Genomic DNA, 72,089 nt, shown 5'->3' with positions numbered 1-72,089 from the left:
TGTGCCAAAGTTGAAGTTTCTGCAAGTTAGAGAAATTTTTGAAGTGTCAAATTGATTTAAATCCATTTGAGAGCATTTGGAAGTGTTATATTAAGTTTTGAACCTTAAATACATAAAAAATTAGATTGGCACAAAATAAAACGATCCATCTGGATCATCCCCTTTCATTGGGTAGCCGACATGTATTGTTTTGACTCATGGTACGCAGTGGGACGATTCATATGAGACACAGTGGGATGATCCATATAGTAGGACGACCCACTTAGGACGATCCTTGAGATCCTGAGATCAAAATAAAAAGCTGAACTTTCTATCTGACCAATTGGGACATCCCATGAGACATCCCATTGCCAGTGGGACACCCTATGGGACGTCCCATTTTGGGCAAGCTACGTAATGGCTGGTTTTCAATCTATTTTTGATGTATTTAATATGCATTAAACACTCTCCAATGGCTATAAACCAATACTAAGACATTCTTAAGTACAAATGGTGATTATAAATGCTCTCTTGAAGTGAAAAATCACAAGTTTTCAAGCATTCAAAGCTCACATCCGTGAAAGTCATTCAATCAACTCACCAACCACTCTCTAGCTGCAATCAAGTGTGTAAATTCATTGAAAGTATTCAGCAAAAACTTCTTCTCCTTGAGTATTGTATTTCTATTGTATTTTTTGTGTTCATTTAAGGGGATATCTTGCGAAAATTTCTGTATCCTATTTTTTCTCATATTGTATTTTGGATTTTGAGTTTTGGGGGATTTCAAAACTCGGATAGATTGATCTGAATCTAAAATTAGAGTATTGAGGGTTGGCTTGTACCCGAAAAATAAGTGTTCTTATTTGGATAGCAAGGGTCGGAGTTGTCCGACGTGTTGTAACTTTGAAATTCATTTAGTAGATTAAATTCTCAAGTAGGAACTTGGAGAGTGGATGTAGATGCAAGGTTGGCACTGAACTACTATAAATTTTTTATGTTTGTTACGCTTGCATCTCTTTACTTGTTCTTTGTGCTTTATACTTGCATAGCTATCATTTGTGTTTGAATTCATTTTTATTGCAAATCAACTCACTCCACTCAATATTTTGGCACATTACTTAAGTGCACTAATCTTAAAAATTTTTAAAAGATCCAATTCATCCCTCCTTTTGAGCTCCATATCTGGACAATAAGTGGTATCAGAGTCTGGTGCTCTAGCCCTTGCTTGATTTAACCATCAAGAAATAAAGGTCAATGGTAGTCCAATTTGATACATCTCTTGTCGAGGGATAATTCACAAACCAATCTCCACTTTTCAAAGGGTCAAACTACACCTATTGAAAAACTCAGATGAGAATTTTCATTTAAGCACTTGACTATGATATGTGGAGTATCATAGTCAATAGACCACACATACCTACTAAATTAATTGATGGTGTGTTTCTTCCTAAGTCGGAAGGTGAATGGGATGAATTTAATAAAAAAATGACTCAGCTCAATGCTAAAGTCATGAATATTTTATACTGTACTTTAGATACAAATAAATTTAATCGTATTTTCACTTGCAATTCAGCTAAAAAAATTTGAGATAGATTAGAAGTTACACATGAAGGCATAAACCAAGTAAAAGAGTACAAAATCAATATGCTTATGCACAACTATGAACTGTTTAAAATAGAACTTGAAGAGTCAATAACTCAAATGTTCATCCATTTCACTGACATCATAAATGATTTGACAAGTCTTGACAAATGTTATTCTAACAGTGATCTTGTGAGAAAAGTGCTCAGGTCTTTACCAAGATCATGGGAGGCAAAGGTCACTGTAATCCAAGAAGTCAATGATTTAAATACTCTATTATTTGAGGAGCTACTTGGATACCTCATGACTCACGAGCTGACCATGAAGCTGAAGCGAAAATTTAGTGCAGGGGCAAAATGGTAATTTTAAAACTTTTCAAAATTACTATTTTACAGCGAAATTATTAATTAATCTCATTAATTAATACTAATTAACCCTACACTAGGATCTAAATATGATACAACAGCATGTATTTAAATTTGAAATTCAAATTTGAATCAGTAAACGTTTTACAGTACTGTGTTCAGAACACATCACCTTTTACGGGTAGTCGATCACCACAATCTGATCACCGTCGGAGGGTTCTGATTGTCACATCGCAGCCACATAAATGTCTGGCCTCTGTGGATCGTCCACACGAAGCTTCCGTCTGATCAGCTCCTCATGAATGCTAGTTCGTGATTTCACCCTTTTGATGGCAGATGTTGATCGAACTCCTTCGATCGATGTGTGCCGACTTCTCGGATGCTCCAAATCGTTTGCACAGTTGCTTGAGAGGCTGATGGATCTCTCTCTAAAATTTGGTGGACTCACGACACTCGTGGCACACCAATCTCACTTTTCGAACCCTAGGTAGAAACCCTAGGGTACACACCAAAAACCCTGCGCCTAATTTTCTCTCTTTTCTTTCTTTTTCTCTTGGAAGGTTTTGGACCTTCACCTTGTGCAGAAGCCTTCCTCACGCCCCAAAGTTTCTCTCCTAAAATTTCTATGCACATCCCACCTTTCTCCTCTTTTTAAAACAACGTCGAACGTGTCTTATCCGCGTGAGAGGATAAAGACAAGAGGTTACACATTTGAATTCAAATCAAATTTGAATTCAAACGAAAACCAACTTATCCCTATCCTTTTGGGTGTGAGAAGAGAAGGGGCGTGGCTCTTTATGCGTGGAAAATGTTTCATGAGAAACCTTTTCTCGTGTAAGTAATGTGGCGCACAAAATGGATAAGGATGAAAGGGCAAGTGATAAGTTATCCATTCAAATTCAAACATGCTTTGAATTTGAATGGCTAACTAATTATTTTATCCATCCATATGGTGCACAAATGAGGGTGTGGGGAAGGGTTTTGCATGAGAAAAATTTCACGAGAAGTTTCTTCTCGTGAATTCAAATGGGTGCAAGGAAGTTGGGTGTCGCAGGGAATTTAAAACAAGGTGGTTTGATTCAAATTAAGCCAACCTAGTTTAAAATAGGTTAAGCACAATTAGACCAGATTAAACCCAACATAATTAGGCTTAATTAGGCTCAATAAAATCTTAATCAAATCAGGAATTAACTAAACCTAATCTCTGATCAAATCAGGGACTAAACCACCTTAGCGATTAGGTCAACATTTAACCTAATCGGGTCAATCCAAACTGAATCCAATTCAATTGGACTTGATCCAAAAATAATTACTCAATCAAATTAAGTTAATTAGTGATTAAATCACTAATTAAATCTCTCATAAATATTGAGTCCAAATTCGATGGGCAATCAGGCATCAGAGACCATCGATATGAAACCCTGATCAAAGAGTTCAAATTTTAAATTTAAAATTTAAAATTTAAAATTTGAAATTTAAAATTTTGACCTCGGTACCCAAAATGTATGGAACTCATGATTAGAGAATCCTAATTCTCAATCATAGAGTCCCAGATAGATAAGACTCATAATCAGCCATCAGATCAGAAAGGAACCTCTAATGTGTGTGACCCCGCATGTTCGAACCTAAATCGGTAGCACAGGAACCAATTCCTGTACTAATCGAAGTGACCATCTAGCAATGGTACCCGACGACCGGATAGGTCGAATAATCGCAATCGCAACATTCAGAACCTACGTGAATATGGTTACCGTATAATTCATCCCTTTTGACCCCTGTGTTTAGGACGACTCAGGGTTAAACTGTCAACTCTGATGATATCATCCGAATCGTGCTCAACTCAATTAGTCCTGTGACTCCTCACTAGAACTACCCTGACCAAGGTTTTGCTAAATTGAAACACGACTGTACACAGCTCCTAAACTGGAGTGGTCAATCCCATCTTGACACACACACCGACAAGTCAAGTACTTGACTACACCCAGCAACCTTCCGTCACTGAATTAGAAATTCAGGTAGTCCAGTGCCTAAGTGCAGTGAGTTGCTTGTAAGTCACCGTGGCGGTCTCAGGTCGGAGGGACATTTATACCCATATCCCATCGGAGCAAATCTTGACAGCAGAAATAGCTCCGGAGTTGGTCACGTTCAGTGTAGATGTACCATTATATCTCATCTGTATGCCATACTAGTGTCTCCACACTCTTTGGTTATGAGGACAACCAACCCATATGGCACACAACGACCTATGCTCGATAAACGTTGTCGTCCTTGGTAACAACGTATCATTTGGTCGCGAACATGTTTAAGGACTAAGCGACAAATCCTCCTTTGTCGAGTCTAAATAGTCTTAAGGACTTCACCACAACACAGGAGTTCATTAGAAGATGAAACATTTGTGATGAAAAAATACCAAAATAACTTTTATTTATTTATAATTCATGTACTAATACAAAAAGGAGCACAACCGTCAACAGGCTGACGATTGGCTTTGGGACACTATTCCCAACAATCTCCCACTTGGCCTAAAGCCTATCGGTGCAGTATCTAATACCCATCTTCGACTTGTAGTCGTTGAACTCCTTCACCGCAATGGCTTTAGTGAATGGGTCGGCCAGATTCTCCTTCCCGTCGATTTTCTGAAGGTCGACGTCATCTCGATCCACGATCTCTCGGATGAGATGGTAGCGGCGCAGAATATGCTTCGTCCGCTGGTGTGCCTTTGGTTCCTTCGCCTGAGCAATGGCTCTAGAGCTGTCGCAGTAGAGCAGAACTGAACCAACAAGGGAGGGTGCTACTCCGAGCTCGGTGATGAATTTTCTCAGCCACACCGCTTCTTTGGCAGCATCTGATGCAGCAATATACTCCGCCTCGCATACTGAATCAGCCACAGTGTGCTGCTTGGAACTCTTCCAACAGACAGCCCCACCATTAAGGGTAAAAATAAATCCTGACACACTCTTGCTATCATCGCGATCAGACTGGAAACTAGAGTCTGTAAACCCTATAAGTCTCAAGTCCGATTCACCATATATAAGCCACTGATCCTTAGTATTTCTTAAATACTTCAGGATGGTTTTAATAACCTTCCAGTGATTCTCTCCTGGATCAGATTGGTATCTACTCACTACCCCTAGTGAGTATGCCACATCTGGTCGTGTACATGTCATGGAGTACATGATAGATCCCACTGTCGAAGCATATGGAATCCTACCCATACGCTCTCTCTCTTGAGGTGTTGTCGGACAATCCCTCTTCGAGAGAGAAATTCCATGGCCTATCGGTAGATAGTCTTTCTTGAGATTTTCCATGCTGAACCTTTTCAGCATAGTATCAATGTACGTGGACTGGGATAAGCCAAGCAACTTTTTGGATCTATCCCTATAGATCCTCATCCCTAGGATGTAGGAAGCTTCTCCCAGATCCTTCATGGAGAACTGTGACGATAGCCAAATCTTTATTCCCTGTAATGCAGGGATATCATTTTTGATTAAGAGAATATCATCTACATACAATACAAGAAATACTACTACTGGACCATTAGCCCACTTATAAATGCAGGGCTCTTCTCCGTTCTTAACGAAGTCATACGTTTTGATCGTCCTATCAAAACGTATGTTCCAACTCCGAGATGCCTGCTTAAGTCCATAAATAGACTTCTGTAGCTTGCACACCTTAGACTCATCTGTGGATGTGAACCTTTCAGGTTGTATCATATACACCTCTTCGTCCAGCTCTCCGTTTAGAAAAGCTGTCTTCACATCCATCTGTCAGATTTCATAGTCCAGATGGGCAGCTATCGCAAGCATAATCCGAATGGATTTGAGCATTGCCACAGAAGAAAATGTCTCGTCATAGTCTATACCATAACGTTGACGATATCCCTTGACAACCAGACGGGCTTTATAGGTCTCCACCTTTCTGTCTGCGCCCCTCTTCCTTTTGAAGACCCACTTACACCCTATGGGTTTTACTCCTTCGGGTGGGTCAACCAATGTCCACACATCGTTGACCTTCATGGACTCCATTTCGGATTTCATGGCCTCTAGCCATTTCTCAGAGTCAGGTCTCTGCATTGCATCCATGTAGGTGATCGGATCCTCATCATTTTCATCAAGTTCGACAGGATCACCATCCCGGACCAAGAAACCATAGTATCTGTCCAGTTGATGTGGTACTCTACCAGACCGCCTTAAGGGTGCATAATTAATGGGCTCCGGATCTGATCTAATCAAATCCGGTTCAGGTTCAGTAATATGTGTCGATTTTTTCACCTGTCGAACTTCGTCAAGTTCGACTTTAGAGGCAACAGTTCCTTCACTAAGGAACTTCTTTTCTAAAAAGATTGCCTTAAGGCTGACAAACACCTTTTGCTCGTCAGCAAGGTAGAAATAATACCCTTTGGTCTCTTTTGGGTACCCTATAAAATTACACTTGTCAGACCTAGGTCCAAGCTTGTCTGTAATTAAACGTTTAACATAAGTCGGACACCCCCAAACCCTAAGGTGCGAGAGTACTGGCTTACGTCCTATCCATATCTCATATGACGTTTTGGCTACAGACTTACTCGAAACTCTATTTAGAAGGTAACAAGCCGATTCGAGCGCATATCCCCAGAGGGAGATCGACAGACCAGCAAACCCCATCATGGATCGAACCATGTCTAACAGGGTCCGATTCCTCCTTTCAGACACACCATTATGCTGTGGTGTTCCAGGAGGAGTCCACTGAGAGAGAATCCCATTCTCCCCTAGATACGTCAGAAACTCATTGGAAAGGTATTCACCTCCTCGATCAGATCGAAGAGTTTTAATACACTTCCCAGTTTATTTTTCTACCTCATTTCGGAATAGTTTGAACATTTCAAATGATTCTGACTTATGCTTCATTAAATAGACATACCCATACCTAGATAGGTCGTCTGTGAAGGTTATGAAGTAGAAAAATCCACCTCTTGCACTTGAGCTCATGGGTCCACATACATCAGAATGTACAAGACCTAAGAGTTCACTGGCTCGCTCATCTTTTTCAGTAAAAGGTGACTTGGTCATCTTCCCAAGAAGACAGGACTCATAGGTTGGAAGTGATTCACAATCACTAACTTCAAGAATTTCTTCTTGAGCCAACCTGTTTATCCTGTTTTTATTGATATGACCTAGCCTACAGTGCCAAAGGTAGACTTCTGACATATTATCTATTCTAGAGCATTTACCGAATTTTTGAACCACATTAACAGACTGTGATAGTAAGTAAATTCCATTATTTAATTGTCCAACAAATATTGTAACACCATTCAAAATGATATTATAAATATTTTTTTTATTAAAAAATCATAACCGTACATGGCCAAAAGGCCTACAGAAATAATATTTAATAAAAAACTTGGACAATAGTGACATTCACTCAGAATTACATTACGAGAATTGATTACAAGACTCATGATTCCTAAAGCTAGAACTGGAACTTTGCTTCCATCTCCAACATTCAGGAACCTCTCACCTTCATCAAATCTCCTACTGACCTGCAGATCCTGCATCGAATTACAAATATGATAAGGGCTTCCTGTATCCAATACCCAGGCAGTAGTATCACAAATCGAAAAGTTGCAAGGAGTTATCATATAATTATCTTGCTTCTTCTTTGGCCTGTTCGGGTCCAGGGAGGCAATGTATTGAGGACAGTTCCTCTTCCAATGCCCGTGCTTTTTGCAAAAGAAGCACTCCGCCTGGCTCTGGTCGTGCTTGCGCTTCTTGGTCTGACCCCGTGCTACTGTCCCAGCATGAGATTGCACCTTCTTATTTTTCTTCTTCTTGTTCTTCTTTCCCTTCCCAAAGGGTTGACGACGAGAAGAAGACCCTCCCACTACATTCACCGACTCCTTATGGAGTTGGTGATCCTTCTCAAAGTTCTGCAGCAACCCCAACAATCCGTGGTAGTTTACTGCAGGCTTTGTCATTCGAAAATGAGTAAGGAATGGGAGGAAGGACTTGGGTAAGGAATTAAGGATCGCATCCTTACCGAGCTGCTCGTGTAGAGGAAAGCCCAATTTGCTTAGGCGCTCAATCATCTCGATCATGTACAGTACATGATCAGTGACTGAGGCCCCATCCCTCATCCGAGCATTGAAAATGGCACAACTAGTTTTGTGTCTTTCAATGTCGTCAGGTGTGCCAAAGGAGTCGTTCAACATTTGAAGCATCTCCTGTGGCTGGGCGTTCTCAAACCTTCGGCTGAACTCGTCATTCATTGCTGCCAGCATAATACATCGAACGGTGGTGCGGTCATTGAGCCACTTCAAGTAAGTGTCTCGAATCGCCTTACTAGCGTTTGGAGCTGGCTCCTCAGGTGCTGGATCCGTTACTACATAAAGGATCCGCTCATGCTCAAGGACGATTTTCAATTTTCGATACCAGCTATCGAAATTGGGTCCCATGAGCTTGTCATTATCTAATAATGACCGGAGCGACATGATAGTGGCCATAGCTGCTTAAAGAAAAACGAGACCTCTATTAGTACATAAATTAATACTAAAGACTTGGATTTTAGTCTAAAGTTTTTCCTAATATTTTTACGAACTGGTAGCCTTTTCCTCCAATTCGAGGAATTACTTTAATTTCTTAATGGGTATTAGAATCCACACAGACTACACACGAGCCCAACTTTGGTTGGTCAACCCATGTGCATCTATGGGTAGGTTCTTAACCAGTTGTTTCTCTAAACAACTTCTAGTAATTGATTTTGCCCCAGAACCTAATCAGTAGGCTTTGGCCTCCACTGAAAAGATCTGGTTAGGTCCAACCATTAACATGACTTAATTTAGTGAATCGGACCAATAAATGATCAGGCCCGACTTTGACCGGCCAACCTAACCACCATCAGAAAGACTCAATCAAATTATCATATTATGAATAATAATTCCATTAGCCAATGAGCACCAGGCCTTTGGGCCTCCAATGATCATTGAACTAATGGACTCATTATCATTCACTTAATGGGAGGCTATGACTTAGTTATCATTATAACTTAATCATTTTAGGGACCTAATAATTTTGAAGATTTTATTAAAGAATAGTAGAGAAGAAATCATCCAGCCAATTTCAATCCTCCCACTGACTTCACCAAGTCAGATTAAAAAGGATTTAATTAAAGCTGGCATTAGGAGCACCTAAATCAGTCACACTGATTTACCTAATGACATGGGTGAGCTCTAATCACCAAGTGATCTAATCAAAATCTAACTTACCAGATTGGCCAGGTAAGTGAGATTAGTGGTGGGGATTTGCCATTAACTCGTCAATGATCGAATCAATGCGAGTAGCTCCCGCTTAAGAACAACTGGTCAAAACTGTCGAACTTACCTTAGACACCAACCGGTTCATTAGTTTTAATTTTGATCAACTTAGTAAATAGGGCTCCACCGTGTAGCCATGAATTAAGTCCATCTTGGTCTAGTTAAAGACATGGACCCATTCAACTACAACTATTGAAGTTGAGTCTAGAGTATCCTTGACCTAATCTAATTCAACTTTTGATTAGATTTGACCAATTACTCCATTTAGTCCATTTTTTAAACTAACCTTAGGTCTAACCCAATTATGGACCTAATTCATCTAACCCATTGACCCACAAGTTTATGCAATTGTCTTAGGTCTTAATTCACAATTCTAGACCTACTAGACAACACTTAATTCTTTTAATTAAGTACTTGGGCTGATGGGTCAGGGTTTGGTATTTTGAAAATAATTTTCAAATTTGAAAGATTTTATTTTCTGTTCACCAAATGTGTTAACTCATTTCACAAATGGGTCAGCACATTTCATAAACAGCAATTCTATTGCTCATTTCATAACAGAAAATAACTCAAAATAAATCATAAATTTTCTTTTAGATCTAATCTAACACATTCATGATAAATTTCTTAATTAAATCCTTTCGCTGCTTCATCGGCATGGGATATAATTGCATCGGCACCCCTACCGCCATAAGAGACCCCATCGAATGGGAAGAGAGGGCCTTTAAACCCTACTTTTCTCCTATGATCGGACGGCCATGGCAACCAACCCAATTAGATTACTTGCTACTTGGATCAAGTATATCTAAATATACCAATTTCAAAATTTAAATTTTGAATTTCAAATTTCAAATTTCAAATTTTAAATTTTAAATTTTAAATTTGAGATTTCAATCAAATTTCAAATTTTGAATTTCCAATCTTTGAATTTTAAATTTTGAATTTTGAATTTCAAATTTCAAATTTCAAATTTCAAATTTCAAATTTGAGATTTCAACCAATTTTTAAATTTTAAATTTTAAATTTTGAATTTCAAATTTCAAATTTCGAATTTCAAATTTCAAATTTGAGATTTCACTAAATTTCAAATTTCAAATTTTGAATTTCAAATTTAAAACTTCTAACAAATTTCAAATTTTGAATTTTGAATTTCAAATCTTTTTGAATTTCGAATTTTGAATTTTGAATTTCAAATTTAAACTTATAGATTACACCTTAATCTACGCATGCATATGTATATCATATTCTAGAACCATGCTCTGATACCATTTGAAGCAAAAATTTAGTGCAGGGGCAAAATGGTAATTTTAAAACTTTTTCAAAATTACTATTTTACAGTGAAATTATTAATTAATCTCATTAATTAATACTAATTAACCCTACACTAGGATCTAAATATGATACAACAGCATGCATTTAAATTTGAAATTCAAATTTGAATCAGTAAACGTTTTACAGTACTGTGTTCAGAACACATCACCTTTTGTGGGTAGTCGATCACCGCAATCTGATCACCGTCGGAGGGCTCTGATCATCATATCGCAGTGACATAAATGTCTGACCTCTGTGGATCGTCCACACGAAGCTTTCGTCTGATCAGCTCCTCATGAATGCTAGTTCATGATTTCACCCTTTTGATGGCAGATGTTGATCGAACTCCTTCGATCGATGTGTGCTGACTTCTCGGATGCTCTGGATCGTCTGCACAATTGCTTGAGAGGCTGATGGATCTCTCTCTGAAATTTGGTGGACTCACGACACTCGTGGCACACCAATCTCACTTCCCGAACCCTAGGTAGAAACCCTAGGGTACACACCAAAAACCCTGCGTCCAATTTTTCTCTTTTCTTTCTTTTTCTCTCGGAAGGTTTTGGACCTTCACCTTGCGCAGAAGCCTTCCCCACGCCCCAAAGTTTCTCTCCTAAAATTTCTACGCACGTCCCACCTTTCTCCTCTTTTTAAAACAACGTCGAACGTGTCTTATCCGCGTGAGAGGATAAAGACAAGAGGTTACACATTTGAATTCAAATCAAATTTGAATTCAAACGAAAACCAACTTATCCCTATCCTTTTGGGCGTGAGAAGAGAAGGGGCGTGGCTCTTTGTGCATGGAAAATATTTTATGAGAAACCTTTTCTCGTGTAAGTAATGTGGCGCACAAAATAGATAAGGATGAAAGGGCAAGTGATAAGTTATCCATTCAAATTCAAACATGCTTTGAATTTGAATGGCTAACTAATTATTTTATCCATCCATATGGCGCACAAATGAGGGTGTGGGGAAGGGTTTTGCGTGAGAAAAATTTCATGAGAAGTTTCTTCTCGTGAATTCAAATGGGTGCAAGGAAGTTGGGTGTCGCAGGAAATTTAAAACAAGGTGGTTTGATTCAAATTGAGCCAACCTAGTTTAAAATAGGTTAAGCACAATTAGACCAGATTAAACCCAACATAATTAAGCTTAATTAGGCTTAATAAAGTCCTAATCAAATCAGAAATTAACTAAACTTAATCCCTGATCAAATCAGAGACTAAACCACCTTAGCGATTAGGTCAACATTTAACCTAATCGGGTCCATCCAAACTGAATCCAATTCAATTGGACTTGATTCAAAAATAATTATTCAATCAAATTGAGTTAATTAGTGATTAAATCACTAATTAAACCTCTCATAAATATTGAGTCCAAATTCGATGGGCAATCAGGCATCAGAGACCATCGATATGAAACCCTGATCAAAGAGTTCAAATTTCAAATTCAAAATTTGAAATTCAAAATTTTGACCTCGGTACCCAAAATGTGTGGAACTCATGATTAGAGAATTTTAATTCTCAATCATAGAGTCCCAGATAGATAAGACTCATAATCAGCCATCAGATCAGAAAGGAACCTCTAATGTGTGTGACCCCGCAGGTTCGAACCTAAACCGGTAGCACAGGAACCAATTCCTGTACTAATCGAAGTGACCATCTAGCAATGGTACTCGACGATCGGATAGGTCGAATAATCGCAATCGCAATATTCAGAACCTACGTGAATATGGTTACCGTATAATTCATCCCTTTTGACCCCTGTGTTTAGGACGACTCAGGATTAAACTGTCAATCCTGATGATATCATCCGAATCGTGCTCAACTCAATTAGTCCTGTGACTCCTCACTAGGACTACCCTGACCAAGGTTTTGCTAAATTGAAACACGACTGTACACAGCTCCTAAACTGGAGTGGTCAATCTCATCTTGACACACGCACCGACAAGTCAAATACTTGACTACACCCAGCAACCTTCCATCACTGAATTAGAAATTCAGGTAGTCCAGTGCCTAAGTACAGTGAGTTGCTTGCAAGTCACCATGGCGGTCTCAGGTCGGAGGGACATTTATACCCATATCCCATCGGAGCAAATCTTGACAGCAGAAATAGCTCCGGAGTTGGTCACGTTCAGTGCAGATGTACCATTACATCTCACCTGTATGCCATACCAGTGTCTCCACACTCTTTGGTTATGAGGACAACCAATCCATATGGCACACAACGACCTATGCTCGATAAACGTTGTCGTCATTGGTAACAACGTATCATTTGATCGCGAACATGTTTAAGGACTAAGCGACAAATCTTCCTTTGTCGAGTCTAAATAGTCCTAAGGACTTCACCACAACACAGGAGTTCTTAGAAGATGAAACATTTGTGATGAAAAAATACCAAAATAATTTTTATTTATTTATAATTCATGTACTAATACAAAAAGGAGCACAACCGTCAACAGGCTGACGATTGACTTTGGGACACTATTCCCAACAGAAGCAACACTCTGAGGAGGAGATCAAAAGAAAGAAGACTATCATTCTCAAGTCGACAGTTCAAGAAGAAGAAGATACAAAAAAATCAGAGAATAGCGAAGAAGATGAAGACTTGACCCTAATCACCAAAAAATTTAGATGCTTCATGAAGAGAAGGAGACAAGGGACCAAGAGAAGACCATTAACTAAAGGGGAGCCAAGTAAAGAAAAAGAAAAAGAACAGCCCATCATCTGTTATAAGTGCAAGAAGTCGGGCCATTTCAAATCAGAATATTCCCAGCTCAAAAAAGATCAAAAAAAATTCAAGAAGAAAAAGACTATGATGGCTATATGGAGCGACAATGATGACTCCACCATAGATAAAAAATCTCACGAAGAAGCCAACCTGTGCTTTATGGCACATAAAAATGAGATAACCCTCGAAACTCAAAATAAATTTTCTTATAATGAACTACTAGAAGCTTTTCATGAACTTTTAGATAATCTAAAAAAATTAAAAATATAAAATAAAAATCTGAAATTAAGAAATCAAGTATTAGCTAAAGAAAAAGAAGAATTTGATAATAAAAATAAAGAATTAGAATTAAAGAATCAATCTCTATTAAAAGAAAAAGATAAATTTTTAAGTTAAAATGAAACTCTTGTAAAAGAAAATCAAAAACTAAAGGAAGAGGTAATCAAGTTGAAACCTATAGTTGATATATTTACATTAAGTTCAAACAAACTTTAGATGATCATTGATAGTCAAAAAACTATATATGATAAAGTCGGACTTGGCTATAACACTCTTAGAAAATAAAAATTTTTGAAAAATATTTTTGTCAATGCATCCATAAGAAAATTATCAAATATTACTTGTTTTAAATGTGGCAAAGTAGGGTATAAAACCTATTCATGTTTATCAAATAAATTTGATGATAGAAATATTAAAAAAATATGGGTTCTAAAAGGAACCATTGTGACTAATCTTAAATGATCTAAGTTAGCTTGGGTACCTAAGGTTAAAATTTGATTTCATGTGTGCAGGTGTATCTTACATCCCAAGCAACAAAACAGAAATGATATTTTAATAGTGGATGCTCAAGACATATAACTGGTGATGAATCTCAATTTATCACACTGGAAGCTAAGAATGGAGGGATGGTTGCCTTTAGAGATAATGACAAAGAAAAGATCATCAACATTAGTAACATTGGTATCACTCCCTCTACTTGCATTGAAAATGTATTACTTGTAGATGGTCTTAAGCATAAATTTTTAAGTATTAATCAATTATATGATAAAAATTATAAAGTAATTTTTGAATCATCTATGTGCATTATAACTAGTCCCTCTAATGTTAGCATTAGATTCATTGGACATAAGCATGGCAATGTATACATGGTTGATTTGGATAATCTCTCCATACAAAATATACAATGCCTTATAGCAATGAATGCTAAAATTAATAAAACTAATTGACTTTGGTACCGTAGGCTTGCACATATTAGTATGCACACACTTTCTAAAATCATTAAAAAAGATTTGATTTTTTGTTTGTCAAAAATTAATTTTGACAAAGATAAAATTTGTGATGCATGTCAATTAGGTAAACAAACAAGAGTTTCTTTTAAATCTAAGAATATTGCTTCAACTTCTAAACCTTTAGAACTCTTACATATGGATTTATTTGATCCTATAAGAATAACTAGTCTATGAGGTAAAAAATATGATTTTGTAATTATTGATGATTTTTTGCGTTTCATTTAAATTTTATTTTTAGCATCTAAGGATGAAGTATTTTCAACATTCTCTAAGTTCTATCGAAAGATTTTGAATGAAAAAGATTTATTAATTATTTCTATTCGTAGTGACCATGGCACTGAATTTGAAAACAAAGAATTTGAAAAATTTTATGATGAAAAAAGCATGGATCATAATTTTTCAGCACCTAAAACATTACGATAAAATAGCGTTGTAGAGAGAAAAAATAGAATCCTAGAAGAAATGGCCCGTACCATGCTATGTGAAAGCAAAATCTCGAAATAATTTTGGACAGAGGCAATTAACACAGCATATTACATTTTAAACCATACTTTAATAAGACCAATTTTAAAGAAAATACCTTATGAATTATGGAAAGGTAGAAAACCTAATATAGGCTATTTTTATATTTTTGATTATCGGTGTTTTAATTTAAATAATGACAAAGATAGCTTAGGTAAATTTAATACTAAATCTGATGAAGCTATCTTTCTTGACTATTTCACTTCTAGTAAAGTCTTTAGAATATTTAATAAAAGAACACTAGCAGTGAAAGAGTCAATTCATATAGTTTTTGATGAAATTAATGATCTTCCATCAAAAAAGAAAGAACATGCTGATGATGCAGGTATCATAGAAGATGGAATGAAAGAACTCACCATCAATGACTCAGATGAGCGAAACAAAGATCAATTGGATGAAAAACATAAGGATGAAAGGATTAATGATCAAAATATTCAAGAACAACCTCAAGATATATGTAATCTTCTAAGAGAATGAAGGTATATCCACAATCATCTTAAAGAATTAATAATTGGTGATCCGATACAAAGAGTAAGAACTAGATCCTTTCTTAGAGATGTTTGTAATTATGTAATTTTTGTTTCACATCTAGAACCTAAAACAATAGATGAAGCTGAAAAAGATCATAACTGGATAATTATCATGCAAGAAGAGCTAAATCAATTTGAAAGAAATAATGTATGAACACTGGTTGCTAGACCTAAAAATCACCCCATAATAGGAATTAAATGGATATATAGGAATAAATTAGATGAAGATAGAAATATAATAAGAAATAAAGCAAGATTAGTTGCTAAAGGATATAATCAACAAGAAGAAATTGATTTTGATGAAATATTTGCTCCTGTTGCTAGATTAGAAGTCATAAGAATGCTACTTACTTTTGCTTGTTTTATGAACTTTAAATTATTTTAAATAGATATTAAAAGTACTTTTCTAAATGATTATATTACTGAAGAAGTATATATTGAATAACCTCCAGATTTTGAAAGTCATAAATTTTCAGATCATGTATTTAAATTAAATAAAGCATTATATGGATTAAAACAAGCTTCTAGGGTCTAGTATGAAAGATTAAGTAAGTTCTTATTAGAAAATAATTTTTTAAGAGAAAAAATTGATACAACTCTATTTATAAAAAAAAAGATAAAAAAATTTTAGTTATACAGATATATATTGATGATATTATATTTGGATCTACTAATAAAGATTTGTGTTAAAAATTTGTCAAGCTCATATAGGGAAGTTTGAGATGAGCATGATGGGAGAATTTACTTTCTTTCTCGGACTCCAGATTAAGCAAATGAAGAAAGAGATCTCCATCACCCAAAGTAAGTACACAAGAGAACTATTAAAGAAATTTGGAATGAAGAGCTCAAAAATTGTAGGTACACCTATGACCCCTTCTTATAAATTAGAAAAAGATGAACATGATAAAAATATTGATTCAAAGCTCTATAAAGGCATGATAGATATTTTATTATATTTTACTGCTAGTAGACCTGATATAATGTTCAGTGTATGCATGTGTGCTAAATATCAGTCAAATCCTAAGAAATCTCACTTAAATACTGTTAAAAAAAATTTTAGATACTTAAAAGGAACACAAAATCTAGGACTTTGGTTCTCAAAACAATCTTCTATGGACTTAATAGGTTACTCAGATGCAGACTTTGCTGGATATAAACTAGATAGGAAAAGTACTAGTGAAATTTATCAATTTCTAAGAGTGAACTTAATCTTTTGATTTAGTAAGAAGCAAAATTTGGTAGCATTATCTACGGTCGAGGTCGAATATATTGTAGTCGAGAGTTGTTGTGCTCAAATCCTGTGGATTAAACAACAACTCATAGATTTTGGTATTAAACTTAAAAATATCCCCATAAGATGTGATAATACTAGTACCATCAATTTGATCAAAAATCTAATCCAACACTTTAGGTAAAAATACATTGAAATTAGACATCATTTCATAAGAGAACATGTTCAAAATAATGATATAACACTTGAATATATAAACACTGAAAAATAACTAGCTGATATTTTTACCAAAGTACTAAATGAAAATAAATTTTAAGAAATTAGAAGAGAATTGGGCATCTTAGATCCTTCTGCTGGAACTTCAATCATAATTTTGCTCTCAAAATCTCTTGACTTCATTATCTTAATTTTGAGAGGCATTTATCTTTTTTGAGATTTTTTTAAGATAATTAAAAAAATCATCAGTGCTATTCAGATATAATTTTAATTTTTTTTATTAAAATATTTTATCAAAAATCAAACCAAAATTTATCTAGACTCTTCATGATCATCTCAAGTCGATATAAGCTTTTTCAAAATTTTTCTCTTGATTTTTCTCTCTTTTTTTGAATTATTTTTGCATCGCCTAATGTTTTCCTGGATGGGGTGTCTTAATTGATCGGGTGAATGGATTATGTGTAAGCTGATCCGTTTAAATTTCTCTCTTAAAATCTAAGTGGGGCGACTCAATTACTGTACTTTTTCCTCCTCTTCTCGTCCCATATCGAAATCCTTCTCCAAGCTCTCCACCGGCCACAATCCCATAAATCCATCCCCTTAACCACCCAAAAACCTTGATTTTCTATCTCAAATTCTAGGATAAACACATTCTCTCGGCATATCCTTGATCAAAACCTTTCCACTTTCGCTCTCCATCAAAATCTTAAGCCCTAATTTTCAAAATCCAAGACAATCACCCCGAAATCCTCTTCTTCTCTTCATTTCCATCCATCCTTCATCCTTCTCTGTCTCCTTGACTGATTCACCTACTCTCTTTGGGACAATGGCCCCCAAAATGAGGTTGCCACAAAGAAGAAAGTCAGTGAGGTCCTTGGAGACTGAGGAACGAAAGAAGATATGATTTGATGACTGATTGAGATATCTATTTGATGCACCATATTGTCTCCGAGACTCTCCTGAATCTATCTTTTTTTATGATCAATGCCATGAAGGAGGTCTTGAGCAGATCCAAGGCTCCCTTGCCATATGGTATGGCTCTTACTATGATTTTTAGGGAGTCTGGAGTGAGCTTTGAGGAAGAGATTGTTTATAGATTGTCAAACATTGACACCTATAACGATCACTCCCTTCGGCGCATAAGGTTTGTCAAAGTGGATGGCCGTTGGGCTAAGGGCCGTGCAGCTGCAGTCAAGAAGGATGATGATGAGGAGGAGGAGCATGATGATGGGGAGGGTCCCTCTTCACCACTTGTGCCTAGGCAGAGCCCTGATAATCACCTTATATCAGAGCCTGAGGCAGGATCTTCAGTTAGTGTACCCTCATCGAGCCGTACCATATCATCTTTTAGTTTGAGGGATGATGATATCACACTGTTGGCTGAGATAGTGGCAAGGATTCTATCTGTTCAGCAACAGTGATTTCAAGATTAGGTTCTTCAGCAGTTCCACCAGTTTCAGCAGTATCAGGAGCAGATTCTCCAGCAGGTGCTGCAGCAGCAGCAGAATCACCAACGTCCATCGAGTTCTTTTTCTGATCCTTCCTTGAATTTTTCTGTCGTGCCACATATATCCTCATTGATGGAGCTCTTATCTGATCTGAGTACTAGATTGGAGAGTGTGGAGAGTTTTCTACTCAAGTTCAGTGGCAGAATTTTTGACATTGAGAGAGAGATCAGATTGATTTTAAACTCTCTATCGACAGGAGCGAGCACATCGACCACTACTTTATCTCAGTTGGATGTTTTAGCTTGAGAGATTGAGAGACTCTATAGCCAGCTTTGTTCTTCTCTTGAGTTGATTCGAGTAGATATCAGGAACTTCAGAGACTTTGCATCTTCTGATCTAGATGGGCTCTGAATTTTAGTGAGAGGGGTTTTATCCCAACTTGATGCCATTATAACTCAACTTCAATCCAGGCCCTCCGCATCAGTGAGCCAGCCTTTGTCCAGCCCATTGCATTCCATCCTCCGACATCTTCCTCTCAGACCAGACCCTTCGATCGAGGATGAGGCAGATTATATTTCACTTATCTTGATCTTGAGCTCGATGCCCATTCTCACTGATCTGATCATTTTGTACTAGATTTTTTAGGTTATTTAGTTGTTATATTTTGTTGAATGTATAAGAGCTTTATGCTCATAGATATATATTATGACTCTTGTAACCTCTCTTTTTGTTGTAATTAATGAATGAGGTTATCCTTTAGTATCACTTTGTATGGCCCACTATTTTTGAATGAATGAATGAATGAATGACTGTTATATTTTGATGACTGTACACTATTACTCTGATACCTGATGTACAACCATTAAAAATCTTACTCTCTCTAGTCCATTTTTGATGATGTCAAAAAGGAGAAGAAAGTAGTATGGTCCTGTTTATCTTTATTTGAATTTTTTAAATTTTTTGCTCTGATGCAGTATTTTGCTCTGATACGCCTTTGATATGTCTATTTTTTTTACTCTGATACGTCTATCTTTACTTTCATTTTGATACTTTTTGAAAAATACTCTAATATATTTATTTTTCTTGAGTGCTCTGATAATTTTATTTTTACTTTAATACAAAAATGCCTTGATACATCTATTTTTGATTTTGCAAAATACTCTAATACCTTCTTTTTTAATTCTTGCTATGATATTTTCATTTTTGATATCAAAATAAGAAAAAGAAAAAGAAAGATTTCTTTCACATTTATTGCTCTGATACCAAAAATAAGGAAGAGAAAAAATTTTCTTTCATGAACCATCTTTGCTTCAATAAGAAAAATTTTATAATTTGACTATTTTTTATATAAGAAAAGAAAAGATCTTTTTTAAAATGGTCAAAATGATTATTTTTATCTGTTTCATACAAAAAAGGAGAGGATTTTGCTAATTAAAAACAATCTTCAGAAAAACTCTGATATCTTCACAAATGAGTTCTCTGCAAAATGACTCAAAACATTACAACTTGCTAAAAATATGTATCTCATGATTTTTTATGCTTAATCTTTGGTATGTTCATATAAGTGCTTCACAAACTCAATTTCTTGAGCTTTATGGACTTATTTTATGAACACTCAAATATTTCATCATCATCATAAAGGTGAAGATTGTTGCTCCAAGACTTGATTTTAATGATCGCAAATCATTTGAGGAGAATACTAATGAGTTTCTTATCTTTGAAGAATATTTTTATGATATTTTAGATAGTCCAAAAGATTGAGTTTGAAAAGCTTCATCAAGTATGTCAAAGTTGAAGTGTCTGCAAATTGAAGAAGTTTTCGAAGCCTTTTGAGAGTGTTAAATTGATTTGAATCCATTTGAGAGTATTTGAAAGTGTTCTGATAAATTTTGGACCTTAAATACATAAAAAATTAGATTGGCATAAAATGAGACGATCCATCTAGGTCATCTCCTTTCATTGGGTAGCCGGTACGTATTGTTTTGACTTATGACACACAGTGGGACGACCCATATGGGATGATCCATGCAGTGGGACGATGCACTTGGAACGATCCCTGAGATCCTAAAATCAAAACAGAAAGCTGAACTTTCTGTCTGACCAATTGGGGTGTCCTATAGGATATCCCATTGCCAGTGGGATGCCCCATGGAACATTCCATTCTGGATGAGCTGTATAATGGCTAGTTTTCAGTCCATTTTTGGTACATTTAATGCATATTAAATACTCTCCAACGGCTCTAAACCGATACTAAGACATTCTCAATTGCAAATGGTGATTATAAATGCTCTCTTGAAGTAGAAAATCATAAGTTTTCAAGCATTTAAAGCTCACATCCGTGAAAGTTTAAAAATTTCTAAAAAAGAGGAAAAGAAGCATTCAATCAGCTCACCAATCACTCTCCAGCTGTAATCAAGTGTGTAAATTTATTGAGGATGTTCAACAAAGCTTCTTCCCCTTAAGTATTATATTTCTATTGTATTTATTATGTTCATTTAAGGAGATATTGTGCTGAAATTTCTATACCCTATTTTTTCTCATATTGTATTTTGGGTTTTGAGTTTTGGGGGGTTCCAAAACTCAGATGGTTGATTCGAACCTAAAATTAGAGTGTTGAAGGTTGGCTTGTATCCGAAAAATAAGTGTTCTTACTTGGATAGCAAGGGTCGAAGTTGTCCGATATATTGTAACTTTGAAATTCACTTAGTAGATTGAATTCTCAAGTAGGAACTTGGAGAATGGATGTAGGTGTAAGATTGGCATCGAACCACTATAAATTCTTTGTGTTTATGGTGCTTGCATCTCTTTATTTGTTCTTTGTGCTTTATACTTGCATAGCTATCATTTGTGTTTGAATTCATTTTCATTGCAAATCAACTCACTCCACTCAACACTTTGGCACATTACTTAAGTGCACTAATCTTAAAAATTTTAAAAAGATCCAATTCACCCCTCCTCTTGGGCTCCATATCTAGACAGCAGTTAAATTCCAAGAGAGCTTTTTTATAGCTAACCAATGTGATCGTTTATGACCATTTATGACTGTTAGGACCTTTATTGATCCATCAAGACCTTAATAAGGAGCTCAATGGTCACAACCTTTAATAGAGAGCTCAGTGGTTAGAAAATAAAAATAATTAAATGCACATGACCATTTGATAATTAGGATTCCAATGGTCAAAAATTAAAATCATAATAATAAAAAATTAAAATATTTGAATAATAAAATTTTAAAAATAAAATTAAAATATTTGAAGAAAATCTTAAAAAAATTTGAGTTTTTTTCTTTGGATTAGCTTCAACAATCTCCCACAAAACTTAAAATTTTTTAAAAAATTATAAAATAAAATAACATAAATTTTTGGATACTTATATTATGTAATTGGTAAGGTGACTTAACCTTACTTAGCGTGAATAGTTTTCATACGAAGAAAATAGAGTAAATCAAGTTGGAACTATATTTTTTTAATCCAAACTTTAACTACCACACATATAGTATAAAGTTTCTTCATTACTAGTCTGTGCATTAGTTGTCCTACACATATATCTTGATTTTTCATGAGAGTTACTAGAGATAGTTCAAATCTCATATCCGCGGTTATATACGGATACTCTCATATAGATAAGTCTCTTCAAGAATGTATGTAGTGTCACATCTCATGAAAAATACAACTTCGGATCCTATTCAGAGCTACAGCTTTTCCAAACTACTACATAAGAGTCCTAATCATCATAGGAATGAAATGGAGTTTATAACTTCTATATCTGGTGAACCATATATGCTCTTTGATCAATCAATTAGCTTATTATTATAATATTGAGCCTTTTTCTAGGGATCTCTTATCACAGAGATTGGGTTCCCACTATTAAAAGGTCCATTATAGGCAAAGCCCTATCCTCCTCGATAACTTTAAGATTTTAGTCTTATTTAAAGCTTTTGTAAGGTAAATTGATAAGAAAGGATCTTCCTTTTATATTTTCTAAAGTATATCAGATCTTATAGAATTGACTATGTCCTGTAAAAGTTCAGCCGTATCATTAGAATAAAAGAAATAGAAGATATCTCTTTATCATAGGATGCTATTCATCATTTCTTAAAAGATGAGATTTCAATGGATAGATAAAAAGGATGGTTCATCGATAGTATTAGGATGATGATGATGATGAATTTTCACATAAACGTATGTGGTGCAGTGTCAATTGTGTTTACTGCATGATGCTTAAACCAATATACTAACAATTTAGCAAACAAGGAAAAGGATCAATAGGACAGATGCTTTACATAAATTTCTTTTGAAAGAAACCTTTAAGTAGCTTCGATGAAACAAAAATTGCACTACTGTCCACCTTTCTCCATAATGCTCAGTGTTCGACAGCAATAAATGATAATTTTATTAAAAACCCTCAAAGCAAAAATCAGTTCTCATTAGAAATAAATTTGAGCCTCTTTAGCTCCAATCTCTAATGCACTTGGTCTCACTTTATAGATTTTTTTTTTTTACATTATAATAATAAAATATTACAGACCTTCAATTAAGATTTTGATTGCAGGCACATACATATTTGCACTAAGAAAAGTTTGAAACACTTTTGCAATGAAAACGAGACCATGGGTTTGCAATTTCTTCAATTCTGCAATCTGGATTAAAGCATTTGAAAAGTTTACCAGTCAAATGTAAGCTAATGCACTCATTTATTCCAGATTTGGACCATTCATCAGACATTTTATATTTTCTAATGAAAATTCCCGAATATTAGTCTTTTTTTTTTTTTTTAATGATTGAAAGGGAGACAAAAGATCTAAACAAGAAGAAACTAAATAAATGCCATATATACACAAAGAGGCATTATTATGATGGCAAAACATATGAACAAACTAGTGACAGTGGCAATGTTGCGACGTGACAGAAATTCTTAAGTATATTACAGAAATGGCAACAGGAGAAGCAGAACACGACAAATCAAATCTAAAATTTAGAACTAACCAAAATCTCCAAGGAAAAAGAAAACAAGTAAGATAGAAGCAAAGAGTGAGAACAGTCTCTACCAAAGTGATTGAAGAAGAAAAAAGAAGCACCAAGTTTACAATATGACAAGCTGATGAGAAAAATAACGAAAATACTTCATAAAGTCATTATATTGGCAGACCACAATGTGTTTGACGGTAAAACTCACAAACAGAAAAATTTTAAACTCTATAGTGCCTGCAAATAGAATTTAAAGCAAAGCAGATCAGAGCAAGTTGAATTGCATATGGTCAGATTGAATTTGCAATAAAAACAGGGCAGCCTATGCTCAAGATCCAAATGGAAAAATAAAGATCTAAAATAAAGATATCAAAATAAGTAAAATATTGCAAAAAGACTAAATGAGTAGTTATATGTTGATCTCAAATAATAAAGTCAGGTTGCTTTGATCTGATATAATATTGTATTGGGTACTAAGAATGCAGAAAAGTACACACTATGCTCTCTGTTTGCGTTTGATGTTCCAAGGACTATCTTAACACCAGTATATCCCACTCTCAACATGAAATACAAGTTTATGATGGTCACAGTCATTCACCGCATCAAATTGTTGGTCTTGATTTTAGTGTTTGAAGCCAAACATATCCAAATGGGGAACAAATACATGATATTGTACAGAATTTACAGAAAAAATATTTTTGCATATTTCCCAGTATATTCAATGAAAATTTTCAAGCAATGAATATAAGCATCCTGATATTTTCTTAATCACAAACTGAGGAATTACACTTTAGATTGTTAGAACATAGCTTAAAGAATTAATATAATTTGAAAGACTAAATAAAACTAACAATATTTTATCGTAAAAAAATTATAAATAATTTATAGAACATCAAGACATAAAATAAATCAAACTCGAAAATATGTTGGACATTATCCTAAGATATATTTCCGTCCATCATATAAAAAATATTGAAAAATATCGTCTCAAGATATGACCGGTATCCTCTACCTACGAGCATGATCATGGAGAAGGTTAATGAAGACCCTTTCAATATCCAAAAAAGAAGAAGATATATTACAGTAAAAAAGAGAAAGCTTAGAAAGAAGAAGAAAGGAAAGGCTCTTGGATGGCCTGTTTGGTTAAGTCACAAGGAGACTTTTTATAGCCAACCAATATAATCGTTTATGACTATTTGTGATTGTTAAGATTTTTATCGATCTATCAAGATCTTAATAAAAAATCTATTGTGCACAACCTTTAATAAGGAGCCTAATGATTTGAAAATAAAAAAAATAATTAAATGTATATGACTATTTGGTAATTAGGAACCCAACGATCAAAAATTAAAATTATGATAATAAAAAAATTAAAATATTAAATAATAAAATTAAAAAAATAAAATTAAAATATTTAAAGAAAATTTTAAAAAAATTTTGAGTTTTTTTTTTGGATTTCCTCTAATATATTTATTCATAAATAATTATTCAAAATCTTTCACCTCTCACCTCCTCTTCGTAGAAGTTGGTAAATGAGACAGAAGATATCTTTCAAAGTTAATACAAATATAAAAGAAGATTTTAAGATAAAAGATTAAATTTAGACATTTTTAACAAGAACATGATAATGTTCTAAAAGAGAGAATATTATGTTAATGGAGTGAAATAACAAACTACTTGGCAAATACTTGGATATTTTGAAAATAATTAAGAAATAAAAAAGATAGATGAACCAAAATGAATCCACAAAAGGCTTCAAGGATGAAAGAGTGAAGAATAATAACTAGGCTAGTCCAAGAAATACCTTGTTTTTTTTTTTTTGGATATGTAATGTTAGATAAGGAGTGTCAAATGAATTGAGTAGAGTGTTGATTTGGCAACTCAAGTACGGATTTGTTTGGAAGCTCTTTTCCCGGCTGCTCTCGATTGAGGCTTCAATATATTTAAATTATATATATATATATATATATATATATTTCTTATATAATGAATAATTGAATTAAAGGTTTAATTAATCTTGAATCGAAACCTGAAATCAAGTTTCAAGAGTTCATTTAAACGTGCACCCAGGTTGATTTAACCTTAGGTCGATTTCCGCTCGGTTTAGGATTATCAAATCAGCACCGTCCATTCTATATGTTTTCCTAGTGACGAAATTACCCTTAGGGTTTGGCTTTCGATTTCTCCAAACCTAGCATTATAAATATCGTAACACAGCCCGCTGTCCCTTTCCGAGAACAGGAAGCCGCTCGGAGGAAGGGAGGAGATCAGCGACTAGATCGGAGAAGAGATGAGGGCCAAGGTAAAAAAATCTCGGATTCCTCCGCCCTTTGCTTTCCTTTCTCTTGATCCCTCCGGTTCATTAGAGATCGATATTTTTCCTAAAACTCGCGCTGTTAATCGATTCCAATTAGTATTTCGTTTTTTCATTTTTGTGAGTTGTCTCCTTGATTCCGTGATAAAGGAGTGATTTTTCTGAGATTTGTGGAGGAGCATTTTGTTTTGTCTTGTCATTGATCTTCGTAGTCTTTGAACTGTGATGTTATTTTTTTTATTCGATATTTCTTTCTTTTATGGTTGTAGTTTGTTTGTGGATTTCGTTATCGAGCTCTGTGTTTTATTGATGTCTGTGAGAAAGGTTGTTTCTTTTACTTCATGCTGCAGAGAATCCTGGATCTGGGGTTAGTATATGTTGGATTCCTGAAGGTAGAGGCCTAGTTACTTTAGTCCTCTGAGAAGAGGTTGGATTTGTTGTTTATATAAATCGTCAATGGACGAAGATCTGTGAAGAAAATGGCTGTGTATGCGTATCTATGGACCTTGTTGTATCATAAATTAGCAATCCTTCTGACAGCCCTTGAGGCATGTTATTAGTGCTAATGATTTTTAGGGCATATACTTATGAATTCGTTTTTAATATAAAATGTTAGTGGTAAAATTTCTTCTTTGGATTGGGAGTGTTATTTGGGTAAATTTGATCTTGTATGTTTTATTCAAAGCATGTGTTTTATTTGTCACTTAATGGGGGAATGATTGCTTCATGTCCGTTGGCCTTAACATTTCGTCTGAATGCTTGGAAGATTATCTAAAGGGCACTTGACAGGCGTCTCTGACCATCTTTTTGTGATTTAATGTCATGGTATTTTGCTCTTAAATTGTGTTTATGATGTTTAGCACTTTATTTTCTTGCATGCTGTCATTGTGTGTCGTGTCTGTGCTAAAATGAGGAAGGTAGCACCTATGTTCAGTATATTACTTTCTAGAGAGGTGATAAATTGTGTGTGCTCGTGTTTTGGTTTGTTGTATTTGCTATTTTATTGGATATGTTTGTTCCTTTAATGTTTGTGCAAGCAATCTTCTCTATATGATGGGAATTAGTTTGACTGATTCATGGTTCTCTATGTAAAAATGCAAGTTCAGCTAGTCAAAGACTGCACATTGTCAGGGCTGTCAGTTCAGAGAGTTGCTTGATAAGGTTTTTGTTGATTGATAGTTAATTGAGCTTGAGATTTATCAGCCTGCCTGTGTTCAGCAGGTTAGGGCTTTAAAATATTTTTTTAAAAAAATATGTCTACACATTATGTTATTTTGTATTAGATTAATAAATATTTACTTTTAAGCTCTGAGATTTTGGTGTTTGGAAAATGATGCTAGATAAGTCAGATGTTGTTTCTGAGAAGCAGTAGCCCTTTGCACTGTCTTTGCTGAATAATTTGCACGTCAGTCTGATTCCAAACCCTCTTTAATATGATTGATATGGTGTAATGTTAGTATGTCAATTGCTTGTATTGTGATTTATGGGCCTTGTGCATATTTTATATTCTTTTTTATTTATTGGTGGTGCTTGTACCCCATCATCTCCAATCGCATCAAATTGCGTGCTGTCTCTTTAGTGGATAATCCTGGATATGGTATTATAAAGGTGTATTAATGGGATTTTCATATATGTTTCAGTTGTATATTTTTAGGTTATTTTCTTCTCTTTCTTAAATCTGTCATGTGGTTTTGGGAAGTGATGCGAAATATGAATCAGAGGCTGTTTCTGAGAGGCAGCAGCAACTTTGCTTTGCCTTTGCTGAAAAATTTACATGCCGATCTGATCCCAGACCCTAGTTAATGTAATTTAGTTTCAATGTAGCAAGTATGATTCTTATTTTACTACATAATATTTTTCTGTTTAGTTGAAAAATTGAAGTAAGGATTGCTCTAAAAAGTCCTGGATAGATAGTTGCAACTTTGGGAAATGATGCAAAATATGAATCAGAGGCTGTTTCTGAGAGGCAGTAGCAACCTTGCATTGTCTTTGCTGAAACATGTACATGCTGATCTGATCCCATACTTTATTCAATGTAGTGTAGTTTCATTATGGTTCTTATTTTACTACATAATGTTTTTCTGTTTACTTGAAGAAAACTGAAGTCGGAATAGCTGTGAATTCCTGGAGATAGTGCTAACTGGGTCTGTAAGCTTATTTAAAATGTATCATCTTGACTTGGTTTAGTACATTGGTTTTGACATGTATTATGTCACCTATCTCTAAAATAAATATTAAATTATTAAATTGTTTAACTATAGTGAAATTGAGCTTACAAATGCTGCTAAGAAGTTATGGTAAAGGGCAGTGTCAATTGATTACATATGTATTCATTCTTGTATATATTTATATAAATGATTTATCATGTTTTAGGCAAGCTGACAGGTGCTTGTGCTTGCATTCTTGTTATTGGAATGGTTGTATCTTGAGCTAAAAATGCTTATGGCTATTTGAGTTCTATAATACGTTCAAGAATATTGTAGACCATTTCTGTTGTTGCATTGAAGATTTTGGTTTTTCTCTTTATATGTTAATTTGTTCACCAATTTGATTGCTTTCTATCTTTGAGTATATATATTTCTTTGAATGTCTTTCAGATCCATGCTTCTTGAGCAATGTTTGCTTTAGGAGGATCAAAGTCTGGATGTCTCATGGTTTATTGATTTGCCTATCAGTTATTACTTTAAAAGTTAATTACATACTGTCAGTTCATTGGTTGAATGTTGGAGTTGCTTCTTTGCTGCTAACTCCATAGCATGAATCACTGCATTTGGTAACAAATAGGTCTTGAAGTATAAGAGCTGCTTATTAAATATTGTTTGCTTGCGAATTCCTCTCCTAGTTGAAGAACCGTGGCATAATCACTTATGGCATAACTGTTCATTTAAAGTTTTTTTTTTGGTTATGAATCTGTGTTTGATTAATTTTTAAACCTTCTGAGCTATTCATTTTTCGTCAGTGGAAGAAGAAGCGGATGAGGAGACTTAAGAGGAAGCGCCGAAAGATGCGGCAGAGATCAAAGTAGGTGATGAAGGTGTCAGCATCCTTGAGTCACGCTCACACAATGTGGTGTCTATTCATGCACCTGATGTTGAGTGTTTTATAGGAGGCGAAGCTACTTTATGTCCTTCAATTACTTGTTTGGCAGTAGTAGAACTTGGATAGTTTGCTTGACAGCTTGATGTTCTTGTGTTTTGTTTGACCATTGAGAACTTCTTTGTAAGGCATTATTTGGAAGGAATCCAATGTCAACATTTGAATTCCATGAAGTACTATTTGGAAATGTTTGCCTTCAGTGGCATGCACACACATGCGCACATGCGCGCAGACAGATAGAGAGAGAGAGATTTGGCTATACTCAAGCTTGACATGCGGGTGTATTGAGGTGGAAGTTCAGATTTCAGTACTTTGTCATTTTTTGTTTAGCATCCTTGTTAGGCTAGTACAAAATATTTCAACAGGGAATCATCGTTGTTGCAGTAACATTGTTTTTGAAGGTGTCTGCATTGAGCCTTGCCTGCAACAAGTTCTATGATTTTTGAGGTGGTCTGGCAAAGTATTTTCTCAGTATGATCTCGATACGGTCCTGATCTCAATCTCAAGGAAATTTTTCCCATGGAGGGGAAGGTTGTCTTCATAATCATGCAAGCTTGTGTTGTTGGCACTTTAGATTGGAGATGAGAGGAAATGACCTTTCTACGCTGATGAACGCTGTTGAGTCACCAAACGATGATCTGGTGCTATCTCAGGAAGAACTGGTTTTTTTCTTTTTCAGTGCGTTGCACTTGGAATTGAACATTGGATAATTGGTCTTCTGCACAGCCTGAGTATCTCTGGAGTGGAGATTGTGCCATAAAATATATTGTTGAAGGTTAAATTTAGCCTATTTGAAGCAGAGCAGGAAAAAAGGGTTTCTGTTAGGTACCAGTTATTCTGTTGTTGCTTCCCTATGATCAGGAGTAGTTAATCACCATCATCCTGTATGCATATCATCTCTTGAGGACTGACTCTAATTAGAACTAAGCTCGTTTATCCTTGCTTAAAAGGTAGGGAGTGATACCAGCCGAGCAAGTTGATACAATCAACCTGTCTTTAGAAGAGCCTTTGCATAACTTGTCTTGCGGGACATTAAAGCTGTCTCAGCAGAAATAGTTTATTCTTAACATCGCAAATTTCTTTGGGACATGAAATTTGTTGTTCTTCAGTTATTGGGAACACTATTATCTTGCAACGATTTTGTCAAAATCAGTTCTTCAATCTGGCAAGAGAACAGGATATAAGGTAATGTTTTCAAAATAGCCTTGTCTCCTAATTTACCCGCCGCCGACCTGTATTTTATGCATACATCACAATAGAATTCTCAAGTTTTAGTCAAGTTTAGATTTGAACATTGGCAAATATTTGATGCGTCATTATTGTTTTATAAGACTGCATGATGTAGTTCTTGATTCTAATAACACAATTGATTCAAACTAGTTCATTTGATGTTCATCTTGCGCCATTCCATTTGATTGAACACCCACTTGTACCTCATAGCACAACCTACAACACTTAAAACAAAGTTTGATCTCTATTAAACCATAATGGTTCATATCAATATAGTGGATCTCTTTATCAGAGGTCATCTTGATGCAACTGACTTCATATGTATGGAAGAAAACTAGATTAGTACTACAAATATATCAACATTCGAGGATAGACTGCTTATAAGGGTATTCTGCAAAATCCCCTCAACCTTTAGGTCACAACCTCTTCTCCTATTGGTGTCAAAAGAAGTACCCGTCTGTGCAGCAAAAAGCTCATTGCAGGTGACCTTGCAAAACTGGGGGAAAAAAGTGGCTTGATACTATCTGATGATTAAGCAGCTGCATCCACTCTGAAAATGAGGAGCCTTAAGATTCATCCCTGTAAAAAAGATCAGAGCACCTTGGTTACCAAAACTTCCGCATGAAGCTGGAATTCTCATTCAGTCTCAGTTATGATTTTGCTACTAGTATAGTGCTGGGTTTGCTAGGTGTAATCTCTTTTGTAGGTTTTTTTTGAGACCACCATATCTAAACTGATGAGATCAGAGAAGATCAACATTCACTTTTGTTGGGCACTCTCCTATAATGCAGATTTTGTTCTGGAACGTAAGGGGGTTGGGACAAGCCTCCGAAAGCCGACTAGTTAGGAAAGCTATCAAAAAAGTGATGGATTGCTTGCTTGCAAGAAACAAAGGCAGCTTACTTCAGCCACAAGTGGACCGAACTTTGATGGCTAGCAAATATTGGATGCAGATGGTACACCAGAGACCATTCCACCAAGGAAAATATTCGATCGATACCGAGTTCTCTTTGAAGAATGGTAAAGTGAGATGAGTTATTTCTAATTTCTATGGTTCACATGATCGGAATAGCCGACTGGTGTTCCTCGAGGAATTGGATGTGCTGAGAACTTCCATCCAAGGCCCATGGGGGGTAGTAGGGGACTTCAATATAACAAGATTCTTCAATGAAAGGTCTGGAGAACACGGCAGCTCATTAGCATTTTTTCGTCCACGCCTTGGCACTGACTGAGATCAATCTGGGATCTTGAAAGTTCACTTGGTCGAACTGTAGGGAACAACCCCATCTTTTGGCCAAATTGGATAGAGGTTTTATATCAATGGAATGGCATGGACTCTTCCATTTATCTACTTTTTGTCCATTAGTTCGAGTCACCTCAGATCATGTCCTCCTCCTTTCTAACAAGCTCTCAACAAGAAGCTCCAGAAAGATAAGTAAACCTTTTCATTTCGAAAATATTTGGTACTCTTACACTGCCTTCGATAATTTAGTTAAGCAGTGGTAGTGTAAAGCACCAAGCTCTGCTGATGGTGCAAATAATATGGTTCTCAAGTTACATCATCTATGATCCAGACTTAGAAGATGGAGTAAGGAAAACATGGGCAGCATTCTGAAGCATAAGAAAGAAATGTGCAACATGATCACCCATCTTTGATGAAATCAAAAAGCCTCAACCTGCAAGAAAGAAAAGAAAGAGCAAACCAGAAAGTGCAACTGGAAACTCTGTTGTCATAGGAGGAAATATTATGAAAGCAAAAATCAAGGAACCAATAGCTATGCAAAGGTAATCATAATACTGAAGTTTTTCATATCAAGGCATGCAATAGGCCTAGGAAGAATCAAATCCTTGAAATTCAGGAAAATGGCTAGATGCTTCGCACCCAAACAGACATTGAACGAGCTTTCCTCTCATATTACACCTCATTGCAGGGAACTCACAGAACTCATCCTATTGATGTAGATTGGAGCCATCTTTACCCAGAAGATGCCCCAAAATATAAGTTCCATAGTTAGCCCATTCTCAGAACAGGAAATCAAGATGGTGATTTTTAGCTTGGCGAAGAATAAATCTTGATCCAAAAGGATTTCAAGCTTCGTTCTATCAGAAGTACGGGGACACCATCAAGGTGGATGATGTCAAACTGTTTAGTGACTTTTGTAACTCTCCAAATGATTTGTCCAAGTTGAACTCTCCATTATATTTCTCATTCCAAAATAACAGACTCTTTATCTGTAAAGGACTTCTGCCCAATCGGATTAGAGAATGGAATGATCAAGATTATCTCCAAAGTCTTATCTATTTGACTGATTATCAAACATATTTTGTTGAAGGATGAGTAATTTTTAAAAGTCACATTGCAGCATTAGAGTTCATTGTTTTCTGCAAACACTCTAAGCTATTGGGCATCCTATGCAATTAATTTCGACTAGGCATTTGACTACATATGGTGGGAATTCTTGGATAAACTCTTGAAGAAGAGAGAATTTGACCAGAAATGGATGGACTAGGTGCTCTCACTACTCCACTTATTGAGCTCCACTTTGGTGATTAATAATTCAGTCAGAAATTGGTTTCATAATAGAAGAGGGTTAAAGCAAGAAACCCTCCATCTTCTCTACTCTTTTATCCTGGTAGCAGACACCCTCAACAGAATTTTAAAGCTAGCCAAATCAGAAATCTCATTTCAGGAATTGGACCTTGCGATATTACTGCCAGATACAGTGTCTTCAATTCACTGATGACATGTTGTTGTTTTGCCAGGCAGAGAGTTCTAGAATTAACATACTCAAATTTATACTATATGCTTATGAATTGTTAACAGGTCTGAATATCAACTTTCAAAAATTTCAGCTCATCGAGCTGGGAATCAGTGAAGAGCAAAGAAACAACTTTGCTATCATGCTAGGATGCTAGGCAGCCAATCCACCCATTCAATACATGGGAATACCATAACACCATTCGGTCCCTAATCAGCGAGATTGGAACTTCCATTAAGGAAAATGACCAAGAAAATGGGAGGGTGGAAGAGAAAGACCTTAACAATGGCCTTATGCTGCAACTTTCTATGAGATGATCAGCACTCTTATAGAAAAATTAAGCACATCACAAGTTGGAATATGATATGTAGCCTAAAAAGACTGGAGGTCTGGGAATCACTGATCTTATCACTCTTAACCAAGCTGTCCTTATGAAGTGGTGGTGGAAATACTATATAAGGAGTGGCATAAACCAACATGCACTTTGATCAAAGCCATATATTACCCTCGGAAACGACCATCCGATCCAACACAATACATGAGAAGCATTGTCTCTTCTTTTTGGAAGGGAATGCTAAATATCTACAGCCTATTTAAACAATGCTTCTTTCTGAAAATTGGAAATAGAAAGCATCTATCATTCTGGCATGATGTATGGATAGGTAAAGTATGGCTCAACTTAGCCCTTCTGCATTTGTTCCTGTTCACAAGGAACCAGGCCACCTCCATAGTGGAATTCATGGAACAGAATAACTAGCTAAGGAGCTTCAGGGATCCTATGAGTCACATAGCAATGAGGGAATTTCAGGAGCTAACGTAAATATTTAGAATAGTTCAACTCTCTACCAGCACAGACAGATGGCCGTGGAAATGGAATCCCAAGGGCCCCTATATAATGAACCAGTGCTACAACTTATGCAAGGAGGAATGGTCTCCTACAGACCACAAGGGAATCTTTGCAGGGGAGATCACTCATGCCTTGCATGATTTGTTCCATTATTTTAGGCGCTAACTCATATCATCTAATAAAATATGGGAAAGCGTCTTCCTTCATCTTAGCTCAAAAAATATTTCCTCCCTTTTAAGTTAAGGTAATAGGGATAAAACTTACCTAGAAAACCTATATCTGCAGTAGATAACATAACAAAAATGATAATTATCAGTAGATAAAGTAATTGTGGGATGAATAACTCGCACTGGCCTAATCAGTGCAAATCACTAGTATGACATTGTCTTTAGTAATAAGATAAGGCCAATAGAATCTTATGCGAAAAATGCTTTCCATCGACCCTTATATATAAAGTTCTTTGGTAGCTATTTTGAAAGATTAGAAGAGAATTGGATTCTTCCAACAATGGCCGAGCAAAACTCTTTCAATAATGATTGACTATTCAATTTGATAATAAGAGCTAATTATCCTAAAAGATTATTTTGCTAATATCTCTGAAAGTTTGTCCCTTTGTTCTTTTGTTCTAGGCTAACTCATATCATCTAATAAAATATGGAAAGTGCCCTACTTCATCTTATATCAAAAAACTTTCCCTCTTTTATCAATTAACAGGGATAAAATTTACCTAGAAAATTTATTTTAGTAGATAACATAACAAAAATGATAATTATCAGCAGATAAAGCAATTGTGGGATGAATGATTGCACTAGCCAAATTATTGCCGATCACTAGTATGACGATGTCTTTAGTAACATGATAAGGCTAACAAAATCTTATGCGAGAAATGCTTTTCACCAACACTTATATATAAAGTTCTTTGGTAGCTACTTTGAAAGATTAGAAGAGAATCAGATTCTTTCAACAATGACTGAGCAAAAGTCTTTCAACAATGAGTTTGATTAGTCAATTGATAATAAAAATTAATGATCCTAAAAAAATTATTTTGCTAATATCTCTGGAAGTTTGTCCCTTTGTTCTAGGCTAACTCATATCATCTAATAAAATATGGGAAAGTGCCTTATTTCATCTTATCTCAAAAGATTTTTCTTCTCTTTTCAGTTAACAGGGATAAAACTTACCTAGGAAACTAATATCTTTAGTAGATAACATAATAAAAATGATAATTATCAGCAGATAAAGTAATTTTGGAATGAATGACTCACATTGGCCTAAGTATTGCCAATCACTAGTATGACGATGTCTTTAGTAACAAGATAAGGCCAATAGAATCTTATGCAAGAGATGCTTTCCATCGACACTTATATATATAAAGTTCTTTGGTAGCTATTTTGAAAGATTAGAAGAGAATTGGATTCTTCTAACAATGGCCATCAAAACTCTTTCATATAAAGTTTTTTGGTAGCAACTTTGAAACATTAGAAGAGAATTGGATTCTTCCAACAAGGACCGAGCAAAACTCTTGCAACAATGAGTTTGATTATTCAATTTGATAATAAGAACTAAATATCCTAAAAAAATATTTTGCTAGTATCTCTAGAAGTTTGAATGAGGAATATGTATATTAAAAGATCACCCGAAGTGGTGGCTATGGTTTTAGTAGTAGGCAGGAGTTTTCCTCAAAATCTTCCTCTCTAGACTTTGTTAGAGAGAGCCTTAAGATGACCAGGATTCCAATTCTTCAGAAAGAAAAGCTAGACAAAAATTTAGAAATGACCAACATATCCTACAATTTTTCAAGATATTCACTAATATTACTAAGGCTAAGACATCAAAATATTGTTGAATATAATAAATCCAAACTTAATTATCACATTGCAAGACTGACTTCGATTCATAATCATTAAAAATTAGATTTAAATATTTATGAAAATCTGAATTCAGGTGATATGTTTCATCGTATTGACCAATATGTATAGGCCGATACAATAAAGACTAAAAATATTGATCAGATAGATGCATATCTTATACTATCTAAATGAAAGAGTTTAGTTCTCCAATTTTTTATCCTATAAGACATGTCAAGTTTGCCTTTTACTTTCATTAACATATTCTATATGATAATGAATCAGATAGTGGTATATTTAGAGGATCTACACTAACAAAATATTTAAACAACAAAATCAAAAAATATCCAATTAAAATAGTTCAAGACATAATCATGAAATTTGTGAAGGTTCATACATCACAAATTTTTCAAAGCATTTATTAAATCACATTAAAAAAAATAAACCTAATCTACTAATGCTCAACTTACAATCATCATTTGAATTACTCAGCATTTGAAAAAAAAATGATGGTAGGCTAATAGCTCGGTAAGTAACCATAAGAACTGACCAATAAGGTCTAACCTCATATTGGCATGGTCCATTGACTCATTTGGAGGTGGTTGGATATGGCCTAGTATTTCATCTACAGCTTAATGCTAGAGCATGGCCCAAAGGCCTACTTCCAATCTCAATTGGGCAGAGCCCTTGTTCAAGAAGGATGTAGACTCTATGTCCTTCTCAAAATCTGATGAGGCCATAGAAGGGACTCCACCGGCTATTACATCACCTATCATCCTCTTCGTAACCCAGATCTTTATCTCCATTCCTCTTTTTTTTATCCTTATTTATTTAAGGTTTTTGCTACTATCCACCACTATCACTATGGCTATGGTTGATCCTTGCTACAAATGAGATCATAGGGCCTTATCTTTCTTTTTCTCTCCTTACTGCTCATTTTCTTCAAAAGGAGCCATCATCGGCTTGTTTTCTGATAAGAAATTGTTAGAAATTCAAACTAGAAACTCTCTCTTATATTGGCATTTGCTAACCACATTTCCATGTGTTCAGCCATCACTCCCCATTGGCCTGCAGCCAATGTTAGAACTCTAAGCATTGGTGAGCAAATAGAGGTTCAATTCGATGCCAAGCCTTATTTTCCCTATTTCTTTTGGATTCTCCTCCTTTCTAGTTCATTGTCACTAGTGTCTACCAATTGCTGATTGTTGTGACCACCATCCGCCACCACCGCCCTCTTTCTGGTTCTATCCTCTCTGTCGTTCTTTGTTCTCTTCTCTCTCTTCTTCTCTTTTTCTCTTTCTATCCTCTTTTTCTCTCATAGTCTCTCTAATGGATGGTGGACCCTAGAGGGTCTCTTTCTATATATGACTTTGATCGATCTTGGTAAAGAGGTTCCGAACCACACTGGTAGCCACATCATGTACCGCCTCCTATCCTAGCAATCTTCATACTCTAGACTCCATCATCAACCCCTATTGCATTATCCTGTCCTTGGTCCGACTCTTGTTTGATGACTTGACCAGTTAGGCTACTTGATTAGATTGAAACTAGGCTGTCAATCACTATCACTATGCCAGTCATGTTCCTTTCCTTCAACTCTTTCTTTTATTTTTCTATAATTATCCATATCTTATTTAATTATTGAACTTGATTCTATGTTATCTGGATAAGTAAAAGTCTAGCAAGAGGTATTAAACTATAGTCCATCCATCAAGGTTTTCAAGGAAAATTTTCAAAATACAATTAGATTTATTTGTGTACACATAAGGCAAGTAGTGATCCATCTTTTCTAGTTTTTTTATTTGAATATATTTCTAACATCAAACAAATTATAAATTGGTTTATATGTGATTTATGAATTTTATGAAATAATGCTTTGAATGAAAATAAATGTTTAATTCAAAAGAAATATTTTACAGCATATTATTATGCTATTTATCAATATTATATTTAATATACATACTTCGAATTGGAATATGATGTATATTAACCTATAAAAAGAGCCCTGATATGTGCTTATTAGATTTGGACTCGGTTTATGGACCCCTATCAATAGGAATTAAATATTGGCACTTTTATTGTTTTGAAATTTGATTACTATGGACTTACTTTGTAGAAGCAAAATATAGTACTATGGATGTACCTACTTCATAGAGGTTAAGTACAGTATCGTAGACCTACTCCACAAGAATTGTGGTACTATGGACCTATTCTTTAAGTGCTAAGAGGTATTATAGACTTGGGCCCCACTACAGGAATAATGCAGTTATAGCTAAAGGCTATTAAGTTGAATATAATATTTTTAAAATGGACTTATGAATATAAATATGAAATATATTTGATCATGACTAGATATTTTTGAGTTGTGTTTTAAATGAAAAAATTTTCTTTATACATTTATTCTTGGTGATCAAGGATTGTCATCTTGGTACTAGATTCCATATCAGTATCATTCTATTATAGTGTCAGTATATAGTATGATATGAGATGATAAGACATATCGAGTATCGTTACTGTGCAAGACTATATACCAATTCATATTAGTATGGTATGGTATAAGAGTGAGCGGTATGATAAATTTTATTATTGATAATGCTTATTATATGAATTATCTTATGAATATCAATATGAATATTTAAGTAATATTGGACACGTAGATTTGTATTTTAAATAAAATGACTTTTATGTATGCTTATTTTTGATGAAAATATTTATTTATATTAATAAATAAATTATCTAATTAAGATGGTCATTACTTATTGAGCTGCTAAGCTTATTATCTAATCTTTTTGTCTTATAGATCCTAAGAATCCTTCAAATAAAATTCTAATTATCTCTTGAAGTTGAATTTATGAAATATTGAAATTTAGATTTTAGTTGATTTAATTCTGCTATGCTATGATATCATGATGGAAGCCTTGCATACTTATAGAAAAAGTGTTCTATGACTATGCAATAATTGCCATATCTTTGGTTCAAAATTTTGGATCGAGGGGGTGATAATAACCTTTATCTTTACTTGGATCTAGTATGTTGTGTGCGAGAAATGTCAATTTTTGTACCATATAATTTTTAATTGTAAATAAAAATAATTTTATTAAATTCAAGATAAGATTTTCATCAAAGCATGTTTACAGATATAATTTTCAGATAAAATCATCATTTTATTTAATCACTTTCCAATTAAGGCATTTGAAAAATCCACCTTCTCCTCGTGACTAGGCACAATCAACCCCATAACAAGTTTGAAAGAGGCTGACTTTTCAATATGAAACATGCCATCAATTAGTATGTCTAGCAATCAGTTCCAACTAGCTAGATTTAAAACAAAACTAGCTTTGAATCATATAAAAATATATCAACAAAGAATATTTTGCTAGAGATTAGCACTGACTAGTTAGGTCTGAAAAAAAACTAGTTTCTGAACATATATGGCTAGCAATTAGTCCTGTTGGCTAGGCTTGAGTCACATTCAGACTAGAGCACAACATAACATCTATTCTATATCAATTACTGAGCCATATAACTAATCCAAAAAATCCATGCATTTTATAAATATTGTTTGACAATCCATTTCATATAACTCAATCATGTCCAATTAAATTAACACGTGTTTTGATGCAACATAATTCAACATCATACCCATGTAAAAATATTTTATGCTTGATCCATATAATTTTAAAGTCTATTTCTATGTAGAGCATATACTATATTTATTTCAAACATAACTATAAAAATGTATAAACAATTTTCATAATTTCTAGTTCAATTATATTTTAAGCCATTTTTCCCAAATACATGTATAAAATTAGCAATATCATCATTGTTTTAAAAAAAAAAAATATGGCATGCATAATAAAAATAATAGTGATAGAAGTGCTTACAAATTTTGATTGATACAATTTATATATTTCACCCAATAGAAGGACTATGCAAGATCTAAAATAATTAGAATGAATTATTAGTCCTCTATAAGATATAGTATATTTTTTTTCTCACTATTGATAAATGGAATGTCCCCTAAGTTGTTAGAACCTTTTCAAGCTTCTACAAGCTAGGGTTCTTCCATAGGAGACGATGATCCTAGATCTATGACTTGATGACTTAGTGCTAAAGAGTAGGGTCTAGGTCTAGTATGCACTACCAAACCTAGCCTAACAATCGTGGATCTCATTCATTTCTAAATCTAAATATTTATTTAAAAAATCTAATACTAGCAAATTGATACACATGAAGGAGGAAATATTCATGATAACCTCAGATATGGGAGTTGAGCTTAGTATCGTGTGCCTCTCAGAGATCAAAAATCATGACATTCACTTGATTAAAAAAAAGATTGAGGGCTAGATTTTATTTGTACTCAAAGGATGATAAAGGTAGAAAAAAGAGAGGATCAAGCATGGCCTTGGATTGATCGATAGAGGAATATGGGAGGGATAGAGAGAGAGAGACTCAATTTGGTCAAACATGGGAAAGAGAGAAAGGTTTAGGGGTTCAGGCCTCATCAGTTGGTAACAAAGAAAGCCGAAGAGAGAGAAAAATAAGGGAAAAATATGGTTCATAGTCCATAGTTCATCAAGAAAGGAGAGAGAGGAGAAAGAGAAGTTCATGAGAGAGAGAGGGAGAGAGGACTAGCCTCTATGCCATCACTTGTAGGAAATAGGGGAGGAAGGGAGTGAGGGTTTCGTCCCTCCTCCAAGAAGGGAAAAGGAGAGAGGCTCACCAGAGGCCCTCAACACTTGATGGAAGGTGAGTCTTCAATAAGTTGGTAGAGAAAAAAATGATCCAATCAAAGGAGAAGCTATTTCTAATTTTAAGGTTGGGGCTTTGTGATGGCTCAATCCGTTAAACTAGCCCATCAACAGTCGGCCCAAAACTTTAAACCAAAATAAAAGAAAGGGATTTGAACAAGAGTTTACTCGTGATAGGAGTCTTCTTCCTTAACAGCTCCCTCTGGGAGTTAGATTCATTGAGACAACCAGAAGCTTGCCTTCACCTTTAAAAGGTGCATACATAGAAAAAATATATTTTTGGTATTGCAAATATGTGTAATTCTCTATTCCTGGATTTGATTTATCATGAGGATATGGCATACACATCTTGGTGGATTCTTTGATAACTTATGTTCTCTCTTTTGGATTGAATTACTTAATTTTTGTTAAATTTATTAGAGATTGTTAGGTGTACTGAACTTTAAGTCAAGGTATGTTTGTGAGTAAATCTAAAGTATCTTGCTATTGTTGTTGAATTGAGTCAAGAACTTAATTTTGGGAGACCTATATGAATTTATCATAGAAAGGACAAGTTTTAGGTAACTTGGTTGCTTCATGCTAGGATCATGGTGAAGAAAGTTTTATGAGAAAAAGTTGAATTAATTCTAGCCATAGGGATGTTGACTTGAGATCTTCTGATTTGTTGGAGTTTGAAGTTAATTCTTTCACAAAGAAAGATTAGTTTGAGATTGTCTACTTAATTGTCAGATGAATCTGAGATTAATTTACTTCAAATTAGTTCTAGATCTATGAAATTCTAGATGAGTGGTGAAGCATATGCAAGGACTTCAAATATAAAAAGTGGCCCAAGATTTTATCTTGATGTGGTATGTTTAAGGCAAGATAAGGATAAAACCTCTTTATTTTATTTGAAAATAGTGAAATTTGGTCTTCTTGGTTTTAGCATAGAGAATTATGGTGATTGGAAATCATTTGAAAAAAAAAACTTATAGGATATTTTTTGGCAAATTTAGATCAGAGTGCATAATAGAAACGTGGTGGTTTGAATTATTTTGATCCTATTTAAGAATATTAATTCAAACTCAATAAGTGTCATGATCAGAGATTGGATTTGATTTTTAATAAAGAGACTTTAATTAAAGAATGAAAGGAGAAAATTATTGATTATTAGACTAATTTAGACATTGTAGTACTATCTTCGGTGATAGGTTCTTCTCTTGTAAACAATAATAGAAAGAATTTTGGGCATACCAAATTTAATGTTAATAGATTGATGATCTTACGGTTCAATCGATCGGGACATGGAATGTTTGGGCATAGATCTTCTTCTAGCTCTTACATTGTTACTCCATTTGTTTGAAGGGGCTTGAGATTTTTTCTAAGATAAGATTTGATTGTTACATCACAGAGGAAGTTAAGAGAATAAGAAAAATTATAGATTATGAAGAGCGTCTAATGCTCAAGTCTTCTTGTTTTTATTAAGAGCATATCGAGTTGATTATAGTTGCTATATGGAATTAATCAAGAGCAGTTAACTTCATAGGCAAAGAGTTATGTATTTTGATCCTGATCAAGATGCTAGCATTCTTTTGAAAATAGTCGAGAATTGGATATATGAGAAAAGATCAAGTTTTGAGACATCACATAACTTTTGCAAAGGTCTTGCGAATCAAATGCGCAAGAGGTAGATTATTCAAGAGCTTGTGGATCATATAAATGTTGAACATTTTCAAGTTAATGTCAAAGGCAAGTTAATTTGGAGGATAATTTTTTTTTTAAGGATGGAAGGATGTAAGAACCGATGATTGGGCTGCTGCCCGCCTCAATTTCAAAAAAAAAGAGGGCCTACGCATCATCCTGATTTGGAAACAGGGGACTCTCGATTTTTGAATGATGGAGGAGGAAGAGTCCTTCAACTCAACCTCACTGGAGGCTTAGGAAATCCTAACTAGCCTCCTTTGCTATATAACGCTCCCCAAGTCCTTGTTCTCCATCATCAAAGATCATCGTGAGCTATCCTCTTCCTTCCTCTTTTTTTCCCTCTTGATTGCCGCGACTTGGATTCACTATGGCCTCCAGAAACTAGCACCGCCAGCCACGATTCTCCACCACTGCCATCTCTGGTAAATCCCTTCCCTCTTTGTTTATTTTTAGTCTTGGTTGCTACCATGAAGGCAACAAAAGATTACACTCTTCCTTTTTCTCCCTCAGTTCCCTACACACAACTGAACCACCACTACCTCTTGGCCACTTTGGCCGTGCCACCCCTGGTTAGCCGCCCTCACCACACCACCACTGAAATATCCCACCTCTTCTTCTCTCCTCTTCTCAATTTTCCTAGGTATAGGGAAGACCCCTATTTTGGTTTGTAGGGGGGAGAGAGAGAGAGGGAAGAACAAGAGGGGCGGTCCCTTGATTCAACGATGAAGAAAAAGAAAATGAAAGAGAGAGAGGGGGGAAGAAAAAAAAAGAAAGAGGAAGAAATGAGAAAAAAGGAGGATGAAGGAAAAAAAAGGGGAGTGAAAGAGAAGCCCAAATTTTTTTTATGTGAAACCTCTTTGATGATTGACTCCAAGCTGATTGGATCTAAGGGGGTGTTTGGTTCGTAACTGGAATCAGAATGAAAATTGAAATCGGAAGGGCTTAGAATCAGAATCGAAATAGCCAAATCCTCCGAAGCATTTGGTTTGTGATCGAAATCAAAATCGAAATCAAAATCGAAATCAAATTCGGAATGAAAAATTGAATCCATAGAGGAGAGTAGGGATTGAGTTCTATATAGATTGAGCCATTCCTATTCCATCCTAGAATCAAAATCGGAATGAAACTCTTTCCAACCAAACGGTTGGAATGGGAGTCATCCATTCCAATTCTGATTCCAGACCCCCACTCTTCCCAACCAAACACCCTCTAAATCAATTCGAGATGTTAGATTTATCTCATGATCTAACCTAAACCACGACTTAGATTGGAATTTTCTTTATTCTAAATCTCTCCTTGATTGAAGAACAAAAATATTTTTTAAATTATCTGATTAGTCTTTAATGTCAGAGGAGCAACGAATCTAGAGATCGTTGAAGGTTGTCATAATTTTTGGATTGGATTGACAGTAAATTTTCTTTTATCTTTGAGTTTTTAGTACATATTCATATGTTTAAAAATTATATTTTGTACACAAAAATTATTAAACATTTAGAAGTCATGAAGCTTAGAAAGTATATATCTCATGTATGAAAATTAATTTAAAATTATGGATCAAGCATAGTATCATCTTAGTATGATTGTAAAATTTGAAAGGAGATTATTTTTTTATTTTAATGTTGCATGATCTTTAGAAATAAGGTTACACATATTTATTCTTACATGAATTTTAAAAAAAATATTTTCTTATTTTTGAAAATGAGATGTGAAAAATTTGATTTGATATTATTATGGACATAAGTACAATTTGCTTACGAAAAATTAGTTATAGCAAAATTATAAGAAAAACTCTCTAGTTAGATTATGATCTGGATCTAGCTAACAGGACCGATCGTTGGCCACATAGCAGAAAATAGTTTCTTTTGGATTTAGCCAATTGGGGCTAATCGTTGGCAGAGTTAGTCCATCTGGGCCTAGCCAGTTGGACTGATCGCTGGCACATGCTAACACATCATGTGTTTATTTTCAGGACTAATCTCATTGCCTTATCATGGGGCTAATCTTGGTAGTATGAATCAGAGCTAGTTTTCTTATGGACCTAATCAGTGGGATTGATTACTGGTATACGTCGATGGAGTGGATATTCTATATTCAAGGCTAATCTCTTCTGGACCTTGTCATGAGATATTGATCATGACCGTAATCTTCAAAAAATGACAGAGGATTTTATGTTATATTATTATGCTTCGCATATTTTGTAAATTAAAATTATATTAGTTCATGCATCTATTATTAATGCTTGCTATATTTAAAAAATAATTTTTAATTATACTTAATTTCTCAGAGATATTGGTAATTTACTGAGCCTATAAAGCTTATATCTTCTTTTCTATTTTTTTGTTTCAAATCCAGAAGATTCTTTGGGGCTTAGGACTGATCAGTGAGGAGTACAAGGTTTTAGATGTTATTTGAGCTATCTTTAAATGAAAATTATTTTAGATATTATTAGATTTTTTTTTATTTTTTTGTTAGTCTTAGAGAACTTATCTTTTTATTGAATAAAAATATTTGTAAATTTATTTTTATCACTATCTGATTTGGATTGATGTGATTATATGTTGATAAAATGATAAGCCTTGCATATATTGTACAATCAAATCTTAAGGATAGGCAGTTATCTGTCGTGCGGCTGGTTTGGACTTCGACCGGGGCATGACATAAAGGTTCAATATTACAGGCCCACTTTTCGCGGGGGGGGCGGGGGGCCGCAGACTTGTCACCAATTCTAATTATAATGACGGAATCACAACACTTCTTTTGGTGATAGGACTTTCTAACGAATGTATCCACCGCAATCAACCATGGTCCGCCTCTGGACGCTAACTTAGCAAGTAGTGGGAAAAAAAAAGAGTTGGGCGCAAATTGGAAAGAAGAGCAGATAGTACTAACTAAAAAAAAGCAAGCATCTCTCTGCTCATATGATTTCACGTACAAATACATGCACACACGCTAAATATTCCTCTATACAAGCAGAGCATAAAAAAATATATATATAAATCTCAATGCATGTCGCTAAATGGCAAAGGTCATATATAGCAAGCATATCAGGGTAATTCACTTTGCATCTCAATTAAGCTTTATAAAAAGACATCAAATAGATTTTTGCATCCCAACTACATTATTGCTAGGAATCTAAAAGAGTACATGCCTGGATTAATAATATTAGTTAAAGGAACATAATAGAATCACAAACCTATATATATTTTGCTAATTATTGGGTGCAAACTCCAAAAACAATGGGATTCTTATGGCTATGTAATAAGTTGACAGTCAAGTGATCAGTCATGTATAATGAACATTAAATAGGACCACTTCCAAAATCCAATGAAGTATGTGATTAACATCAGGTTACAAACATCACTGGTAAGAGAGAACTTAAAAATCAAGAATTGTAACATTACATAGAAATTCATATTCAAACAATAAATTTTGGAGCAATTGGCCGATTGTCATCTAGGAGTAGATTTATAATTACTGACTATTTAGTCATGACTAAATCTCTATTTTGCAAAAAGGATGGGCTTATTAATGCAGTGCCCATGAGCTAACAATATATTCTAGCAAATTGGAGGCCATCTTATTTTATGTAACCACCCATTCTCTAGTCAAGTGAAATTAGAACTATATATAACTTGTGAAGTTCTCGGTAGACCAATAAAAGTTTTAAGCTAAATTATTGAGGGGTTGATGATATTAGTTCTACAGAATAATTTAATGGAAGTGGTAGAATGCTATTCGTATATATTTATAATTACTGATCATTTAATCATGATTACATCTCTACTTTGCAAGAAGGATGTAAGCAGTGCTCAAGGTTACAACATATTCTAGCAACTCAGAGGCTATCTTCTTTTTATGTAACCAAAAACAGTAGAATAGTCCTCTATCCTCTAGCGCCTTCTGCATTATCGATCATACTCTCAGCCCTAATAGTTGGAAATATTGATTCCAATCAAAATCATCACTTTGCCCCCAAGCTATTCCCCCCAATTCTACCAGAGATGAGGTAGCTCAGTTCAAGGTAGAATCTATTAGCCTGCTTGGTTTGAACTATATACAAGTTGATCTGGACTTTGGAGTAGTGCAAAGAACAACTCTTTGGACAGAAAGGGAGACCAAGTATTCCACCAATTATTCCATTTTGGAGTGCAGCTACACCAATTATTCCACCAAAAAGACCACTAAAGCGAATTCCACCAATTGTTCCTCCTCAATCGTAAGCGAAAAGCCAATGTAGAATATGCCTCTCAAATGCAATCGTTTTCTTTAACAAAGCCAGCCTCCATTCCTAGAGGCCCCAGCAGCAAAGGCATCACATTCCTTCAGGCTTTGCCTTCGGTGCCTTTGCCCTCCTTCCCATCCACTTTCTTGACAGGAACAAATTTTTGGACGTAGGCAACCAATCTCGAGTGCCGCGCCTACTGAAATTGGAGGAATCCAGAAAAGAAGTCACGTCTCTTGCTCAGTACTCGAGCTGTCATCTTCAGTCCGTGAGAGGCTTCTGAAAGCACAGATGCAAAGAGCTCAGCAAGCAAGCATGGCGCTCACAGCAGCATGGAGTCATGGCCTCTTCATCTCCATTGGCATAGCAGGGTAGGGATAGTGGGAAAACCCCCACTTCTTGTCTAGATGGGAAGCTGAAACTATATTTAGGATCCATCAGTCATCTATCCATGGGACTTTCTAACAAAAGAATCTCGACGTTATGATTTTTTTTCCCCTATTAATTTATTTATTGGATTTGCATGCATATCTTTGATTTGAGGGTTCCTTCTTTCCAGCTTATATCTTTTTTATGTGCTTTTCACTAAAAGTTTAGCGCCTTGTTTGTCAAGAAGAAGGGAATTTATAGTTTTCTATCATCACCCTAATCATGAGCTTGAGTTGTTTTTCTTGGTATCTGACTTTCGCTACCCCATAGACGACATGTTCATGCATTACACCGTCCTTCCAGCCGACTGGTGGAGCCACACACGTATACGTGTGTTAGTGGGAATGGTTCTCGGATATCAGGGTTGGGTGTGGCACTTATTTTGATGTTTCTTTTTAACTTTTCTTGTTTATTCTCTCGGCTTCGCCCCACTTTCTGCGTCTTTAGGAGCTCCACATTGGTTCTCAGTTACACCATAAATGAGCGAACCAGTGGAACCGCGCTGAGGATCACGGAGATATATATGGGTAGTTACAAACTCAGCAGATATATTTGTTACAATTATGTTCTCTCCGTATAATTATTGAATTTATATTCTGTATGAGGGATTCTTCGGCAATCCAAATTTATGCATCTTATTTTATCTTAAACTTAACCTACCAATAGTTTCTATGTTAGTAGTAGCTATAATTTAGATTTCTACTAATGTAGTCTAATGGTACATCTTTACTGTTGTCTAATGCTACATCCTTTATTGTTATCCATATCCATTTCTTTCAAAAGAAGGTACGATGGTGGCAAAAATATATATGGTTAGGACACCACAGGACCATTGCCGACAGTTATAACTGTTATTCCTGATGTTTATGAGCATTGAAAAATTTACTCCCGGCGCTTCAAAAAGTGCCAAAAATGCATCGGTAAGTAAAGCATGGAAAATCTTTGTTCCTACGCTTGAGGAAAATGTCGGCAACTACCAACGCTTTAAACCACGAGGAATCTGCCAAAGCTTTTGAAAGCGTCGGCAAGCTGTTGCTACCTGCCGACGTGTTTGCCGATGCTTTAAAACGTCGGTAAAAATTTTTAATACTGACGCTTTATTATGTCGCTACATTAGTTAATTGACAATATTTTAATGCATCGGTAATGTTCTTTTTTAAAAAAAAATAATTGAAAATAATTTACTGATCTATATATACAAATTATATAAACCTGTCCAAAATTTCTAAAAGAAATCAAACATTAACATAAAATCATAACAAACACTATGTAAAATATATATTTATTAGAAAAACATGATTACTTTGTCCATCATATTCATTAATTACAAACCATAACAGAAACCATAACAAAATTAATATACTTATATACAACTCAAAAAAATAGAACGGCATCAGGCTATCAATAGTCCGTCCGTAGAAGTATGATTGTCATTGACTCTACGACTGTTGAAACTATCGAAAATCTACAACAAAAATATAGAAACTTTAGTAGTTGAGAATACGAAAATCATATCGTAAATTAAATGATTAAATTTATGCAAATAATATAAATAGAGTGAGATATGTACCCAAGAAGAGTTTACAAACATCTGTATCATGGATGTCAACGGCTCAATTTGAGTCCTCATGGAGGATATCACTGTATCATAGTTCTGCCTCATCGCCTCCATCTGCATCTTCATCCGAGCCTCGATTCTATATTTAGGGCTGATCAGAATATGATTTATCATGAAAAGCTTGTAAATCAACACCATCGAATTATCTATATCCAGGCATGATATATATCACCTAGCATTCACAAATAAAAATTAAAATCAATTAATATAAATTATCAAATAATAAATACAATACTGATTGAATTGCTAATAAGAAGCAATATCTATTAAATGAACATGATAACATAATATAAGAAATCATTGCTTTACAATAAACTGTTTGAAAGCAACACTGTATCTCATTTCATATGATAAAGCAAAGAAGGCATCACTGGTTTTCCAAAATGATGTCGTTTGTAATAAAACCAAGCAGCTCCCTGCGAAACACCACCATAGACATGCGCGCAGAGCATCCAAAGCTAAGAGACCCAGAAGTTTTCCAGCTAAATGACAAGCCACCTTATGAAGTATAGATTTGAAAAGAAATGGTACACTATGGGTCACCGTTTGGAATATAAATGGCCTACCTGATTTGATGTGCGTTTCATAGACGCCATTCTAGCTTGGGACATGCCATCTTGACTTCTATGTGTAGGAGCTTCTTAGGGTTAACTGAAACCAGATCCCCATTTCTTATAATTGTTTTGTGGGGTGCATTTTTTGATATTTGCATTAGCTTATATTTAGGTGGTTTCTCCATTAACCCTTCAATTTCACTTTGATCAGTCTCCTTACCAACAACAGAAGTATCATTGTATTTAAAAATGCAATCCAATAAATTATATCTTTAATTTTTGCCCTCTAGTTTGACATCTTGTGTCAAAAGCTAACATAATTTGCCTGTTTTACAAAGAAAAGAAAAGAGAATTCATGATTAGAATATGATGGTCAAGGTGAAAACAACAATTTAATAGCAAGGTTCTCAATACATTTCAGATTTATTTATTGGCTATTAGTCATTTAATTGATGCTTAAATAAAGGTGGACAAAACTAAGTGGGTAATATATTAAACCCAACGTTCAAAAAGAAGAAGGGAATAGCATCAGAATTTCTTCTCTAGCTTCGATCATTAGATACAAATGATTGCTATACACATCTATATAAATAAATGGACTAGGAGGTTCTCCTCTCTTTTTTGTCCCAAAGACCAAGGACTTGTTTGGTTTGTGGAAACAAATTTTTTTTTTAGAAAATAACTTCCCAAGAAGTTACTTCCTCGGATATTACTTTCTAGGAATATGATTATAGCATGTTTGGTTGACAATGAAAAAGTAACTTATTTCAGAGTAACTTATGTTTGGTTGAACATCTATTATATAAAATATCTATTATACCTTAATAAATATAAGACCATACCTTTTGTTCTCAAATTTTATATAAATAATAAAATTATATTTATATTAATATTATAATATAACATTAGAATATAATAATTTATTATATTAATATAATACTAATATATATGTATTAATATTATATTAGTATAATATTAATACTTTAATATGTTAAATTTATTAATATTGATATAAATATAGTATTATATTAATATAATATTAATATATTAATATAAATACTATATTAATATTAAAAAAATATTCTATTAGCATAAATATTAAAATAATATAAATATATTACAAATATTATAATATTTATAGAGAGAAGGATATTAAAATCAATTGTTATCCATATAAATAACCATTTAAATTTATTTTACTTAACCATCCATTCATATTTTGTAAATTTCAGTCGTAGATTTTAAAAAGATATTTTTGAAAAGAAACAAAGACTATCAATTTTCATCCCATGTGAAGTTTCAAAATCCAACACTCCTATATGAGTTTTCATTTCTCATGAAATATGAAAAATATCTCTTGATGAGAAAAATCTTTTACATTATCTCTTCTTTTAAAATTTTAATCAAATAATTTTTTTTTATTTTTTAAAAATTACCGTTTCTCCCTTCACTTTCCGTGAACCAAATGAGACCCAAGGAAAGCTAAGTAAAGAAGGGAATGGCACAAGAATCTCTCCATTCTTTTTTTTTTTTTTGTCTTTTCTCTTTTCTGAGGTTTGAACAACATTTTTTGTTGCTTACAATGATGGTTTTGACGATAGATGTTAATCAAATGAGAAAAGAGCCGTTTTGGCTGACATGTACAACTGAAGGTGGTTGGAAGGCGCATCCATTGGATTGTACCTAGAAGCTATGATGGGCATGATGTACTTCCATTGTCCCTTTAGACCATTAGTTATAAAAAAGATTGCAGCTATTAGTGATCCCTAATTGCTAAGAAGTAATAGTTTTATTTTTCTATTATTAAAATCACTCCATTTTCTTGCTTTGAACATGCTATGGTCCATACGCTGAACCTCTGAAGGGTGATCGTATGGTTACTGGTTAGAGTGGGCAATGTCTTTAGACTTTCCAGAGGGGAAAAAAATGCCAATAGACATGAAACTTCAACATATATTATAAAGTTCGGCCAGCATTTCATTCAATTTCAAAAATTCTACTATTTCTTCTTTTCTTTTTTTTTTTTTCTATTGGCTAGCAGCGTAACTAATGCCATTAATATTCACACTTACCCTTCGATTGTCTAACACTAGAATCAGATGAAAAAGTAGAAAACTAATCACATATAATAAGAACGTACAGAATCCAAATATCTCCAAATAAATTAATAAATATTAAGAGAATATGGATACTATCAGAACTATTTTCTGCTACACTAGCTAAATTACTAACTTTAGAGGTATTATTAGATTTTTTTTTTGCATGTTTTCTTTAAGTTTAGGACAATCAGATTTCTAATGCTTTTTCTCTTTATAGTAATTGCATTTGTTTTTCTTCCTTTTAGATTTTGATATATCTCTATTACTTTCTAAACTTAAATCTGAATTTTTTTTTTTGATCTACCTTTAGCAATTAGACCATCTATCTATTTTTCATTCTAAGTTTCAGATACCCTTTTTTTTTTTTAACTCTCTTGAATTCATTGAAGCCCTCGTATCTTTTATAGATAGAATATCCTGATCATATAAATTAGCATCAATAAAAGCTTGATTCTCATTATCACTTTTTACAATAATATTTTTCAAATCTAACATAATTTTATTGAATTCATTAAAGTGATTTTTAAGAGATATGCCTTCATCTGAAGACTGTAAAATTGCTGCTTTCCAATCTGAGCTACAATGCTGTAGCAGATGACTCGTCCACAATCTTATGTGCATGCGCACTATATGTGTGCTCTAAGATATCATCCTTATGCTCCTCTGACAATATCATCAGTAAAGTATCTCTATCCTTCAGTGCCTTTAGCAATTCCGACAAAATTGATAGAGCTCACATCTTTATACGCTAAAGACTGAAATCATTCTTTTCATTGAATTTTTTGATCTCAAATCTCACAGCCATAGCAAAAACAACGTGAGAACAAAAAGCTAAGAGGGTAAATTGAAACCAGGCTTTTTCGGGCTTTTTTTTTTTTTTTCAAATTTTAGGTGGGAGGTGGGCCGATTTCTAATGGACTGGTCCAACTGGGGACCAGGCCATCATACATTGTATTTAAAATGCAATCCAATAAATTATATCTTTAATTTTTGCCCTCTGATTTAACATCTGGTGTCAAAAGCTGACATAATTTGCCTCTTTGACAAAGAAAAGAAAAAGGAATTCATGATTAGAATTGGATGGTCAAGGTGAAAACAACAGTTAAATAGAAAGGTTCCCAATACATTTCAGATTTATTTATTAGCTATTAGTCATTTAATTGATGCTTAAATAAAGGAGGATAAAACTAAGTGGGTAATATATTAAACCCAATGTTCAAAAGAAGAAGGGAAGGGCATCAGAATTTCTTCTCTAGCCTGCATCATTAGATACAAATCATTGCTATACGCATCTACATAAATAAATGGACTAGGAGGTTCTCCTCGCTTTTCTGTCCCAAAGACTAAGGAAAGCCGAGTAAAGAAGGGAATGACATAAGAATCTCTCTCCTTTCTTCTTCTTTTTTTTTTTTTTTTTTTTTACTTTTCTGAGGTATGAACTGTTAGAAACTAAGGTTGATTGTTGCAACAGAATTTAAAATTTTTATGATCATAAATATATTAGAAAAATATATTTTCAGATTAATATGATACGAGATTTCATCTTGGATCCCTTATAGTTATTAAGGTGAAGATTAAGTAAAGGAGATTATATCTTTATCTTTATGCGGATAGTTCTTTACTGTAATCTGACGATCGTAGATGTCCTTTTTCTAATTTTTTAAAGCCTCACAAGTGTTTGACCTCTACAAGTATCTATATAGAAAAGATCAAGGATTCTCTGTAAGTAAATTTGATTTTTTTGTCAAAAAAATTAGTACGTAGATTTTTCTTCGTGACCTTTCATCAAGCATCAACGTTTGATTGCCAAATTCAAATAAAAAGGATAGAGAAAAATTCCTAACCATCCAAAACCTTGGGCGTCCCAACTATGGGCGTCAGATAGAGAGAGAGGATGAGAGGATTCCATCTTTATCCATTTAATTTATTGATAAAAATTTTATATGGTGTGGTTGTCAAGTTATTATAAGGCACAGAAGAGTCCTTCTGCCTTTTAATCACTTATTTCTTCTCGAGAAATTTGGATAAATGTGGAACCCTAGCTGCCCACAACTCATGCACCATATATAAGGGTCCATATAGTTATGGTCTCTTATTTTTTATGTCTCGCCATTTCAATCTGGTTTTTTCTCCACGTCTGAAGCACATTGGCACCTCCTTTGTGGGCCCTTGGATGGCCAAAATGCGTTGATCAAGGGTGGAGAACAATGCTGTCCAAATGAAGCCTTGTGACTTCTCGAAAAAACATCGAAAAAGTTTCTCCAAAGAGTTTTTCTGTGCGAAGCAACTCTTGGACTCTTTTCTGATGTTTGCCATATGTCCCTGGCTTGCTGATGGGCATGTAAAATTGGTAGGAGGCGTGAGAAATTTTGGTTGGGCATGAGTTGTTGCATGGAGAAGGTGTGAGATGTTCCTGATGGCATCCGATCACTAAGTATAAATAGCGTGCTGCACTGGGTATTCTGATCCATCAAAAATCTATTATATTTCTTCTTTCTTACAAGTCTCCTAGGTTATCTGAATAGTTCTTTGTTGGATTTCAGAGAGATAACATGCATAGCGGAAGCATAATAGATTTCAAAATTTAAACTAAGAAATCATAAACATTAAACCCTTAAACTAGCACCTCCTTGATGGTTAACAATCAAATAAAATATTTTTATAATAAAATTGAAGGTATAGAAGAATATCTGCAACGCTTATTCCAAAATTTTAATAGAACCTCCATCAGGCACCCAAGTGTTCGTCCTCCAATGGTGATCCACACAGGACTTTGATCAAGACACCAACTCTTTAAGATGATTCCTCCTCCAAAATTCTCACTTTGAGAACTTCTTTGGGTAAAGAACCTCAGGGCCTCCTTCCTCTCCTCCTAGCCTTCCTATCTCTACTTTTTTTGTCTTCTTGTCTTCCTTATATCTTTTCCTAGGCCCTTGTCCTAAAATCGGACTTATCCTTACTATTTTAGGACTTGTCCTAATAAGAAAAGGAAGGAAATAATTGGATAAGAGGGAGAGAGGTGTAAGAAAAAAGAGATAAGAATAGAAATTTGAATGAATCAGAACCCCAATATAGGATCCTTTTTATACTTAGCAATGGGAAGCCATCAGAAACATCTCATGCCCTCTCCATGTGACAACTCACACCCAACCACAAATTCTCATACTTCCAACCAATTTCACATGCCCATCTGAAAATCTTGTGACACGTGGCAAATATTAAGAAAAAGTCCAAGAGTTGCTTCGCACAGAAAGACTCTTCGGAGAAAATTTTTTGGGTGTTTTCTGAGACGTCGTGAGGCTTCCCTTGGGTGGCATTTTTTTCCACCATTGATTAGCACACTCTAACCATCCAAGGGCCCACAAAAGAGGTGCTAATCAGAAGTTGGCATGGAGAAAAAAATCAAATTGAGGGAAGGCATGACATGTGGATAAGAGTCCTTAACAATATGGACTCTCGTATAAGGTGCATGGTTGTGGGCGGCTAGGCTTCCTCATTTATCCAAACTTTTCTAATAAAATAAGTGATTAAGAGGCAAAAGGACTCTTCTATGCCTCTTAATATCAGATAACCACCTTGTATAAAAATTTTATTGGAGATAAAGGTGCATAAAGAAGGAATGTGGCGTCGCATCCCATGGGGTGCCAAAAATTTCTTTGCGCATAAAACTTTCTTCATGCACTAGAGAGAGAATATCTGATGCATGGGATGCTAGGAAGGAGGCACCAACTTATTGGCTCAATCAGCCATGAGTCAATCCAACTTAGGACCAAATCTGATTTGACCTTAATTGGATTTAATTAGCCCAATCCATAATCAATTTCGAATTCGATTCGAAACTAGGAGCTTGGGTTTGCAAGACGTGCTAGCATGTTCATCTTACAAACATGATCTAATCTAATTAGATCTTTGATCAATTCTCTTTATGTATGATTCATTGAGTTTCACATTTAGTCAGTAGTAACTCCAGATGCAAGTTGATCTGATTTGATTAGAATTTAATCTAATCGATTTAGGCCTAATCGAGCTCACCCGATTTCAGCAATTAGAATCTTTTTTAATTGACGATCAAATTAAACTCTTTAATTCGATCAAATTCATAAGATAAGATTGACCTCTAACAACATATCATGTCTACATAAAAGATATAAAATTTGATAGAAATACCAAAAATATCTTTCAATAGAAAGTTATAGTGTAATTCGATCCTGCGATTAACCTACATTCTAAATATGACTGTGGATATAGAATCATATCAAATTTAATATTATATTTATATTTCTATTAATCTTATGATGATGATTCAATTAATAAAATATTAAATTTTTTTTCTAATTTTCATGTTGCTTTGATCAAAGACTCCCTGAATCATCAATCGGTTATAGCAAGTAGGATGCAATCTCCTCTTATTAGGAGTGACCGATTTCATGTTGACCTATTCACAATCTCCATACATATTTCATCATATCTAGAACACCCCGTACATGACTAAGTCATAAATGAGTATGAATCAAAATACAGATTCATGCATATAAGATTCTATGGTAGTCTCAGGTCAAAGGATTATTGTACAATTCCCACTATAAGAAAATATCTTTTGATAAAAAAATCGATTCCATAAGATGTTTCTTAAATCGGATCAATTCAGTGAACTCATTTTCTAATGAGCACCCGCATTCTTATATTAGTATCTCATACAAGTTGCCTATAAGATCAGCCATTCTCATCATCGAGCATACATAGAATGTGCTAGTCTATCTAGAACATTGATCTCCTACTCAATATTTCTATGACTAAAAATATTCTAAATCAAAATTTTTAAAATTTTAGATCTCATAGGTATGACCTCATCATAACTCTAAAATCATTGTCTTGATTTATGAGGTTCATCATAATTATTATGAATATAAAATATAGCATATGATGAAAAATAAATGCTTATATTCATAAAGTGTCAATATACATGGGTCTGGAAGATTACAAGCAAAACCCATCAAATTATATATTTTGATTGATTTGTAGGACATATTCCTTTCAATCTCCCACTTGTACTAAAGCCAATTGCCCTTATATTTTATCCCCATACAATCGAGATAGCGATTGAACTGCTACTATGGTAGAGTCTTAGTGAATGGATCTGCTATGTTGTTCTTTGTGTTTACTTGTTCAATGACTACATCTTGTCTTTCGACTATTTTACGAATGAGATAGAAGCATCTTAAAATATATTTGAATTTATGATGAGACCTTCATTCCTTTGCTTGAGCAACGGCTCCAATATTATCACAATAAAGTGGTATTGGATTCTCAATCTTAGGAACGATACCCAAATCAGTGATGAACTTCTTCATCTAGATAGCATCCTTGGTGGCTTCACTTGCAGCTATGTACTCTGCCTCAGTGGTTGAGTCAGCTATAGTCTGTTACTTAGAATTTTTTTAACTTATTGCTTCTCTATTTAGAATAAAGATATACCCTGAAGTGACTTGCTATCATCAGGGTCTGACTGAAAATTAGAGTCAGAATAGCTTTCTAGTTTTAGATTAGATTCTCTATATACCAAAAAAATATCTTTAATCTTTATTAAGTACTTTAGAATATTTTTTACTACTTTTCAATGATCCTCATCTAGATCAGTCTGAAATCTGCTAACTATGCCTAACACATAGGCAACATTAGGTCTGGTACATAGCATAGCATACATAATTGACCCTACTACCGAAGCACAGGCAATAGAACTCATTCTATTTTTTTCTTCTGAAATTTTTGGAGACACCCTTTTAGAGAGATGTATGCCTTGACTCATGGGTAAGTAATCTCTTTTACTCCCATTCATACTAAATTTTTTTTGTACAATGTCTATGTACCTGGATTGGGACAAGTCTAACATCCTCTTAGATCTATCTTTATAGATCTTTATACCTAGTATATAGGATGCTCGTCCAAGTCCTTCATGAAAAACTTACTTGATAGCCATATTTTAATCAATTGTAATATTGGGATATCATTTTCAATGAGAAGTATGTCATTCACATATAAAATTAAAAAGATAATGGTACTCCCACTAGTCTTCTTGTACACATAAGATTATCTATATTTTTGATAAAGCCAAACTCTTTGACTGTAACATCAAAGCGGATGTTCCAACTCTTCGAGGCTTGCTTTAATCTATAAATAGATTTTTTAAGCTTGCATACATATTTCATTCTCTCTTTTGAGACAAATCCTTCTGGATGAGATATGTAGTCTTCTTTCTCAAGATAACCATTAAGGAAGACAATTTTTACGTTCATTTGCTAAATTTTATAATCATGGTATGCTGCTATTGCAAGCATAATCCGTATAGATTTGAGCATGACAATAGTTGAGAATGTTTCATCATAATCAATATTTTATTTTTGTCTAAAATCTTTAGCCATCAATCTGACATTATAGATTTTAACTTGGCCATCTGCTCCAATCTTTTTCTTATCGACCCATTTGCATCCAATAGGGATCACACCCTCTGGTGCATCAACTAAAGTCCATACTTGGTTAGAGTACATTGAGTCCATTTCAGATTTCATAACCTTTAGCCATTTGTCTGAGTCCCTACTCATGACAGCTTCCGTATAGATCAAAAGTTCATCATTCTCGATGATATGGGCTTCATTATTCTCAATAATAAGTCCATACCTTAGAGGTGCATTTCGCACTCTATCCGACTTTTGGAGAAGAGATGTATTTTATGGTTGTACCTCATCAATGGATACTTCTAGTTGAGGAATATCTTGTGCTTTTATTTGTAGATCTTGAACCTCACCAAGTTTAATTTTTTTCCCACTACCGTATTTTAAGATAAACTCCTTTTTCATAAAAGTGGCATGCTTACTGATAAATTTTTTTATTTAGTAGAGTAGTAAAAGAGGTATCCCATACTTTCTTTAGGATAACCTACAAATAAGCTTTTATCTGCTCTAGCACTCAGCTTATGTCTAAAGTTTTTTTTAACATAAGCTGGATAGCTCTAAATCTTAAGATACTTAAGATTAGACTTTTTACCTCTCCATATCTCATATGGAGTACTTGGCACAGATTTTAAAAGTATTTTGTTCAGGATATAGATAGCAGTCTCTAGGACATATCTTTAGAAAAAAATAGATGTCTGTAAGGCACATCATGGACCGCACCATATCTAATAAAGTATGATTTCTTCTTTCTACTATACTATTTAACTGTGGTGTATAAGGAGGGATCCACTCTGAGAGAATTTTTTTTTTTAAGATGATCTAAAAATTTATTGGATAAATATTCTCCTTCTCGATCAGATCTAAAAATTTTAATATTTTTTTTAGTTTGTTTCTCGATCATACTTTGATACTCTTTAAATTTATCAAAGACCTCGAATTTATGTTTCATAAGATACACATATCCAAATCTAGATAAATCATCAGTGAACGTAATAAAATAAGAGTATCCTCCTCTAGCTCCAGTTGTCATAGGATCACATACATCAATATGTACAAGTCCTAATAACTCACTTATCCTTTCTCAATATCTACTAAATGGAGTCTTGATCATTTTATCCATAAGACAAGATTCACAAGTTCTTAATGATTTATAATCATAAGGATTAAAGAACTCTTCTTTGTATAACTTATTAATTCTCATCTCACTTATATGACCAAGTCGACAATGCCAAAGTAAAATATTATTTATATCTTCTCTCTTTCATTTTTTCTTTTTATCTATATAAAAAATGTTATCATTAAGAGATAGAATCAGAAGACCATTATTCATAATGCCATGATAGAAAATTTTATTAGAAAAAAAAATTGAGCAATTATTGCTCTTTCTATTTATTTCAAAATCTCATTGCAATAGCAACGGTACAAAAATAATATTCCTAATGATCTTAGGCATATAGTAATAATTTTTTGGCTCTAAGATCTTTTCAGAAGGTAACTTCAACATATATGTCCCTATGACTTCTGCTTGGATGGACTCTCCTCCAGCACCATAGAGCTCAAAGTCATCCTTCTTCAAAACTCTAATATTCTATAGTCCTTACAAAGACTTGCATATATAAGAACCACTAGTAGTATCCAATACCCAAGAGTCTGAATTGGAAAAACTTAATGATAGGATTATATGTATCTTATACATACCTTTTGGTGCGTTGCTTGCACCAGCCTTTACAGTTGTAAGATAAAACTTGTAATTATATTTTCAGTGTCTTGTCTTGCCGCAGTGAAAACAGGTATCTTGTCCGGAGACTTTCTTTCCCTTCTTCTTCATCTTGCCACCTTTAGGGTTCAATACTTTCTTTGAACTCTTAATACCTGATTTTTTCTTAGAGATCTTATTCATAAAAAGAACTGGAGCTTTTTCTTTTTTAATGTGTCTCTCAGCTGTTTTGAGCATATTTAACAGTCAGACAGAGTAGTATTCAGTTTGTTCATGTGATAATTCATAACAAACTGAGCGAACGATTCAAGGAGAGATTGCAGAATCAAATCCTGACTCAATTCTCCATCTATCATAAAATCCAACTGATCCAATCTAGTGATCAAGTCAATGACCTTAAGGACATGATCTTGTATGGATAATCTTTCTATCATTCTAGCATGAAATAACTACTTAGATATCTCATACCTAGCAGTCCTACTCTGTTCTCCATACAACTCTTTAAAATTGAGGAGTATGGATTGAGTATCCATACTCTCATGCTACCTCTGTAATTCATTGCTTATAGAGGCCAGTATAATGTATTTGATAGTTAAACTATCATTTTTTCACATCCTGTATGTGGATACCTCTTCCTCTATGGTATTATCTCCAACCTCTTATGGTTCAGAGACATTAAGAACGTAAGAGAGCTTCTTCTGAGTGAGTACAATCTTTAAATTCTTCAACCAATCTATGTAATTGGGACCGATCAAGTTGTTGAAATCTAAAATTTCTCACAATGATGATGAGATGCTATTTGTAGAATTTAATCTACAATAAATAAAGAATATAATATAAGCAAATAACTCATGATGACTTACACAATTAAATAAGATCTTCTAGATTTAATTGTGCCTCTCACTATTTTATCAAACATCATAATCCTCTATTATGATGAACGAGATATATTGTATATTTATCTTAGTAGGATTGAGATCCTAATTCCTCATAATGATCTTATGGTAACACAATAAATCCTTATGAGTTTATAGGTAGAAAACTCTTTCCAATTGCATCTCATGTAATTCTCAATTTTATCTTGACCTCTAAAATATTATTAGCCCTGTGGTAACACAATAAGCTATAATATTTTAGTTAAGTAAGTCCTTCATTTCAATACAATCAAATTTAAATATTACTGTCTTTGTGGTAACACAACAAAGTAGTATACCCAAAATTATCGTAAGCATCTTCTATGCACCAAAATGACTCACAATCAAATCTAGTTGATTTTTTCTGGCTCACCAATCAAAATCGTACAAGATTGTTTTTCGAACTCACAATTAATCCAGTTGATTTTTTCTGGTTCATCGATCAAAATTTCATAAGTGATTATTTTTCTTCGGACTAATAATCAATCCTGATTGATTTTCAAATAGGCTCACCAATCAAAACTTTTTTGTCCAACTCAAGGCTTGGACCTACCCAAGTTTCTTTCTAAAGAAACTTGAAATACAATAAGCCCAAAAATGAATACAAAAGATTAAGTTATGAGCAATAAAACTCTTTGAAGAATTGGAAGAAGTCTGAATGATGATGGTTGATCGTTTGATTTCTTCTTGAATGCTTGAGTGATGGTGAGGCTCTTTGATTTTTGACTTGATTACTTCATCACTTCAATTCACTCTTGCTCTCACTTGCTTGAGGATGATATATAATGGAAGGACAAAGGATAACTTTGAAAATAACTCCTCTTCTCTTTTTAGCTCACTCCTATGGCTTTCTCAATGGATACTCAATAAACTCTCCAAAACCTCCCTTAACTCTCTTTCAAAGATTTTCTTTTATATCTTTAAAGTTTTTCACTGCTTTAAGTCACCTGGAAAGGTTGCATTTAGTGCTCTAGCTGTTGGAAGATATAAAATAACTATTAGGAGTCATTGTGGGCAAAAAGATGAAGTTTTAAAAAATTAGCCATTATAGTCATTGGGTCGACTTAGCTTTCCTCTGGGTCGGCTCACTCCTTCACTTTGTCGACTCAATAAAATTTGGATCGGCTCATTGAACACTGTCTGAAATTTTAGCTTTCTGCCTTTTGCTGTATTCTAAGACGGACCAACTTAGATTTTCACTGGATCGATTCAGCTGGCATACCAAGTATACTATAGGTTCTTAAACAGTATTTTTTCTCTAATTTGATTTCTAAGCTAGACTTATTTTTTTAACTTGATTTAATCCTTATTAAAATTTCTTGCAAAGTGTGTCTAGTCTAAAATTTTTTCATTAAGATCTTGAGTGGTGGTTCTTTTATCTAAATCTTGAAAAATCTTGAATCTTTTATCTTGAGTGAGCACTAAGAACAATAAATCTATACATCCTCATAAACATAATTAGATTTTATAACTTATACTCAAAACTCTTTGTCATCATCAAAATTAATCTTTGGGTCAACAATGTCTTCCTTTTTTATGATGATAAAATTTTTGAGTATATGCAAAATAATATATAGTAAGTTTTTAAAAAAATATATATTTATAAAGTATGAAATTATTAAATAATAAAAATATACTTTATTTTAATTAAGCTCAAGTATATACTCAACAATTACTCTTCTCCTTTTTGACAGCATCAAAAAGAATAACTCAAAAGGAGGTAATCAATAATTATATCAACAAAATAATTTTTTTTAACAATCTAAAGATATTAACCTCCCCCTTAATATTATAATCAATTGAGTTCAATTTTTATTCAAAATTTATTCTCCCTTATTATATGCCAAATTTTTTAATTTCATTTCTTGCTTACTTTTGATACAACTAAATTAATTCTTATCCTTATTGAATTTTGTATCTCATATCTAAATTGATGTCATATTATAAAAAATATCACATTATGATAAGATTTCGATGTAATTTGATTTTCAAATTTGTTTTCTCTATTTATCAAATTTTTTTCTCTTATTTATAAGTATTTACTATAATTCAAGATATCAATTGAGTTTGAAAATATTTCTTCAAGAAATTCAGCTTATGAAATACAAATACATTATTGTTTCAAACTATTCTCAAATGCTAATCATGAGAGTTCATAAATCAGTTTTATTCAATATATCTTTAATCATAAACAATCATAATACTTAAACATCATCAAAATCAACAAGATAAAATATTAAATCATTTGACATGCAATTGGCTAATACTCAAATCATGCATCAATATTTTAGTATACTTTCTAATTGAATGGTAGAAGTAATTATCAAGTTATCGAGACCAACTTGTCTCCAAGAGTTTTAACTCCTCCATCTTTCATTTTGTGTCTTGAGCATCCACAATTAAGGTACCATTCTCTTTTAGATTAGAGGGATGTCAAGCACATCTGCACTCACAAAGATCAAATATATTTTAGTACCCAAGCTAACTTGGATCCTCTTAGGTTAGTATCAATAATTTTTTTTGGAACTTAAATTTGCTTGATCCTTTTATTCTTATATGTATTAGCCCAACAATCAAATGATTTATGTTCAGCATTATTGTATTAAAGTATATAACAAATTTCTTATCAAAATGATACTTGTCAATTAAAATTTTTTGAAGACTTTAGTTTTGTAAAGAAGTTATAGTTAGCTTTAGATGTCATATTTTGTTTATCTATTGATATATACAAATTTTATGAACTAATGGAGAATTTATCTACAATTAATTTTAGTTCATTTACTTCATTTTTCAAAGTTTCATTCTTTTCTACCAAGTCTTTTTGTTTAACTAGTAATTCATTCTTTTCATCTATTATGGGTTTTAATCTATCTATTTCTTTTTGTAGACTTTCATTTTGTTTAATTAAGTCATCTTGTTTAGTTTGTAATTCTTTCTTCTCTTCTTCTAATCTATCTTTATCTTTATTCAAATCTTGATTTTCTTTCTTAAGCTCTTTATTCCTTTTAGATAGCCTTCTAAATCATTGAATAATTTAGAGAATGCATCATATAATTCATCAAAAGTAAAATTATTAGATTGAATTAAGCTTACCTCTTCATTGTGAGCCATCAAGCATATGTTTGTCTCTTCTTCACTTGAAGATGACTCTTCTTCAAAATTTGAGCTCTCACTACTGCTCCAATTAGCCAATATAACTTTCCTTCTTAATTTTTTTGAGCTCCTTTTCAATTTTATATCTTTTGAATTGAATCTTTTTCTTTTTTTAATTTTTTCTTCTTCTTTTCCTCTTCTTGGTTTAAAACTTTTCTTCTTTCTCATGAATCTTCTTGTAATCACTGTCATTTCTTCATCACCTTTCGAGTCCTCGATAAAATCACTTGAACTTTTTTCAATGGCTGATAATTTGAGTGTAAGAGTTCTCTTCTTCATCTCTCCTTCCTCCATGCTTTGGTTCATATTGAGCTCATATGTCATGAGCGATCCGATTAATCCTTCCAAAGCAAGCTTGTTGAGGTCTATGACTTCTTGGATTACTATTATTTTTGCTTTCCAAGCCTTTGATAAGGACCTAAGAATTTTGCATACAAGATCACTATTAGAATAGTCTTTTTCAAGACCCTTTAATTCATTTATAATTTCAGTAAATCTTATAAATATATCACTTATAGTCTCATGAGGTTCCATTTTAAACAACTCATATTTATGAACCAACATGTCTATTTTAGATTCTTTGACTTGAATTGTACCCCATGGGTCACTTCAAGTCTATCCCAAATTTTTTTAATTTATAGATAAATATATTGATATTCTATTGAATTCATTATAATCTAATGCACAATATAAAATATTTACAGTATTAGTATTTAATTGAGCTAGCTTCTTACCTAGCTCATTCCAATCTTTTTCAAGTTAGGCACATATATATTATTGACAATCATTGTGGATGTATGAGGACCATTAAGTATGACACTCCACATATCATAGTCTTATACTTGAATAAAAATTTTCATTGTAGCTAGCTTTTCAATAAGTATAATTGGTGCCGTTGAAAAAAATAAGGTCTAATGGTTGAGTGTCCTTCATCTAACAAAGAACCAAATAGGTCGACCCTGAGATCTTTAACTCTAGAATTTTAAATCAAAAAATCAGAGCATCTGCTCTGATACCAATTATTGTCCAGGTATAACTATCCAAGAGGAAGGAGGTGAATTAGATTTTTTTAAAAATTAAATAACTAATGTGCAGATTTGAATAATTTAAACTAAGTGATGTGCATAAAATAAATAATATAATCTTGAATGTAAAGAGTAACGAAAAGATAAAAGATGTAAAGAATAATAGTAGTAAATACAAGCATAAATACATAAATTTTATAGTAGTTGAGTGCCAAAGTCAGCACCTACATTTATTCCCTACATAAACTACTTGGAAATTAAACTATAATTCACAATTAGAATTATAGTTTAATTATTTTTTGAGCCACAATCAAACTCAGTTGATTTTTTCTAACTCACCAATCAAAATCATACAAGATTATTTTTCAAGCTCACAATCAACTTAGTTGATTTTTTTTGGATCAGCAGCTAAAATCTCACAAGTAATTATTTTTCTCTAGGCTAACAATTAACTCTGATTGATTTTCAAGTAGGCTCACAAATCAAAATCTTTTTGTCCAACTCAAGGCTTGGACCAATCCAAGTTTCTTTCCAAAGAAACTTGAAATACAATAAGCCCAAAAATGAATATAAAAGATTAAGTTAAAAAAAATAAAACTCTTTGAAGAATCGAAAGAAGTCTGAATGATAATAGTTGATCGCTTGACTTCTTCTTGAATGCTTGGATGATGGTGAGGCTCCTTGATTCTTGACTTGATCACTTTCTTATTTCAATTCACTCTTGCTCTCACTTGCTTAAGGATGATTTGTAATAGAAGGATAAATGACAACTCTGAAAATAACTCTTTCTCTTCTCTTTTCAGCTCACTTCTTTGATTTTCTCAATGGATACTTAATAAACTCTCCCAAAGCTCTCTTAACTCTTTTCCAAAGATTTTCTTTTATACCCTTGAAGTTTTTCATCACTTTAAGTCATCTGAAAAGGTTGCATTTAGTGCTCTGTTAATCAAGCACTGTTGGCTAGTCGACCCTGTCCTTCGCCTACTTTGGATTATCCGATTTTATCCATGTCAATTCTTTTGGATTTCAACATTATTGATAATGGATTTTAATTATTTTGAATAGGTTCAGATGATTTACATAGTTGAACTTTAGAGGTTCAAAGCAGAAGAGAGATAGGTAACCCCAATACTTTTTACTTTTTTTTTGAATTATTGATTATTTTATCATAAAAAAATTATTCTATATTTTCATAAAATAAGAATTGAGCATATGTATTATGAAACTCATGATTTATTATCAAATAACTCTTTCATTAATCTTTTAATATGAATAGCTTGCTTATAAAATATGAACTATGTATTTATAAAATTTATATTTTATTATGAAAGAAATGATTTCATGATTATTTTACTATCAAAAATTATTTATGCACCTTGAGCTCTACAAAATTATCTTGTATCTTATTTCTATATGATTTAAGAAAGTATGAATTAGAATATGATTTAAAAATATTTATTTTATAAAATATGAAAAAACTCTCAGATAGTTACATATGACCCTTAAAAGTAGGAAAGATCGATATCCAGAGCTAGCATCTACACGATCATACTAGTGGATAATAGCAGTTGGTATATGACCCTACCAACAGATAATAGTAGTTAGCACATGATCCTTTCAATGAGTAACAGTAGTTGGTATGTTGACAATTATGGCCATGTCTGAGTATAATATGATCTTAGCATTTAGTCTAAGAGAATTATTAAGAATAATAATATAGTAAAATAATAAATGATATAATTTTATCAATAAAGTTAGCATAATTTATAAATTTATTTATGCTATATATTAAAAACTATATTTATATAAATTGCATGATTTATATATATGCAAGAGCATAATTGATTTATGATTTACTATTATTATGAAAGTTTTTTCTTTTAATGATAATAATCTTCTCTAAATAATTATTGATGCATAAAAAACTTATGTTTGATCTAGTAAGGATAAGTTTTACTTACTGAGATAGTATAACTTATACCTTTTTATTCTTCTTCTTTTTTTTTATAGATGAATAAGATTAGCAATGATGGATGATCTAAACTTGGAGGTTTGTGCTAGCAAGCTTGAAAATTTTGTTGCTTGATTTAGTTTATTAGATAATTATGGACTTATAGGATCAATTATTTATAAATTTTGAGATATGGACTTTAGTATTTAATTTTGTATTTATATGCTCTAAATATGTCTTGGTTTAATTACTTAACAAAAGATTGAAATTAATCCTTTCTATTATATTTATTAGTGATAGATTTTAGCTGTATATAATTATTAGTTTTGTGTTATTATGGATGATATCTCAAGATAGTATGCGCATGTTATGTTTGAGATTTGGGGCATGATAGGATCAAGCTAATTAATTTGAGAAACAAGGGGATTAGCTCATGGCCTCTTAGTGACAATAGACATGATGATGGAGCATGGTTGTGGCTATGCTTGAATAGGGGAAAAAAGAGAACGAGGATCATGGCTGGGGGGAGGTGGGATCCACTGGTAATAGTGAAGTAGAGGAAGAATTAAAAGAAAATATGGGAAGGATTTACTAGCAATGGTTTTGTACTTGCTATGATTTGGGTGATAATCGGTGCAAGTTTTCCAATATCTACAAGAAAATGGTCAATTTGCAATACTTCTTTAAATTACAAATTATTGCTAATAAGTACCAAAGGATGATGAAATAGAGCATTCATTATGAAGTATCATTTAAGTAGTAACTTTGGCAACAAAATTATATTTTGTTAACAATTTTTGTCACCAAATTTGTGCTCCCACTCTGACCTTATGGTGGAAATTTTATTAGCAACAATTTATGATATTTTTCTGATGAAAAATTATTATCATGAATACCATGAATTATAGTAATGATATATTTTTTTTGTCATGAATTGATTATTAATTTTGACAATGATATTACAATCATTCTAAATTATATACTTATAGTATAATAAATTAAAAAATATTAATAATTTTTGAAACAAATTAATTCCATCACTAATATTTTTCATATTTGGTAATTAAATTATACTTAAACAGATCTCTATTTTTTGGTGAGGATAATATTTCATCATTGAACCTTTATTTATGGATGACGTGTATAGTTTTGCTACATAGTGTAGGCTATCTAGTGATGAAATAGTGTTTCATCATATATTTTTTAATAAATAAATTTACAATACAAATTATTTTCATTACTAATTATCTAATTAACTATTAGCAATGATAATATTTCATATTTAAATATATCTTTATTGATAATCTATATATTTTTGTCACAAAATGCTAACTATTTAATGATGAATTAGATTTAATCACCTATATATCATTGCATAACTTTTATGATGAAGTAGTTTTCATTGCAAATTATTTACATGATTTGGTAAGGACAATGTTTCATTATTAAATATATATTTATTAGCAACATATTTGGTTTTATTGTAGAATATTTATCATTTAACAATAAAGTGGATATTGTCATCTGTATATCATTATATAATTAAAATTTATGATAGAAAGAATCATGAATTATCTATTTTTAAAAAACTTTACAAAAATCATATACAATTATGGAAATATGTTGAAATTATTCTAAATATCTTAAACAAATAATTTTTTAAATATTATAAAGAATTATATAAAGTTATTCATTTTTTATTTTTTTACTAACAAGAAAAAGATTGAATTTTTTATAAAATTAATTAATTATTAAAATATAAAATACTATAATATATATGAAGTGATTATACTTTATAATGTGAATAACTTTCATATAAGTATAATAAAACATAGTTTTGTATTACAAGATAAATTTGTCATAGTGGCTAAGTCTTAAGTAATTATTGTGGAGGTCATCTACTGTCCGATCTGACATCTCTTTCTCGGATTACAACCTAGTACTCATCGACAGGGCAGTCTCAAAGACTGAAGGAAGATCCAAGGAGCCAAGGCGAAGCAACTTTACGTCATGGACCTTTGTTTGATCTCCTAATTGGACATTCACTGACCCCGAGGTCGGCATCCCATCGATGATAATGAACATAGTCCGATGATCTGCATGGGTGCTCATTTAAAATAGAACCTCAATTTAGCACCGATCCTGAGACATCAAACTATTCATCCACAAGGGAGATCCTTGGAAATGTTGGAAAACCGATAGGCGCATAGTATGTATTTTTAAAAATTTTTATACAGTAAAAAATCAGATTAAATAATTTTAACCTATACTACATACTTAAGATCTAATCTTAACGTCTACCTTAGGATCTATAACATGATATAATGCATGTACATGATTTGAAAATAAAATCTGCACATGTGACATATCAAATATATGATCATAGATTTAATCTATGCATCTATCAAGTTCAGAACTCGATACATTTGTGTGGGTAGAAGGACTCCGCATCTAAAATTCATGGATTTAAAATTTGCTCACAGTCGCATAGGATGTCTGACCTCTACAGATGATCCACTCAAAGTCCTGTACTGATCTGTTATACCGAAAGTGCTAGCTCACGTAACGACTTCTGGATAGCTGATCTGCCTTCCATCTTCAGACGTCCCAGACTCCTATAGATCTGAAGATAGATTAGGAGGAATATATGGCATAGGAAGAAGAAGAGAAGAACTCTTTCTCTCTTGGATATTCCCTCTCCCAAAATCCTAGAATAGTTTTTTAGGGCGCTCACCCAAAAAGAGGAAGCTCTCCTCTATGCTCACATGCCAATGATGGCCACCCAACCCAAGACCTCATGTCCCAAAACCCTAGCTTCAATGATCTCTCAATGATCTCTATTTTCTAATCTTTATCCCATAAAAATTAGGGGTTTATATAGATGTGGCATGGAGGTGTTAGGATGAAAGCATATTTTTCATCTGCACTCGAATTCAAATTAAATTTAAATTCGATTGGATCAACCAAGAGTGGGCAACAAGACGTATTAGGGTGGAGATCTATCACGTCAATCTTAAATTAGCATTGGAAAAAGATGGTCGGCTAGGGTGAGGAAGAGTCCAAGTTGGTTTGGACTCTTTAAAGATTATCCAATTAAGTTTCTAACCTAATCAAATTATGTTAAATCAATTAGATCAATCTGAATCCAATCCAATTAGATCCCAAACATGATTAAATCTTAATCAAATTAAAATTTAATTAAGCTCAAGTTTTGATCAAATCAAGAACCATTCATCCTAGATAATTGGTTATCTCATTATCTAATCAGATCAAATCAAATTGAATCCAATTTAATTAGACTTGAATCAATTTATATTGCTTAATCAAATTAAGCTAATCAATAATTTAATTATAAATTAATCCTCCTATAATTTATTACAACTTTTGTATAAGACTAATTATCAATCGAATTGATAATTAGATTCTTGAATGATTCCTAATCATTGATTAGCCATGTGATTAGTTAGTAACTTCTTTTGAGTGTGATCCCATAGGTTCAAACCTAAATTACTAGTACAAGAATAACTTTCTGAACTAATCAATGTAACCATCTAGTAATAGGATCCGATATCCAGATAGGCTGAATGATTGCAAAGCAATATTCAAAAATCTATTGACATATGGTTACCGTATAATTCATCCTTTTGATTCTAATACTCAAGGTGACCTAGAGTTTAACTGTCAATCCTAAAATAATCAATCATATTATATTTCAACCTTTCAAATCTATCATATAGACTACCTTGGTTAAGATTTTACTAAATTAAAATATATTGATGTATTAATTTCTACTTATTCAGAGGGATCAATTCCATCTTGACTCACGCACCAACTCGATAAGTACTTGACTGTAACCAAAAATCTTTTATCACTGAATTAAAAATTTAGATAGTCCAGCATCAAAGTATAGTGAGTTGCTTGCAAGTCACCGTAGTAATCTTATATCAAAAGGACACTTATATCCATATCCTTCGCGAGCTACTCCTGACAGTAAAGTGCTCAATAGTGATCATGTTCGGTGCGAATATACTCCTACATTCTATCTGCATGTCAATCAGTATCTCTATATTTTTTAGTTAAGAGGATAACCAACCCATATGACATATAATGACCTACACTTGATATCGTTATCGTCCTAGTAATAACGTATCATTTGATCATGAACTAGTTCAAAGATTATTTTCTTTATTTAAATTAGTCTTAAGGACTTCATCACAATATAGCAGTTTATATTAAAGATGTAAATATTTATGATAAAAAAGCTAAATAATTTTTATTATTGAATAATTTATATATAAGTACATATGAGCACAATTGTCAATAGACTGATAATTGACTTTGGAATATAATTTTCAATAACTCTCACTTGGATTAAAGACAATCAGTACAGTATCGTATATCCATCTTTATTTTATGATCTTCAAACTCTTTGACATTGAGGACTTTAGTAAATGGGTCGGTCGAGTTCTTCTTTCTATCAATTTTTTGAAGCTCGATGTCACCTCGATCCACGATCTTTTGGATCAGGTGGTAGCAGTGCGTATGTGCTTGATACGTTGATGAGATTTCGGCTTCTTTGCTTGAGTAATGGCACCAATACTGTCACAGTATAATAGGACCAGACCATCTAGGGAGGATGCCACTCTGAGCTCATCGATGAACTTTCGTAGCCATACAGCTTCTTTCGCAGCATTGGATGTCGCAATGTATTCAATCTGACACACTGAGTCAATCATGGTATGCTGTTTGAAACTTTTTCAGTAGATTACTTCACTGTTTAGGATAAACACAAAATCTGACACACTATTATTGTTGTCATGGTCTGATTGAAAGCTGGAGTCTATAAATCCCACAAGTTTCATATCAGATTTTTCATAAACGAGCCACTGATCTTTAGTATTTCTCAAATACTTAAGGATGATTTTTACAACCTTTCAGTGATTCTCTTCTGAATCAGACTGATATCTGCTTACTATCTCTAGCGAGTATGCCACGTTTGGTCTTATATATATCATAGCATATATTATAGAATCCACTATCGAAGCATATTAAATCTTACTCATATGGAATCCTCTCTTTTGAGAGAGTAATTTCATGACCTATTGGAAGATAGTCTTTCTTAAAATTTTTCATACTGAACTGCTTCAGCACGGTATTGATGTACATAGACTGAGATAATCCGAGCATCCTCTTTAATCTATCTCTATAAATCTTCATCCTCAGGATGTAGGATGCTTCTCTCAAGTCTTTCATAGAGAATTGAGACAATAGCCAAATCTTTATTTTCTGTAATGCAAGGACGTCATTCCCAATTAAGAGAATATCATCCACATATAGAACAAGAAATACTACCATAGAATTGTTAACCCATTTATAGATGTAATATTCTTCTCTATTCCTAATGAAATCATACATTCTGATCACTTTATCAAAATACATATTTTAACTCCTGCTTACTTGTTTCAATTCATAAATAGATCTCTGAAACTTGCACATCTTAGACTCGTCTGTGGATGTGAAACCTTCAGATTGTATCATATACATCTCTTCTTCTAGCTCACTATTGAGAAAAATTGCTTTCACATCTATTTACCAGATCTCACAGTCCAGATGTGCTGCTATCACAAGCATGATCTGAATGGACTTGAGCATTGCCATAAGAGAGAAAGTTTTGTCATAATCAATACCATAACATTGACGATATCCCTTGACAATCAGATAGGTTTTATAGGTCTCCACCTTCCCATCTATGCCTCTCTTTCTTTTGAAGATCTACTTATATCCTATGAGTTTTACTCCTTTGGGTGGGTCAACTAATGTCCATACATCATTGACCTTCATGGACTCCATTTCGGACTTTATGACTTCAAGCCATTTATTGGAGTGGAACCTCTACGTTACATCCATATAGGTAATTGGATCCTCGTTACTCTCATCGAGTTCAACAGGATCCCCATCTCGTATCAAAAAATCGTAGTAT

General features: G+C 33.6%; 2 long non-coding RNA genes and 1 other non-coding gene across 4 annotated transcripts; 2 read left to right on the top strand and 1 right to left on the bottom strand.

The window, feature by feature from the left end:
• Nucleotides 1–25,634: 25,634 nt before the first annotated feature.
• On the top strand, nt 25,635–29,028 carry LOC105049062 (uncharacterized). Its single transcript, XR_832737.3, has 2 exons — nt 25,635–25,753; nt 28,725–29,028. It is a non-coding gene; the product is annotated as an uncharacterized lncRNA (long non-coding RNA).
• Nucleotides 27,088–27,187, top strand: LOC114914414 (small nucleolar RNA Z122). The gene has a single exon (XR_003801463.1). It is a non-coding gene; the product is annotated as a small nucleolar RNA Z122 (small nucleolar RNA).
• An 18,912-nt stretch (nt 29,029–47,940) lies between the features above and the next one.
• On the bottom strand, nt 47,941–53,830 carry LOC105049061 (uncharacterized). 2 transcript variants are annotated; one of them, XR_832736.2, is made up of 3 exons: nt 53,623–53,830; nt 48,200–48,419; nt 47,941–48,094 (listed from the first exon to the last, which is right to left on the bottom strand). It is a non-coding gene; the product is annotated as an uncharacterized lncRNA (long non-coding RNA). The 2 variants fall into 2 exon arrangements; XR_012142855.1 differs by lacking the exon at nt 53,623–53,830 and adding an exon at nt 48,814–49,500.
• Between the last annotated feature and the right edge of the window lie 18,259 nt (nt 53,831–72,089).

This window comes from Elaeis guineensis, chromosome 7, assembly GCF_000442705.2.
Source record: "Elaeis guineensis isolate ETL-2024a chromosome 7, EG11, whole genome shotgun sequence".
Lineage (NCBI taxonomy): Eukaryota > Viridiplantae > Streptophyta > Magnoliopsida > Arecales > Arecaceae > Elaeis > Elaeis guineensis.
The sequence above is the reverse complement of the archived record's forward strand: the minus strand, read 5'-3'. Positions and strand labels throughout refer to the sequence as shown.